A 60,948-nucleotide genomic window follows, 5' to 3' on the forward strand; every position below is an offset into this window, starting at 1 on the left:
TGTTTTTGTTCACTCTGTTAGTTCTTCAGTTTACATCTCAATTAATTTTGCGTTCCTGTTATGCTGCTCACTTTGGGTTGGATGTGTTTTCAGCATAATCTGTTCTAACATTCAGTGGACCGTGTAGTTTTTAGTTTCAACCCTGGGTGCCAATATAGATCACATGCCAAAAACAGTCTGTGGGTTCTTTGCATTATCATTTTATATTGTGAGACGCTGTTGCTTTTATTACATTAATCCATGACGACAAGATGTTTATTTCCCCCATATTGTTTGTTTTTAATATAGTCTGCAGTAAATAAAACACTTTGATTATGCAACAGCAACTAAAAATAAAGTAGTTAGTTATTGATTTTTTTTTTTTAAATGAATATCCAGCCTGCGTGTTTTCTCTTTAGGAATTTGATTTGAAATCTCTTCCACAATTCACAACAAGAATAAGCCAGTGTAGTCTGTACCTCCCGCGGTGCAGCGATTCAGTCTGATCACTCTCAATCGCACAGCCTTTTTGCTGCCGAGCAAGGAGGACCTTGTAAAGAGCCGTGTGGTGATGACGACCATCAGCCTGTCCAAACACCTCACCCAGCTTGGCCTTGGCCCTGGTAGGTAATAAGACAGTTTGTGTGGGTGTGTTTCTTTTGGTGTTTCCAGCCTTCAGTGCACTGTCGGTATGAGTTATTGTGCTATACAGTATTGTATGTACTTAATTAAAAAAAAAAAATAATGCAATGCATGTTCCTCCAGACTAAGCAAAAAACAAGTGCACAAAGTAAATTTGCTTAGGTCTGGAATTAAGTTAAATGGTGCTGTTTTTCGGATAGCCTTTTTTCTCACACGTTTCATGTCTCAGCCACCAGAGGCCACACAAATATGAAGAGAAGAAAAAAAAAAAAACCCAGTAGCTCATGTGTAACAAAGCTTGTTGTGTTTCCAAGTTGTGCATGTTACAGAAATTCAGACTTGTTGTGCTTATTTATTTCAATTTTTTTATTAAATGTATAGTTCAACTGTAAACCTGGGAACATTTCAACACTATTCTCAATATAACTTTCAGGAGCTATGTAGTTTTTAGTAAAAACACTAGGTGGCAGTGCAGATTACATGCCAATACCAGTTGTTAACTGGTTCTGCCTCTTCCCTTTCTGGCACCAGACTCGAACCTGCTGCAATGAAGTCAAGTTTACAGTGTCATTAATCAGTGTGATTGGGGACAACAGACCTTGTCACATTAAAATTCAAACTGTTTCATTGATAAAACTTGTACCATTGAAACCTGTGGAGAGGAACTGAGTTGATGTTGAGATGTCCTCATTATTATTATTATTATTATTATTATTATTATTATTATTGCATAGCAGAACTTATATTATAATCCACAGAGTCTAAGTCAGTCACGACGTCATTAAAACATCATTCTTGACCCGGGCAGTGACATTCAAGATTGCTGTTTGTTTCAAATGTCCAGATCAATTTACCGTAAGAGACACTTAAGTTTGTATTCTTTGAACAACCTATATCATGCAGTAGGAGTTGAAAAGTTTTCAAAGGGTTAAAGAGAAATGCAATATGGGAGTACTGTATTTGGCATGGTTTTATTCTTTGTAGCTGGGTGGATCCCCTGCTGTGGTTTTCATGTTTGTGGCAGAATGATGAAACAGTATCTCTTTCCATTTGCTCTCTTGCTGAGAAGGAAATGAAATTGAATATGTATTCAAGCTCTATTTGCTTTACATTGATTTTTTTTCTTGTAATTCAGAAACAAACAAACTTAAGTCTTAAAAAAAAAAAAACCTTCAGCTCTGACTGGTGATGTGGGTTCTGCTTTTTTTTTTTACTCTTGATTTGAACCAATTAAGTTATCCACTCCCTTAAAATACTGTAGTGCTCGACCCAATATTGATTAGATTTAGAAGACACTCTTCACCTGTATCCTATTATGACTCAGACAGAGGACTGACCATACAGTAAGAACCCCTCAACTGAGTTGCTTTCAGATGTATTGGACTAGATAACATAGTGGTTCAGTGCACTTAAGTCTTGCTTTTTTTGTGTACTGTACTTTGCTGTCTTGATGTTGGGTTTATAACCTGGCAGTGAATCTGGGAGCTGCAGCGACAAAAGCAACAAAACAACTTAGCAATGCACAAATCAAAATAAAACAGGTTGCCAATAAAAATTCTGTGTTGTGGTAGTTATCTATGAAATGTTTTTATGCACATAGTTGGCTGGCGCTGGTTGGATTCAAAACTGTAACTGCTGTTGCAGTATGTGTTGGCACTGGGTGCTGTGTGAAAAAAGACAGTGTGTTCAATTGCACATCTCTAGCTACTGAGAAGCATAATAATTCTGTGACTGCAAACTATTCTACAAAGGCATAAACTAGAAATGTGTTGGTGATGTGCCTCATGAAATGTGCGAGTGGTTAAAACGCTTTATGGTTTGCTTGTAAATTCTGCAGGTTATTTTACACATGTCTTGCTGGATGAAGCTTCTTACGCCACCGAGTGTCAGTTCTGGCTTTAGCGCTGGCTGATGTAATCCACACAGGTCGTGCTGGCAGGTGACCCTGTTCAGGTAAGGGCTTAGTGTGTGACGGATGAGGTTTAATTAGAACTGCAGTGTTCCTCATGGACTGGGGGTGGTTAGCTGCGTCTGGACCTGGTCCTGGTCATGGATCAGAGAGATTAACAGCACTGGGCGCCCCATAAGGTTTCTGATTTACTGTGAATGGAAAAAGGCATGGATTGATGTTGCACATCCTTCTAAAGGTACCATAGATGCTGTTTATAAATGGGTTATTCTGCAGTACAAACCACCATAACAGCTAGCAGATCAGTTCTTACGACGGTGATGTCCTTCATTATGGAATTAATGTTCTGAATCAAGCCTGCCCCTTCTCCCCTAAGTGTTAATCCTTTAGTATTTCTGAATCTTTCTAGCTTTTAATATCATTAGCTTTGAGGGTAATGTTTGTAAACAATAAATAAATAAATAAATACAAAAAGAAATGTGTACCATTTAACATTTATAAATCTACTTAGTTAAAGCTTAAATATTAACACCCAATGTCCTATTTTATTTGTATTTATTTTTTCAGGCTTATTTAAAAAAATTGGCATAAAAGGTGCTCCATGTAGAGCGCAGGATGCCCCCTATAGCCTGGATGTCGCCAGTTTGAGTCCAGGCTGTTGCACTGCCGACCATGGACGGGACCTTCCAGGGGGCGGCGCACAATTGGCTGTGCACCGCCTGGGGTGGGGAGGTTTAGGTCAGCCAGGGTGTCCTTGGCTTACCAGCGACCCCTGTGGTCTGGCCGGGTGCCTGCGGGCTTGCCTGTAAACTGCCCAGAGCTGCATTGTCCTCCGATGCTGTAGCTCTGAGGTGGCTGCATGGTGAGTCTGCAGTGTGAAAAGAAGCAGTCGGCTGATGGCACATGCTTCAGAGTTCGTCTTCGTCGCTCCTGTGTCAGCGCGGGGGTGGTAGCGGTGAGCTGAGCCTAAAAATAATTGGCTATTCCAAATTAGGGAGAACAAGATAAAAATAATAATAATAATTGGCGACTGTAGCAAAGTGTCCCGCCCCTGGGCTATTTATTTGTGTTGTATGTTGCGTGTAGTGTGTTCATGTTGGTGTATTGTAGTTGGTACACGGGATAATATGGGTTATGAACACGAGTGATTTAAAATGTATATTTGTATTTAGGCACGAGGATTGCGCAGCACTTCACGTGCAGGTAAAATGTAATATGTGAGCACAGGGAATTGCACTAAGTAAATTCACATGTAGTTGTACTGAGACTCCAGTTGAATGATTGATTAGCAATCAAGTCTCGATAGAGCTGCATAAAAGCAGCATGTTTTCACTCACTTGGGGCTGTGTGTTCGGTGAGTGCAGAACGGGTGTGGAGAATGAGAAAGTAAAAACTAAAGTAAATAATTGATTTAAACTCGCCTTGTTTGTTTAGTCTTAGTACGTTTTGTTTGTCTGTTCATTTTGGCTACTGTGCCGTTTTTATTTTACAAAGTGTTTTTCGTTTGTCAACCTTTTATTTTCTGTTTATTGATTAAATTGCGCAACAGCGCAATTCACATTTCACCTGGCAATACTTAGTGTTTCTTCCAGGTCTGACGTCCCCACACACGCCATCCTGATACAGCGACCTACTAAATTATTAAAAGAAAAAAAAAGAAAAAATTATTTGAGTTAACAGTAACATGTACGGTTTATTTGTTTTCCCTCTGGCTATATTAACTTGCAAAAGTGTTGAATTTCCTCTTCGTAAAAGTAAAAGCCATTCTGAGGAACAGACGCTACAACACTATGATTTACATTTCAATAGAGATTCTTTCCTCATTGTTTTAGAGCCGGGGGGGGAGGGGGTAATTCTATCCCTTCCTCACCAGGTCTGCACATGCCCACTTAAAGAAACCTGGTTAGCAAAATGTCACTGTGTGAATTACATTTATTTATTTATGTATTTATTTATTTAAAAAACAGGTTTTTTTAACTATCAAATTGTAACAATGTTATGGTTCATTGGTTGCTCAGAATGTATTTGTGTTTTTTGTGTGTTAATAGCTTTTATCAAACATTGCACCCCCCCTTTAAAATCATGTTGTGTAGAAAACCTGTTCTTATTATGTGTCTTTCCAGCTAGCCCCAGTTGTGTACAGCAAGTTTGCCTGGGAACGAAGCCTCCATGTCTCTTTGATAGAGCGACTGTCTCAACTTTACCCATCCGACAGCTGCTGCAGGATAGAATTATCTGCACACTACTGATCAAAGGAGACTATCATAAAGTAAGCCATGCTTCAGCTTTACCAACACAATCATTTTGCTTTCATATACTGATGTACAGATATGCCACTGTTCATCACTGACTAGGGATCACCAACATTTTGACCTAATCCATCTTTATCTTGGTGACACACTGGTTAAGAAACAGTACTTTGGGATTTATAGTAATGGACACTGACTCAGCAGAATGGCACCGTGTTGTTTAGCCTATAACAGTCGATTGACTAGCTGTTTTCAGCAGCATTTTAGACATGTAGTATACAAAGTGTCAGATACTGAAACAGCTGGCCAGGCTCAGGAGGCAGTACAAGAAAAATTGTTACACAATAAAATACTATGTTTGACATACACGTTTCCCCTCCAGTTTTTTTTCAAAATAGCATTCTGTATCTTACAATTGCAAAACCCACAAGTCCAAGTATTGTTTTACACAAATTCATGTAGACATGTTTGGGTGCAACAGATTCCAGCGCTGACAGTCTGCAGGTGTTTTTCACTCCTTTTAAAAGGTTGTTGTGTGTGGCGGATTACGAATGTTTTTATGTCTGAATATATTGTCTTTCTGATTTACCAGTCTTGCCTCTGAGCTGTTTTATGGAGGAGATCTGAGAGCAGTTAGTAAACAGTCGGCCCACAAAGACTTCTTTCCACTCTCTTTCTTTGCTGCTTGGGGAATGGACAAGAACTGCTACAACTACTACAACTTCGCAGAGGTGAGAATGGCTCTCTTCCACCTGTACCTCCTGTCATGATTAAGCACCAGTTGCAAGTCATTGTTACCATGCAATATAAAGTACATTGCTGTTGATTTGTTTCAGGTGTTGGAAATAACTGAGCAGGTAGAAGAGCTCCATAAGAAGTGGCCGGTAGCCTGGGGCAAGCTTGATGAGAACAGCATCAGCGTGGTGACTCCGTATGCCAGCCAGGCAGTCTGTATCCCAGCCAAGCTGCACAAACGCAAGCTGCAGGATGTAACCGTGGAGCAAATGCTCAACATCCAAGGTCAGCATTGTTTGAAAAAGAAGGGAACAAAACAGGAATTGTGCATAAAATTCAGATCACTTTAGGAAGTCACATTTTCAACATTGAACTGCTAGGTTCGAAGTAAACGTCAATAGAAAAGTTTAGATCTTATCAGGACTTTGCAAATCACTGGATTGGTTAATGTTGAAGTAGGAAAGAATTAACACAGTTTCTTTTTTTCTCATGCTTTTCCTTTTAAAGTATATACAATAAGTCTTGGCAACCCAGCAACCTTTTCCTATATTTTCCTCCTCCTGTCAGTATGGTTCTAATATGAGGATTAGAAAAAAAGCCTGTGTGTGTGTGTGTGTCTATATATATATATATATATATATATATATATATATATATATATATATATATATATTTGTTAATATATGTATATAATTTTTTTGTTTTGTATAGTATATAAGAAAATAAAAGCTGTTGCAAATGTACTGTATATTTATAACTCCCTTCACCAACACCACCTCATTCCCTCAGTATTTTGTTTTACCTTATGAAACAGATTCAGTGTGACAGACTCTTGACATTTCAGGCCTTCTCATGAAAAGTGACTGTTAAGATGGAATGGCAGAAGAGATTTGAGTGCAAACTGATGTATACAGGGCATTGTGAGCTTGGGTTGCATTTGTAAATTGGATTATAGTCTTGGTACAGGGTAGCAGATCTCAAAGGTTCATATGTACATTTGATTACCAGTTCTGCTGGAAAAAGGGGGTGTTGCAGGAGAGGTCAGATTCTACACTGTGTACAACGGGGTTGATCAGCTAGTGAAGTCATCTTTGGTTTAGTGGTAGTTCCTCTGTCTTTAGTGTCTGAATCCCAAGTGCACTCACACTGCCTTACTGGCGTCAATGAAGGGATAGATGTGGCCTGTAATAATATTTGTCCTTCGTGTCGTCCTATAAATCTTTCTCCATGTCAACTGACATTTGGATCTACAGTACATAACTCTGAGAGTATATTGCACACTACAATGTAAATGATAGGAGAAGCTCTCTGTGCCACGTTTGCTGCGTTTATATATTGTTGAACCCTGCTCATCCCTAGAATAGCTGTTGAATTAACCATTTTAACCATAGTACTATTAAACATCATGCTGTTTGCTGTTTGTTCTACTGGTGACACAGATATGGCTTTTCACATGCTTATTTACTTTTAAATATGAATCCCTTTAACCCTGGGCTTATCTAGTTACAATGCCTCCATCCCTCATTTTAAACCACTAACTAATACATAGATTGACATGTGCAATACTTGGTGTGTTGCCCATCCCTGGATGGGGAACTGGTTTAGGCGTTAAAGGTTTTATGTATTCTTTTTCATTATTTGGTCAGATGCAAAATCATGTTCCGTTAATCTGGTAATTTGTCATAAATGATTTTTTGTCTGATAGTGTTGCAGTATTAATGCAGAGTTTTTCAAAGTTACCGATGCATACCTGATCTTAAGTGCTTCTGGAGTAGGTTGCCACCAAGCAATAGGATTGAACAAATGAATTAAACAGCTTTTTGAGAGCTGGTAATTGTTTGTATTGGTGATGGTGTATTGTTTCTTTAACCTTTTCTAAGATATTGATGTCATTTGTTTATTGCTGTCAAATTTGTAACCACCATTTTATTTTTAACCTGAGGTGGGATTGAACAACAGCTAATGGATTTGTTTACTGCACCGTCTCTCTACCCACCACAGCCCCTAATTTGGTGCTAAGTAAAGTAAAATGGGTTATTGTTTGGTAATGGAAATTAGATCAAATATTATCAAAGGGGGTGGTAGTTTTAAACAATGTTGTCTTCTCCAACATGGCTCTATTCAAATAAGGTTTACCCGCATACAGAAAAGGGTACTCTGTAGTCTGTCAGTTAGAAGTCTTGAATACTGTATGTGGGTCAGTCAGTGTGAATCTAGTCTTTATCGCATGTCTGTCCAAATGCCACATTTGAGAGAATTGCAGAGAACTTTGGTTAGCAAGCATGTCATTGAATATGCTTTGCTTGAAGTGCTTATTGCTAATGTTGTTGTCTGTTGCATGTATCAATACGGTTACCATTCTTGCTTAAGGTGGTGGTATTGGCACGTTAAAAAAAAAAGAAAAAAAAAGAAATTAAGGTGGGCATTGACAATGGGAATCTGTCACAAATATTAATATGTTTAATAAATTGGATGGATCTCTTTACATTACTTGAGGTTTAGTTCCTGATCTATTTCAGTTGCCCATTTCTTTTTAAATGGACAGTATAATTGCTTGTGTATCTCCAGCCTAAACATAGCAAGCATGATGGCAAGAAATAAAACTGTAGTCATCTCAGCATAGTCCCAGCTCACTAGACTACAGAAACTGAGGTGCAATTAAACAGAGGCTTCCTAATACTCGTAGTGCTGCAAATTGAATTACTTTCTTCTGATGACCATCTTTGTCTGCTATGAAAGACTTGCCCTGATTTTACAACTCCACGATTTTGCGGAGGACACAAACAAAATCAATATTGGGGGTACTAATTTACTCAATGCATGTGATGAGAACAATCTAACTTGGAAAAACCTTGACAATTCAATAATGCTCAGTTAGCCTTTGGTCTTAATATTAGGGGAATCCAAGTGGTTTTGACCTGTTTTGGTGATTTATAACTTCAGCTCACAATCATTTATTTAGAGATGGAACCACGTCCATTAAACCAAAGCTGTATCAGTTTCTTGGCTGTAGTACACTGAACGGATATTGCTAGTTTTTGCACTGACGCCAAATAGGGGTGGACTGATTTTATGGGACATCGGTGAATTGTGATACTTCATTACTCAATATATAGTGGGATGCACCTTGAAGCTACTTCTGTTTCTTGAATGAGGAAAAGTGCAATTTGATTTTGGTAATAAATGTTCCATCATGTTTCATTTAAAATGAGTTTGTTAACACAGGAGTCACTTAATCATCGCTTTATCTGCACATTGTATCATGAAATGCATCTGCTTATTGTGAAATATATTTAGTATTGTGACATTCGTGTGCCTTTGCTCCTCTACTCGTAATCTGTTTTCCCACTTCTTAAAACCCTTTTCTTCTCTAAAGGGCTGCTTGAGGCAAATGTTTTATTTTTTATGCATTTCAGGGCTTGCATGTATTTTGTTGTGTTCCTCTGGCAGGCCGTCGCTTCAGGGTGCTGTTTCTGAGTACAGTGCGGACGAGGAACACCTACAAGGAGCCCTCGGCGGTGGTGAAGCGGAAGGACCAGCAGCAGGAGGAGACGGCCGAGGACCTGGAGTACAGATTCCTGTCCAGCTCCAGGATGCTCAGCACCGTGCTGCCTCATACCCAGTCCCTGGTGGCCATGGTGGGAGACCCCATGGCACTCTGCACCATTGGGAAATGCCGGTGCGTTTCTTTAAAGTATTTATACGATGACTTCAAAGGATGCTAAACACAAGGAGGTGTCCCCTGAACCAAATATAAGCCAATATGAGTTCCCTAAGTGATCAAAGTTAGGAGGATGCTTATTCACTTGATGATCCACCAGTGGCACTGCCAGCTATTTTATTCATTTTATTATTTTTTAATTTTTAAATCTAGATTAAATAATCACAATTAGCAATTGCAAAAAAGGTGGCACTGTTTACTTTGATTGCAAATGGTCTGCACAACCGTGCTAGCAATACAAACTTGCTGTGTGTCTGTCTAAAAGTCTTCCTGGTTTAAGCTGGCATTCAAGTCCAAGTGAAACTCCTCTTTGACACCTTTTTTTTATCCCCCGCGCAGGAAGATCTGGGAGTGATTCATCTCGCTGTGTCGTGAACGCGGCAGCCTCCACGGAGTGGCAATGCACGACCCAGCTCGATAACCTGGAGCCGAGCAGGAGCTGTGTGCTTAACTCCCTCGCACCCAAGTTCATACCCCGGACTCTGCTGCACCCAGCCTTCTCTCGCAGGCTGCAGGCGTCCTTTCCACGTCTTGCTGTATGTAATGGGACCTTCTCCTTTCAGCAGTTTAAAAAATAATACAAAAAGATTACAACCATTGCATACAAAATGTTCAAAAATGTAACCTGAGGTCATGGGAAACACAATGGATTGATTTACTATGAGTGTTAGCAATGCTGAATGAGATCTCAACTAGCTTTACAGTTGCGCATATTTGACCAAGTCACATAGACATACAGGCTTAAATAGTGCCCTCTATGGGCATCGTGTTTATTGCTTGTGTGCCATCCAGCACTGTGTATTAGTTAGAGAAGCTATTATCATGAGCGGGCATATACCCCAAGCCAAAAGATTGTAACAATACATACTTTCCTTTCCAAGGCATCTCAGTTCATATTGCAGATGGGAGATATTTACAAGCACTTTAATTCCCAGAACAGATTTATAGGTCACTTAGCAGTTGAATGACACCCTAGCCAAGGTGAGGTTCCCGTGTAATACAATATAACCTATCAGAGCTGTTCCAAGCAGATTAAATCAATAGCCTGTTAAATGAGATATGAGGGGTGATGCCGTTGATTTGACCACCTCGCATTTGCACACTAGATCTCCAGTGGGCTGCAAAAGTCTAAAGAAGGTCATGCCACATTAGAATACAGATGCACAGAATACGTGTCCGTATTTAGGATTAAGGCTTTTCTATACCAAATATTGTTTTGTTCAAATATTTGTTGTTATTGTAAGTAAGTTAATTAAGTTACAGAACCCTCTAAATATATTACTTGCTGTCAAAACAAACAAATTCAGGACCCATAAATCACTGGTGTACTTTTACTTGCTCAGAAACGAAGAGCATGTAATAAGAGAAGCAGCATCTCATTTTGAGGATTTACAATATCTTTCAGACTCTGGAATAAAGTGTGTTTTAAACCAGAGGACAGAATGAAAGCGAATGAATTTGGTGATTTACTCATTCTGATCCTTTTAGGATGACTGACTCATTGGTCTTATACACATCCAGTTTGATTTTCAATCCTTTTACAGGGGGTTGATTGGTGGGTGAGCTGTGCTGCATTGCACCTTTATAATTTGGAGTGTTACTATGCACAGAATGTTTGGTAATCCATGAATACAAACTGTAGGATTTGGATTAGAATTTTAAACAGACTTTCAAAGTAATTTCACTGTGAAAAAAGGAAGTGTCTGGCGTTTGTCGACCTTTTTAATTGCCTAAAAAAAAAATAATAATAATTAAGAACTTTGTAGCATTCTGCTGTGAAAGATGTTAAATATATTTAAAAATGCAGTGCTGTTCACAGGCTTGGCCCTTTTTTAAAGATTAAACCCAATTGCAACAGCAAACTGGCAATTGCTGCTTTTAGAACATCTTAACAGGAAGTGAGCCAGTGTTCCTAACAGAGATGAGATATGCACGTTGAAGGGGTTTGTTTGTGTTCTATTTGTTCAGCTCAACAGAATGAAACACTTGTTTTCTCATTGTGGCTGGAGATCGGCCTCTCAGCTCTGTCAAAGCGTTATTTGACTACAAATCACCTGTCTTCTCTCCAAGGAGAGAGGGCTGCAAATGGGGTTGTAGGAATGACCTTGAGCCGCAAATGAGTGCTATGACCTCTATGAGCAACTAAAAAAAAAAAAAAATGTATGCATTTCTTTTACTTTTACTGTCGTCCTCCTTTTTTTATCTTCTTCTAGCTCACTTGAATAAAGGGATAATTAATGGCAGCTGTAGCTGCAGTGTTAAATGCAAATTATATAGACTCGTCACACAGAGCTGCTAGTAATTCTAATTAGGACTGTTCCTTGTCAGTTTAAATAAATAAAAACAGCAATAAAGTAATCAGATGTTATATAGACATATTAAATATGGTGGCTTTGTGGTGTCCTGCCTAGTCAAGGTTATTGATATTTGCTTTGTTATTTAGGTTGGAGCTATTGAGTTTAATCATGTTGGAAAACAATTGTATGAGACTTATTTATGTGATGAGGATTAAAAAAATGTTTAGGAATGCGATGTGTGAAATAGATCTGGTCTTGGGGGGGAAAATAACTTCTCACAGGGAGGGGAAGTAATAGATGTCCAGAATGAAAACTAACAATTTAAGGCCTGCCAATGCCTTAACTCCTTCCCCGCTCTCTGTTCATGAACCCAATTGTTAAATTCTGATCAAGGGGGACTCAATCCCATTTTTTTTTTTTTTGTAAATATAATGTTCTTTTAAATTGCTGGTTTGTTGATCCTTTTCATCACAAAGTCGTGACATTAAATTCCTCTACTGCCAGTCAGCCTGATCATTGTCACTTACTGTGTCGCTCTGTATTAATCTGAGCCGAGCACGCAACCAAGCATGCGTGTGTCTGCTGGAATTCCTGTGTCGTCCTCTATCAGAAACATGGTGCTGTACCGGCTCTCTTCAGGATCTCGCTCCGAAACAGTGCACTTGGTGTTTTAATTTAGACTAAAACTTGTGTCCTGGTCTATACGTTTCAAGGTTTTGCATCAAGAGTACTTGCAACAGGTACATTTGAAGAATGGCCTAGTACTAAATGCTATTGCTTTAGACTACACTTGCACATTATATATACACACACACACACACACACACACACACACACACACACACACACACACATATATATATACACACACACACACATATATAAATTAAAGCGCGCTTTCAAACCTGCCTCTGCCCTCTATGTGCAATGAAGGAGCAGGAGGAGCCACTTTCACTCAGTGTAGAGGAATGTGAAACAAAAAAGAAAAGAAGAACGCTGGGCTGCTGTGGGAAAACGCAAGGTTGTTGTCGTTTTCCTTTTAAAATAAGACCTATTCAATGAAAACTTAGTAAAACGGCGTCGCTGTGGCTACAGTTAACATTCTCTCCAGTGCCTAGTCAGTGTTCACGTCGTAATCCCATTCTAGATCAGTGGGTTGCAACATAAAAAGAGAGCTCTGTGAAACAGGTCAATTGGTTTGTTGATTAAGATGAAATTGTTTTGAGAGTAAAATTCCCATTCCCAGGAGCCTTATTTAACAGGGAAAAGGTTAACTTTACTAATTCACAACGCTGCAGAACATTTAATTAGCATGGAACAAATGCACACCTCATTTACTGCTCTGTCTGTCGCAGGCTCTTGAATGAGTGTGTGGGAGGGGAGCAATGATTTTCCTTTTAGATTATTTCAATGCAACTAAAGCCCCTTTCACACTGGCATGCTCTACCCAGGTCAGAATCTACCCGGGTCAGTACCTAGTGTCAAGTGGGTCGACTACTCGATTTCACACTGCTTTTGTTAAAGCAGGGTTGATCTGGGTGACAGACGCAAGTACACAATCTGCATATCGATGCCCCAGAAGCAGCTTGTTATAGACTCTTACATCCAAGCTTCTCTGGATTGAACCATTGGCCCAAATGTTGATTCGAGCAAATCTTTCTTCATTCCTGCTGCAATCTGACTCAAGCTGTGTCTCAATCAACAGAATGTAGCTAAACACAATAAACAGAAATGCTCCTTGCAGAAGTGAAAGCTTCACGTAGGCGTAACTTAGTGGTGGGAAACTCTAATAAATAAAGCATGTCCCTTCAGAGCTTATTTTACGTATATATATATATTTACCCAAAGTAGCCTTGTGGATAAAGGCTTCTTCACAAAATCGCCTTGCTTTTCACACCAGAAAGGTCACATCAGATGAGGAGTTGGATGGGTTAAAAATAAATAAAATTGGCTAGAACCAAATTATATAGGTGTAGAAGTTTGAAAACTTAAGTAAACTCAAAACTACTTTTAGAAATTGGATATTTTAATAATATGTTCTCAAAAAGTCTCCAGTTCTAATGTTCCAAGACTACTCTTGGCCTGACTGTCTTTCTAGAAAAATAAAAAGAGCAAGTTCAATACCTGTGTTATCGCCCTCATTTATTCCAAATGGGAAATCACTCCACCCCTTTGGATAAGATGAGATATATTTTAAAATAATTATAAAACCTGACAAAGACTGACTTGCTATACCAAGAAGAGCACTGTTCTACTTCTTGTGTAAATGGAGGTCATGGGTCTTTTAGCTCAGATCCTCTGAAACCATCACAAGTCCAAGTGTTAGTTCCTAACAGGCCCTTCAACATGTATTACATTTTATTTATAGACATGCACATAATAAATTTCTGAAGACTAAACATCTGAATCCGTGAGCATATCGCTGCTTTTGAGTTGTACTGGCTGAACAAGGCTTGCTTATGACTCTAAGGGCGACCAAAAAGGAAAAAAAAGCCATCAAAACAGAAAACATCTGTTCATCTTGAGCTCTCTTTTTTCCTTCCCTCCCTTTTGTGTGTGTGTGTGTGCTTTCCCAGGACACAGCAGCCCTACGGGGCTTGTCGGCAGCCCGGTTTGCTGCTCCTTGTTTTCTTCTGGGCGCCACTCGGTCTTTGGGAAATTGGCGAGCCCCCTGCAGAGGACTGAACCCTAGGGTAGGAACAACATTATGTCTGTCCCTCCTTACTGGAGCCGCTTCGTCATGCCAGTGCCTGTGAGTATCTTTGGCCCTTCCCGATCCCTTCCCTTTCCTTCTGTGTCTGATCCAAAGCCACAGGTGGCATATTTGTTCATCAGTCCCGATAACTGTTCCCGTTTTGTACTGAAGACTCCTGGCAGCTTTCCAACCCACAAGGGCAAACAAACTGTAGTCATAGGACTCGAACAGCGCCTTAGCAAATTGGTGGCCGTCTGCTGTGACACAGTGTGCAGACCGCACTACAGATTGTGCAGCATCTGCTCAGCACTCAGCTGGGCATTCTGCTTTTGTTTTAACAGTCCACTTTTTTTAAATGGCCAATGAAGAGGTGGAAAGAATGTGATACAGACAACCACTAGCACTGGGGGCAGAAAAGGTTAATGTATGTTATCTTTTCTAGTGATCTGTTCTGACAGTATGTTCAGTGTTCTGCCAGTCGAATTAGCACAGAGGTCAGGTAATGTCATTCTGCTCCTCCCCCCTCCCCCTTTTTAATTTATATGTTTTTTTTCATAAGCTTTTAAAATATTTAACAGCATGTGTGCTCTGATGCCTGAACTGTGCACCTCATTTGTATTGCAGTGTGCTTCTGAAGCGGAGAGCCATCCACATATATGGAAAATCCAAGCCCCCCTCATCCGCAGAAAGGATTTCCATGTCCTTCGGTAGCGTCTAGCACATGTCTCTTAATTCCCTGACGTTTGTGGATTCCGCTGGCTCACGAGGGTCAAGCTAATTTTTTTTTCCCGGTTCCAGAAAAAAGGCTTGTGACGACTAAACATAAGAGGGTTAAAATAACAGTCCTCTCAGCCAGTATCACCGGCTCCCTGCTTTTCAGCACTGTATAGCTTTTCCTTCCTTGATAATGGCCATGTTTAATTCTTCAGATAAGGATGGGCCTTCATGAGGGGTCTACATTTGTCTTGTTTTTGCCGTTTGGTGTATGTTTCTAATACATTTTGTATTCATCCCGGTTCCCCATTTGATGTGTGAAAAATGAGAAATTATGATTTTAACATTTTCTTGCTTTCAGGTGAGCTTTTCATAATCTGTGTTTAAAAGTCGGATTTGGTAGCTTTCTCCCCTGCTTTGTATTTTGGAGGGCTTGTCCTGTTGGGTGCGTGTCTCTTGCAAGCCAGTCTACGCCGCCATCACACCCACAAGCCTCAATTGCTGTCTAACATTTTTAAACAACCAGGTTGCTGACAAGCCCGTAAATGCCAAATTAGAACTCTGTAATATGAAAAAGGAGATCATCATGACCTGCATCTACTGTATGCACATGTACAAATGCAGGTTTGACATACAAATAGATGGACACGTGCCTCTATATACCACCAGATTCTACTACTCTCAGTAACTTGTGCAGCTGAAGGATTGTGATCACTAAATAGCTTATACTAAAGGTGTTTAATCACAGCTGGTTCTTCAGATGTACACAAAACTGTAAAGCATAAACTATATCTCTTGGCATGAATATGCATCCCCAGCAAAAAAAGTGGCATGAAACAAAGTCCAAGTCTTTAATTTCATCCTTTTGTTTTCCACACGTGCTGAAGCAGAGGTTCTGTTGGTTTTCCAGTTGCCCTGCTCTGGCTACCAGAACCGCTTACCTTTGGACCCACAGATCATGGGCTGTCAGGCAGCTGTGGCCTATAATATCAGCCTGTTCTAGAACCACGGACGCCTCTCTCCCGGACCTCTCTCCCCTCACCAGACATACCAGTCCTCCATAGGTGGTAGAGTGGAACACAGCAAAACAGGTGAGCATACCCTGCTTGTTTAATGCTTAGGATTTAGGCTAAGTTTGTTGAATATTTTAACATAATGAGCTGTAATGGAAAGTATTTAAAATCCCATTGCATGAGTTAGTTGGTAGGCTGATTTAATATACCAGAACTCATGCAAATTTAATATGAGCTGTTAAAATGCTTGCAGCATTCATCCATATTTGTATTAGGAGTGAATGATGATGACGATGATGCAGTTACACGGTTTAGAAATTCATCTTGCAGCTTTTTGAAACATGAAACAAAATGTTCCCACCCAGGCTGTGTTGTAAAGTGTGAGCTGCCTGGCTGATCAAAACTACTTTGAAAGTGCTTGTCAGACTTGCGCCCCCCCCCCCCCCCCCCCCCCCCCCAAACTATGGGACGTACTAACTCCACCCTAGCCAGTGATTGCGTCTGTCCAGGACGGGGAGGAATCGAGAGAGAGAACAAAACCCATTTTTAGTCAGACCTTTCTGTTGAATGATGCTGTAAGTTACAGATGCCGGCTTCCATCCTTTTGAAAGTTTAGACGTGATTTAAAGCCATGGGATTTTGTTAAATCTTGGAGGCTGTTCATCTTGTCACCCAGCCATTCATTCAAGCACTGGAGCCTTGAGAGAGCTTGGCAGGCTGTTTCTTAAAGGTGTTGCTACCCCTTCAGAAACCTTTTCCTCCCTTTCATTATGACAGACCTGAGAAATTGAATAATCATTTGCACTTTTTTGGAGCTACAAGCAAATGGTCTTCATTTAATTGTTTTATAAGCCTTTTAAGAACAGAACTATCTATATATTTGATCAGTAATACATAAATCACACTAATACACTATATTGATCAATGATTACAAGTACAAATGTTTGTCATTACACACTGTAATACCAATTACACACAGCATTGTAGACCAGATGAAGCAGTACAGACTTCCATATGTGTACTGTGTAGTCACCTTGTAATTCTTTTTTTCTAAAAAAAACTTCTTTGCTGATTGTAGATTTAAACAAAGCTGTATTTTTACAGGCTGTTGGTTTAAAATTAAATAATCAGAGGTGTACTGTTTTAAAGAAAGCTTTTTTGGCAGTATTACATTGTAGCTATCATGTTGTTCTCATTTTAGTTTTGTGCAGCCATCCATGTAGCAGAGCAGCAAGCAACTGAACCCATCATCCTTCTGCATCAAAATGAAGCTTCAGCTACAGTGTCGGTGATTGGGAGCTGTATCAACCCCCAGCAGGATCCAGCTGTCACTGATTTCCCTTCTTTCTGCCAATCATGCAGACAGCCCTCGTAGTACAGTTCTTTCGCAGTGGCTTCTGAAGTGGGAAAGTGCTATTTTTAGAAACAAGTTTCTTAAAACAACAAACTTTCTCTAAGATTGGCTGACACACTCATTTAGCACCAACACCCCACCCCCCAAAAAAGGATTTGATTATTTATTTATTTATTTTTTAACCACTTAAGCATCAACAAAACTATTGTAGGAAAAGGAAATCCCGTTTTTGCATTCTATTTGTTTTTCCTGTCAGGGTGAGAAGAAATGCTTCCAGATTTTGAGACTGTGAAGCTCTGGAAGGTACGTAGTGCATTTCCAAACAGTATATATTGAATTCTTTATTTTAAACAACAAAATTATGCCCTTCCAAAGAACAGATGTATTCTACAGAAGTAAAGGAATTTAATTGCATATCTTGCATATTTGCTTTTCTTTCAGAATTTTTTTTTTTTAAACTGACTTGCCAAAACCCCCTTTTGAAGAACGCTCTGATCTTAATGGATTATTGTCCTGATTTTAATAAAGTTTCATAACAATATAACCTTACTGAATTTTGGAAAACATGTAAACCTGACACTGTTGTTCTGAAGCATTTGCATCATAGTTTTGTAGGATACCTCAGTTAATCTAATGATGTTGCATGCTACTGACCTTCATATAATTTCTGCCATGTGGTAGGAGTTTCCAACTGTAGACTGCCCTAACATAATTAGACAGAACATAGTTATTTCCCCCATTTCAGTTTTTAGTTAATCTGGACTCTAGGTGGCGGATCCTGTTGGCTATCAGAGAGTCAGATGGACAGGAGTTTGACTCCGAAGTTCGGCCATAGCTCCAAGCCATATTTCAACAGCTCCTTCTCCGAGGTGAATCACTACAGCCTCAGCCCGCAGGGTCTCCACAGTCCCAGCAGATTCCCCGGAAACCCCAGCATGGAAAGCCTCCCCTACAGGATCTCTCTGCCCTTTGCCGCCTCCCCTGAGCCATGCCATTCGCCCCTGCTGAGCCGCGAGGAGCTCATCCCCAGCACCCCTGCCACCTCACCTCTCTTCAGGACTGGGCAACGCCGGGGACATTGCACCACAAGGGAGCCCCCAGGCAATCCTACAGAATGGCACCCACAGTAATATAATGTGTGTGTGTGTGTGATCTGTTTTTATTTATTTAAATTCATAATTTTGACCCGGGGCTGTTTTTATCTGGTAACTGATTCATTATACGGACATACAGCGGATGTACGATTGGTCACCCAGGTTACTGACTATAATTTGTATATTAATACTCATTGGGTTGTGTTCCATTGAACTGACAATATTTCATTGTCATCATTTTATTTTTTGGCATTTTAGTAAACTCTGCAATAAGGGAGAATGTGCAAAGTTCTGACAGATATCTCTAGGTTCAGCCAGTGGATGGAGCAGTGTGGTGATCTGGTCAATGAACATCCTAATCATCATCGTCATCATAGTGTGCCTCAGTTTCTGAACATATGTCATGACGTCTTCCGGCTCTCATCCCAGCAGGATGCCAGTCATGTGGACAGCTATCACAGGGATCCCAACTTCTCTTTACATGAGAGGCACCTTCATTTATTCTTTTCCCATGTGTTTGTGAGGGGGCTAGATGGTGCAGTAGGTTAATGCCCTATCCTTCTTTCTCTTGCATTCAAATCTGTTTAGCTCTTGTCTGAATCAGCATATTGCTTAGTGGACAGTAGGCCACATCACAAAACCAAAACCACACAATTCAGCATGATTGAATATCTGGGACATACACACCGAAGTTGAACAAAGAAATTGTCATATTTAGATACTTTTATGACAGCAAGTGTTAGTTTCTTTGCTGACCCACTTTGTTTTGTTACAGTAATTTAGTGACTCATTACTAATAATGGTTTGTGTATGTGTCCACCTCTAGAGGTTAATTTTAAATTAAACCAGACATACAAACTATGACTCGGTCAACCATCAAAGGCTCAGAGATTTTGAAGGGGATTCATTGTGACACGTGCAATCTTAATAGCTCTCTCTAAATTCCTGCACTGGGTAAAAGTTAGAAAAACATTCTGTAGGAGTGGTTACTTTTTGGGTCAATTCTGGGAGTTTACACAATGGACACCCATAGTCTGTAAGATAAAGGGTGAGCTTTGCTTAAAAATGGTAATTTGGGCATATGAGAGATTTTTAAGGGCTTTATTTTAAGTGGTATAACAAACGCAGGTGTGATATTACAGAAAATGTTAATTAAGTAATGGATTCAAACCTTCTTTTTTGTTTTTTGCATTATTAGTGATCCTTTGCAAAATTCACGCAGTGCAAATGACTAAGTACATCAAGAAACTGTGGCGTGAAATCAGGTGGTTCTACAAATAGGTCAAAAGAATCCTCAAAGGAACTCAAATGAGGCATTCACTGTGTGTAATTGAAACAAAGACTGTCATTACACCCTTTTGAGATCTGTGCTGTTTGAGGATCTGGCTTTGTGGTGCTAAAGAGCTAGAGCACATGTTCATCTAAATTGTGCTCGGGTGGCAGAGCTCTTGGATTTGAAACACAGGCAGCTGTGAAGGGACAATTTCCACATTCAAGTATATTTCAGAGATGCACAGAGTGATTTCTTTCATTGTCCAGAGCTGCACCTCCATATGGAATGACAAGATGTGCTATTGAATCAAATTGATGTGCTGTGTTTATCTCTCTCTGCACTCTGCATTTTGCAGATCAGGCTGGAAATACCCAGGAAAGTCCTTTTAAAATCTCTAGCAGACCCTATAGAAGCGCTTCAACGTCAAAAGCAGGCCATCACAGTGGTCTTTGCACTAAAGGCTCTTACCTAAACTTCTGTACAACTTCAGATGACAGCTCTTTTCCCAAGAGTTTGAAGATTTGAAAGTGAGATCACCCTTTGGAGGCACTTCATGGGGCTATGAATCAAACTGCAGTGTTGAGTGTCTTTGTTTGAATGGGAATAACATTCCCACTGCATTGCAGTTGGAGATGTTCCAGGCTTTACTATTCACTTTATTAGACACAGCTGAGCTTAATTAGACAAACCACAGAGTTCATACCCTCGGGTGTGTATTCTGCCACTTTTAAATGCAGAGATATTTAAAAGCTTGTCCAGCTTTTAGGTTTTAGCAGTTCTTTTAATCTATTAGTACAATGCTTTACATGTAAAAACTGTAAACTTCCAATTTGTCATTCCTGGTGTTCAGCAAAGTGGTGATCTTTTGATTGTAGTCTATCCTTGATTTTTTTTTTTTTAACCCATCAATCATAAAATCTTAAATAAAACAGGAAGTGAAACAATGTTATGTTGGAATATTGTTTTGGAGTTTTAATATTCCAGTTTCTGGGGTCGTCTGCATTGCATTGAAAAGAACATGTCTTCCCCTCCTATATGATGATGCCAATAATGATGGGATTGCTTAATGCTTAGGGTGCTATGCAGTGAGACACGTTCTACTCCTGTAGTATGTGTGTGTGTGTGTGTGTGTCTCTTTCTTTTTCTTTCTTCCTCTCTACAAAGCAGCCTGCAGTGATGGCTTTTGACAGCTCGTTTTTAGCATGCAGTTGCAATGAGCTAGCATTTTAAGAGGTGGCAAATGCACACTGGCATAATAATAATAACTGTAGGTAAGAAAAACTCTTTGTTGTGAAGCTTGGATTTTAATTAGCAGGAAAAACATTCAATCAGTGGTTTGAGAAAGCTGGGTATCTCCCCCTAGGCCCAGCAAAATGTCTCTTTAAGTGGATTAAGCCAAACTGATTAAAGATCTTTCTGTCTGACCTCTGTCTGTCATGCAGAGTGTTGGTGTCAGTGTGGACCAGTGCAGCACAGCTTTAACTGATTCTGGGTGATAGGGCTAAAAGCAAAACAAGGTCACAAAGGACGAGGCCTGAATTAATTTTGCAGAAGCCAGGCTTGGAAAGTTTGGGCACATCCAGAATTTCTAAATTTGCCACACGCATTTCTTGACAGTATTAAAAGCTCTATGTGAAGCATTACTCTTTAGTTACAAACAACAATTCCAATGTGTAGGTATCACTATCAGATGTTTTTAAAGGCTTCAGTAATGCTATAACTATGGTCACGTTCAAAATTTATTATTTTCTCTAGCGTTATTATACAACTAATGTTCCTAAATATTGAAATGCTGACCTGAAAAACAGTAAATTTTGTATGTCCACCTTTTGAATACATTCTATTTTCACCATCAGTAAATTATCAAACACAATATAAATAACAACAGACACGTGAAGTGGTGTCTTTTTCGTTGACACTTTAAAGAACTGGTTCTGCTCTATGCTGTGTGTTCAATCATTTACCAGGCGGAAGCAAACTAAACTGGCTGCCAGCATCCTAATGCAGTGTAATAAGTAGTTCGTCAACAAGGCAACCATTTGACTCGCTGAAACACTGCAGTACAGAAAATGAGGACGACATGAGGTTCTAGTTTTTCTCTTGGCGGTCTTGTGTGTGTGGGTTTATGTTGGCATCATTTTACAAAATCTCCTTCCCTCTCCTTTCAGTTTTGAACAGCATGCTCCTTGGAATGACCCCAGAACCATGGAACAATCTGCAGAAATCGCCCCCAAACCCAACCTGTTCCCATACTGCTCCGCATCGACTCGGCCCCTGTCTCCGCTCCTCTCTCTGATGTGCTACAAGCAGAGCCTCAAGCGCACCTCCCACTTGGGCAAGCTCAAACATGGGCCCTCCTCGTACACACCGGATCACAAGCAGAAACTCTTTCATTTCCCCAACTACCTGCTACCCGAATTTGGATCAACTGTCCACCCCACTTCCCCAGTATCTGTGTGCTGCTGCAGCCGCCCCTGAAGACTCACAATGTAATCAGAACCAGCCTGGGACCAGTGCAGCACAGTGACCCACACTGCCATCACGAGAGAAACTTCTACGCCAGCCCAAAGCAGTTTCAGAGGGAATCCGAGGTAAGACATTGCTTATTTAAAGCGTTACTTAAAATTGCATTTAATCCCACGTCGTCTTTTTTTTTTTTTTTCTTGGTCCATCACTGGTGTTGATACATTATTCCATATGAAGCTGTGATTATATATGGTTCTTCAAACCTTGTACAGATTTTGGTGGTAGTTGGGGTTGCTCCAAAGGAATTTCTCTGCTCTCGCTTTTTGAAGTATTGAACTGTGCAGTTATTTAGGTGGGAACCAAGCTGGATTGTGTGGTCAAGCCTGCCCTTGCATACGTTAATATTGCAGATTATAGAATATAATGCCTGGCAAGTGTATTATGAACATTAATGATCATATATACAGGATCCCTAGAATGTATTATGGAGAATGGTGGAAAAATAAGTCAAATGGGGGATGCGGTTACCACAAACATCCATGCTCTTAATCCTGTTACTTGAGAGAAGTCTTTTGAGGGAGAAGAGTGAAATACTGCAGACCTAATAGAGGAGTCACTTGGCTATGGGGATGAATGTCTCTCTCCCAGCAAATAGGACTAATAACATGCATTTAACCCTCCAACAGCAGGACTCCTCACAAACAAAACACCCCAACAGTGCTTACTCAGAAGTGATCTCTTTAATCAAAAGCACATCTGTAAGTTTCAAGTATCATTTCACAGTGTCTCTAACAAGAAATCAACCTTAATGATTGTTTATTGGTATGTATTTCAGTGCATTTAATTAAGCTATTGAGAGTGCAGCTTTTTTTATTGGAAGGTGTTTTTTGGTTTTTTTTTGACAGCCCAATACAGTATGTGACATGAACATCTCAGTGTGAGTTGCTACAGTACTTCCTAGGGGGGTAAACTGGATGGGGAAGCTTTTGACTCTTCCCTGTTTACTAAAGCACATTACATCAAACGAGACTGTCCTGTTATTTTCAAGAATAATTTATTTTTGTTGTACATCGGGCAAGGGCAGCAGCTGATTGATAACATGTATTAATACACCCTTCTCTTCTCATTCCGAAAACTCGAGAGTTCGTGGATTGTGCTCCTTTAGCGATGCTGTGTGGCATGATCCTGGGATCCCAGCTGTGCAGGGCTAGTGTGAGCTCTGGAAACTCATGCAGAGAGCAGTGTTAGCTGCAGTGTGTGACCTGCGGTGCAGTGTGCAGATGTGAAGGGGTCTGTGCAGAGCCCTGCTTCTCTACTGCACAACTGAGGATCACCAAACACACACTGAACCGAACACTATTACCTCAATACTGACGTTCATCAGTTTAATACCAATGTGTGTGTGTGGAGGGAGAGGAGTGTTACAGTGTCTGTCTTGGGTTATTTTTAACCAGTTTCCTGAGTCAAGAGCTTTGCCACTCTGGAAAGTATGGCAGATGTATGCAGTCTTTTATCTGATTGCATTAAGTTGTGAAGCTGCTGCAGACGCATTGCATTTCTCCTGTATAGAGTGTATTTTCATCTTCTCTTCATCAATCTTGGTGTCTGTCTGAGAGCAGGGATGGTGTTTACTGAGATTATGGAGCTTATTGTACTGAAGACAAATAACCTCAATCATTTTATGTTCAAGAGGAACCATTAAGAAAATAAGTTTACCTAGATTTACTGTGTTTTGCTGTTTCGGCTCCACCTCCACAATTTAATTGGAGTAAACTAAGCAGTCAGCCTGTTACTGCACTGTATTGGGCATTTTACAGGCTCTGTATACCCCCCCCCCCCCCCAACCCTGCACATTCTTTGATTGTTTAACAAAAATCTTTACTCTTTTATCAGAAACAAAAAAAAGTCCTGTTTATTTTAGTACTGTTCTCTACCACTTGTAATCTGACTACAGACTCATATTTTTCCATTTTTAGTGACCTCCTAAATGAATCTTAAATGAATCACAGTAGTTACACATGATGAAGTAGTTTTGCTTTGAGATGATGCCTCCCACACAATGACTGATTGCTCCAAAGAATGTTTTAATTGTCCTAACGTCCAAAGCTGTAGCGTTTCCAATTTAAACCATCCTAGATGACACACTGTTTATTGTCAGCTGTACATGTCCATGAATGCACAGCTTGAAAAGCTTTTGAGCCCCTGATGTTGCCCAGGGGCAGAAGAACAAAATATATAAAGCATGCAGTTGGGGTGTTCCTAATTTTGTTAATTTTATTTCTGATTGTTTTTCAGTATAGTCACATTACCCACCGTCAAATGGATCTCAAGGTTGTCTTTATTGCAAGGTTTGGCAGCAGACTGCTAAATCCTGTAATAAAAACACTCCTTCACTCTACAAATGTGCTCTTCAGACCCTAGAGGTGCTCTGGTCTGTAACTATTGCACCCACAACTCTTCTCCTGCTGGAGTCATAACCTGCTGGCATAGACCATTCCAGTTTTTGTTTCTGCCTAAGGTCACCTGTCTCTTCAAATTGAACCTCACAGGTAATGGTACACCCTTAACATTCGGTTCTTATTTCTTGTCTTACGTTCTTTTATGTCTGAAAAGCACAAAACATGCATTCAAACCCTTGCATTACCTGTATTGTTACAACTAATGGCTAGTTTGTAAAAAACACATTCCTACGACTGTTCCCTTAAACTGAGTAGTGTTTATACTTTTTTATATCATAACCCTGACCAGACTTGGTTTACTCTGATCATGCAGATAGCTGCATTGCACATGCACTCTGGAAAACCTTAGCAACGTCTATTATTAACATCCAAAAATAATGGGGCTTGACCTTTACAGATCCTGTTGCATAGTAACCCTGTGGTTTAGTCTCATTGTATTTTGTCAGCATGCTTCAATGAGATTTTATCATTATGCCATATATGGGGGCTACTGATTAAAATAAAAGTTGTATTTATACAACAGTGAATACAACATATGTCATGCAGCTGAGCTTAAAGTTGGGCAAAATAATTTCTGCTATGGTAATACACTGTTATAACTTTTGTAAAAACAACTGTACACGGGAACAACTATTATACAAACGTGATGTTTTTTTTTTTTTTTTTATAAGCAGTGCTATGTGTTCTATACATGGGTTGACATCTGTACACAGAAAAAGATGTACTGGCATTTTGACAAATCTGTAAAAGCAAGCAAGTTCACAGAAGCCATTTTATTGTTGGATCTGATATAACCTTGTTAGTATCCCTCAAAAGTCAATGTTGTATATATGTTCTGTTTATACATTTTAAAAATCTCTAAGTATGCTTTTATTCCATGCACTGCCCTGCCCTCTATATTTGAAGTAGTTCTAATGCCAGTGGCCCAGTCATTATCTGTTTATACCAATTGAGTCTTTGGTTTCCCCTGCCTCTTATCTCTCTCCATGGCAATTCAAACCAATCGTGCATGAAATTATTTTGGTGCTTGGGAATAGCTGCTTGAAATGTAAAATGTACCAGAGGTTGGCAATTTAAATGTAATCATGGGGTGCAGCTGCTAGTAAATATGAATTTGTTAACAGTGCTTGAGCAGTGGAAGATGCAGCTATGACGCATGATGCAAGAAAGTGCATGATGTGACTGGAGCAGGGTAGATGTGTTGCAGGGGCCAGCTGTAATCCTGTTTATTTCCATACTGCAGTATTTATAGATTGACATAATTACTGTGTGCATACAGTGGGGCACAACATTATGAATAGACTATAAACTTAAACCTGGGTAAAAGTGGTTGTAGTTATTTTTATCATTGCTTCAATTGTCACTGTAGATTCCTTAGTTCTACTTGGACAATGTTAGTCTTGCAGAAAGGTTGTATCAGGACTCTTCAGACTTGCAAAGAGCAGGAAGGAGACAGCAGAGAACAAGAGCAAAAGCAGCAGAGGAAAATTCCTGCCTGTGACAGTATAACAAGTTTTAGAAGAAAAGAGCTCAAAATCTGCAAAACTACCATCTGTAGAAATCTAGCTAACCATTCAAGTTCATGTCGTCTCTTCTCTTGTTATGAAATTCTTGGGAGTTAATAGAAGAGAACTAAGTTTCATGTTTTTAACACTTATCTACACACCATTCTCCACACTGTTAAGGGGAAAAAAAATTTTATTGAGAAAAAAATTATATTAAAAATACAAAACTGAAAGATCATAAGCGTTGATGGACAGCAATCTTCAAGTCGTGCCACAAATTTGATTGGATTTAGGTCGGGACTTTGACTGGACCACTCAAGGACATTTCCCTTTTTGTTCCTTAGCCACTCCAGTGTAGCTTTGGCTGTGTGCTTTGGGTCGTTGCCATGCTGAAAGGTCAACTTCCATCCTAGTTTCACCTTTCTAGCAGAGGGCTGTAGGTTTTCCTCAAGGACTTCTCTGTACTTTGATCCATTCATTTTCCCTTCTATCCTGGCAAGTGCCCCAGTCCCTGCTGATGAGAAACATCCCCATAACATTATGCTGCCACCACCATGCTTCACAGTAGGGATGGTGTTCTTTGGTTGATGCGCTGTGTTGGGGTTTGCACCAAACATAACGTTTCGGCCAAAATGTTCCATTTTAGTTTCGTCAGACCCCAAAACATTTTTCCACATGGCTACACATTCTCCTGTGTTTTTTTATTTTTACGGAATTCAAGGTGGGCATTCTTGAGTAATGGCTTCCTTCTTGCCACCCTACTATACAGGCCAGATTTGTGGAATGGTTGGGATATTGTTGTCACATGCACACTTTGACCAGCCTTTGCCATAAAAGCCTGTAGCTTTTGCAAAGTTGCCATTGGCCTCTTGGTAGCCTCTCTGATCAGTCTCCTTCTTGCTTGGTCATCCAGTTTGGAGGGACGGCCTGATCTGGGCAGGGTCTTGGCAGTACCATACACTTTACACTTCTTAATAATCGTCTTGACCATGCTCCAAGGGATATTCAAGGCCTTTGATATTTTTTTATACCCATCCACTGATTTGTGCCTTTCAACAACTTTGTCCCAGTGTTCTTTTGAAAGCACCTTGGTGCTCATGGTTGAGTCTTTGCTTTGAAATGCACTACCCAGCAGATGGAACCTACGGGAACTGCTGAATTTATCCTGAAATCCTGTAAATCACTACAATTTAACACGTGTGGAGGCCACTTAACTTGGTGTGTGATTTTTGAAGGCGATTGGTTACACCTAAACTAATTTAGGATTGCTGTTACAAGGGGGATGGACACTTATCCAACCAAGCTATTTCAGTTTTTATTTTCAATTGTCTACAAATTTCTACAATATTTTTTTCACTTGGAAGTTGTGCTGTAGGATATGTAGACAAATGAAAAAAAATCTTTTAATGCATGTTAATACAGGCTATAGGGCAACAAAAGGTGAACATTTTGAATGGGGGTGTAGACTTTTGTCGCTGTACTTGCACTGATGCCATAAGATTATGTCTCTTTCTTTTTTTTTTTTTTGCTCAGAGGTAGGGGTCATTTTCAGATTTGAATGAATTTCATACCAACTACTTGGTGTTTTTTTGACAGATTGACATCCGGTCAATAGGCCGGTCGCTGTACCAGCGAGGCTATCCATTCACCCTGAAGGAGTCTCCCTCCTCCCAAGCCAGCCAGGAGCCCTGCCCCTTCTGCAGCCCGGAGCTGCTCTCACCCGCCTCCACGGTGGGCCAGCGGGCTGTGGAAGAGGCTGAGGACGGTGCCTTCAGCCCTACGGAGAGCAGCGAAGGCCGGGCAGTACTGCAAACTCAGGAATACGCTGGGTACAACAGCCACTACACACCCTCCAACCAACAAGGTACTGCAGGCTTGAGAGCTGCTCCTGCTTGAGCTGGTGCTTCTGCTTTGGCTTTCCCGTTTTTAAGTGCATAATGTGACATGGAAGATTTTCAAATAGAAGTTTTAGCTATGATGTTCAGTTTTTTTTTTTTTTTTGCAAGTTGAGGGGTGTGTGTGTGTGTGTGTTACTATAGTTCAATTAAGGTCTGATAAGGAATTGCCAGAGCCTGCTTGAAATAGCATTCAATGTAGTGTCAGCCAGTTACTCACTGGATGAGTCATCAATGCATTTTAAGCAAAACAAAACAGAAAATCAAAAAACTTGAGGTGCCTCCTGCCCAAGTTCGTGATATGTTTTCATTATCTTTTCTTTTTATAATTGTTTGCAGCAGGTCAGCCTAATGACCTAGTTCTAGATGTACATCAGTCTTAAGTGTATCAAGGCAGTCAAACGTGCAATCTAGCTGGTCATCAACAGCATTGTGATATCTAGTTGATTATAAAAAGTTTCAAATTGTGACCTAAAATTGGTTTGAAGCTGTTAGGTAAAAATGCAGATATGTCTCACTGTAGCAAAATTAAATGCTTTAATTGGCATTAAATCTGCTGCGGCTGACCTTTAACGGGTCATAATTTGAAAACTGAAACATTCCTGTTGCTTAGACTTGTGTTAAACCATTGCTTTGTAAAGAAACAAATGAGATTTTATAATTGTATGCTTTAGAAAAACATATGGCCCGTTTTATCCCACTTCGATCCTGTTGAAAAACAAATGTAACTTCAGTGTGTCTTTCCAGGAGAAATAAATAAAAGAAAAATGTCTTGGTGTTCCTGAATAGAAACATAAAACCATTTTTTTTTTAAATTTATTCCATAAATCTGAAATAACCCATAGCTGTAAAAGTTTTACTCACACATGACAGAGTAATGATATTGAAGTTTGTTTTTTACAGCCATTGTCAGCATGCATTTTCCTTATGGTAGCATGGATTGGATTATGGGTCAGCTCGGGTTAACAAGAGTCTTCTGTGCTATGAAAGCAGAACATATATTTAGTACAGGTGATGACAGGTATTCAGAAGTACTGTATGTTTTGTTCTCTCTGTAGCATACTAAATACCAGCCAAGTGTTGCAGTTTCTGGACAGGTCTGATAAACAGTTTAGATTGCTCAAGCTCATTCCGAGTGTCTAGAGTCCATTACATACGGAAACCAGGGAGTCAGAGGGGAATTTCAGGAATCCAGCTTAAATTGGCTGAACTAAATCTACTTGCCATAGTAGTTTTATTACACAGTTTCTCAAGCCGTTAGATAATTAACTGGGGCACTGGTAAGGGGCTGTTCAGGCAGCTGTAGAAACATTTATTATAAAGTAATTAACATATTTGCCTGGTGCCTGAATACTTAAATTAACCACACCATAACCCTAACTGTGTGTTGATATTGTAAAGGATTTTCAGGGTTTCAGGAGCCCTCTAAGGAAAGCTCTGCCTCCCTCAACGCACCCTGACTGCCCAGAAGGCAGTGAGCAGTTCTACCTAGACAAAAACAAGATGGCTGCCTCATACGCCAGTTTTCTCTGGGGCCCCTCCCCTCCCCCGAACTGCCAAAGAAGGCAAACGACCCTCTGACCCTCCTGCAGGAACTGAGCAAGCGCTCCATCCACGGAAATCAAATATTTATACAACAATATTTCTGGGCACACTTTGCTGCTGTTACATGTTTTTATTGTCTTCCTTTCTTTTATTGTATTAATGAATGTAATTTTCCATTGATCAATTCAGGATCATATGTAAGCACTTTATATTCATTAGAATGCTGTCCTCTGTTATAGTAAACTTTATTTTATTTTTTTTCCTTTGGAAATGTGTATATATTTGAACTCTTGATGTTCTGGATTTTTTTCACTTTTTTGCACAGAAAGGGGATTGTTTTGAGTATATTGATCTTTTATTTTGGCTACATTGTAAGTTATTTTTGTTATTTAATGGAGAAAAAAATAAGCAAATATTTTGGTGAACAGAACTTGTGTCTGCGTGTTTCATATGTAGAAATATTTGCATGCCTTTCTGTCCTGATCCCTTGTTGCTTTCTGAATTTATTTTGTCAATAGGTGAGATTTCAAGATCGATGCACCATTTCATTTTTTTGTGGCTTTGCTTTCCATCTAAAGATGCTGGGGTCTCAAGGTCCTGTTTTATTGAGATCCAGGTGAAATGAAATTTTATTGGACCTGACATTTTGATTGAATTTTGCCAACAGACAAGCACATATTCATGTGGAGAAAATCCTGTGCAGTTTGTCAAATGGAGATTAGATGGTAATGGAATTCACAACAATTGCCTGATTCTGTGCTGCTGCTTTGGGCTCTGAGGTGCATTGACACCTGGAACAGCTGTACATGTATTCTACACATCTGGCAAAGTCATGCAGGTGATGCAGACTAATTTGGTTAATTAAAGCTTCAGAATTAAAACTACAGTAGTTGCCGCTGTGTGGTCATGGAACCCTGAGCTTGTTACAGTTAGCATCCTAGCTATTCAAGCTATTTGATGGAGGAGGAAAGATCAATAGTTAGAGAGGGCTGCAACTCATGGTACAAATACCTGTAAGATGCATGTTACTTCTATACCTTTATTGTGACGATGAAACATTGGCCTTGAGTTACTATAGGCTTGTAATAAAGCATCCTCCATTCCTTCACTACAGTAATATTAAGATAAATATCAGCACCCTGTGTTTTATATGAGGAAATAAAACTGGCTACCACTTTCATTCGGGACCAGAGTCGCCTATTCCTCAAATGTTGTCATTTTCTTTACAAGATATGCCTAGAGTATTCCAGAGCAGAATCTGTTATCCTGTGTGACCCAATTTTGATTTGTTAAAAAAAAAAAAAGTCAGGATAACGTGATCATGCATAAGCCAGCATGTAGAAGCATATCCAAAGAGATCTTTGAGTAAAACACGTTACAATTAATTCACAAGCATCTGCAGCTCTTTTTAAATCTCACTCAAATCAATGAAGGAAGAGACTGACTTTATTTAATTGTTGTTGTTGTTATATAATTTTACACATCTGTTTCACGTACATTGGGACATTTTAAATGGTCTGTGCTTTTAAAATACAGATTCTTTCACTGTATTTAAGAAATCAGACTTGCTGGCCTTTTAAAAGTCTTTTTTCTGCTTCTCTAATCTCAGTACCAATTTCACTCCACAGTTGATCAATGCAAGTTGGAATTTATATATTTTTTTTTTTCCCCACCACATTCAGCACACATTCCAGTCTCCTGTATTCTTTGTACTGCATAGGAAACATTCTTACTTTAGGCACATCTGTGTTCCAAAGCAATACAACTGAACTTCATTTTGAGGGCTTTTAAAAATGTATCAAGAATGAAAGGCTTCACAATGATCAAGGAGGAGTGTAATCAGTACCAAAGCTAGTATTTCTTGTTTAAGGTTTAACCAAATTACAAACGTATAAGCCGAACACACTATCTAAAATAGCACTGCATTGTAAGCCAATTATAAGTAATATTTTGTCTATGTTTGTATTTTTAGGTTCTGCTGTGCCCAAATCCAGAACAAAGCTTTAAGTTGTCTTTCAAACAACATATTTACAGGATGCCCAGATTAGAAAAAAAAAATGGTGCTGTTCATTTTATTCCTCCTATGGATACATTCTAAATGAATATAACTTCCATTAGAATAAGCAGCAGAACTTAATGTAGGCTTCTGTAATTCAACTCTAGTTTACATAATAAGCAATATGTGATTTCCTATTAAATCCACTTGATGTAAACATGAGTGATAAATTACATACTTATTTCTATTGCAGTAAACCCTAAACCTAACAATAATGCCTCATTAACAATAACCAACAATACAAACACATGTTGGGGGTATATGTAATTCATGTTTTTCAGTAGGAAACCATGTTTGTTCCTATGTAATTATATATTTAATTATTCGCTTACAATGAAGCATTACAGAATGGGCTTTTGGAGGTCTGGGTGGTACATGTTAATCTTTTAGTTTGAGATGGGTGGATGAGTTTTGGCAGACTTGGATTAACATTGACATTTTTGTTTTTGTTGTTGGTTCAGCGATAGCTTGGTGGTTTTGACAAAGGAAATCAGAAAAAACATGTCTGGCCAGGAAAGGTTTATTCAGTTGTCCACTTTGATATTGTAATATCGACTTCAGGTTTTTATGATCAAAGGCTAATTAGCTCCAAATGTCGTTTATGTAATTGCAGTGAATTTTAATCGAATTTTAAACGATTCAAATGACATACTGGAGCAAAACAATAATTGTAGACGTCATAAATGGTAGAGGAAAGGGAAAACCAAACTGACATTTGAAGCTACTTAACTGCTTCTCAAAACCGATTAAAGCCATCACTCTTTTAAAAGGGCAGCTGTGTAACCATTTCAAAACCCTTCTAAAAGTTACTGGACATTTAAAAGCAGTAATGGGTCAGAATTAGGGGTGAGTCTGGATACTCGAGTAAGCGAGTATTCTAAAAAAAATTATTTCTCGAATACTTTCATCTAATTTCTAATGCTCGTTCATTTCTAAAACAAATAGAAAAATGTGCGAACTACACCTGAAAAAATTTGGCACAGTATTTTTAAGAGAGGAGGAAGTCGAAAGTGATCAGTCACTACAATTCTCACCTTACTGACAGGAAAGCAGGCGCCCTTCATTACCTAGCTCTGCTATTGGCTAAGGGAGTACAAAAAAAATAAACACTTGGAAGTATTTTGAAAAACGAGAGCACCATGCAAAGTAATCTCTGCAGCACAGTTAAATGATCGATCATCTAATTTGCATGCACCCATCTGCTACTTTTGAAGAAAACACAGTGTGCACTCCTCGTCAATCTCTGCGAGCCACATTGGGTGCGACAGCTGGGCGCCCCCAAGCTCTACCACTATCGTCTGTTGGCCCTGACACACAGGGTACTTTATCTGTGAATATGAATTCCCCTCAATGTTAAAACCATACCCAGACAATAAAGTAAATTTACAGAAAATATCAGACTATCCCTTTTAAAGAAATTATCTTTCTATTTTGTAAAGAAAAAATATATAATTTTGTGACTTGGTGATTCAAACAAGCTATGAAAAGAGGCTGTCTAGAGCTGTTTCATTGGTGCCAGTTAGGATAATCATCCAGTTTGGATAGATAGGGTTTGGATAAGACTGCTACACTGTGATAGTTTGGAACCGTTTTACTTGCAGGAAATGCTGTTCTGTGCTGGAAAAGACAGTGAATGTTGGATTATTGTACTGCAAAGTCTTTTTTCTTCTTTCTCTCTTCATATTATATGTGGATTATTCTGCAGGCCAGTAAAGGAACTCAGTAACACCTGGAGGCTGTGAAGGTTTTTCTCACACAGTATAGAAATGGGAGCTGAGCTGTTTTTTTTAATCCCCATTATGTTCAACCTAAATTAACATTTAGTGTGACCATTTTTTCCAAAGTCAAAGCAAACTCGCCAATCTCAGTTTATCAGGTTCCATGGCCAACATTTCAAATGGCTGTGACAGATTTAATGGCCAACATGATTTTATTAACTTACTATTTGAAAGCCAGACATATCAATTTCTTTATATATATATATAAAATTATTTTTTTGCATAATATAATGCTACAAGGTAGTTAAATACAAAAACGGCTTTCACATCAAGGTTACCTTGTGTACCACATAGCTATGTAGTAGGCCCCATTGTTTATAATGAAATAACATGAAAACACTGCTGGCTTAAGGAATATATGAAATTGGTTGGTTTCATAATTATTGTTGTCATAATGTGATGTACCTAAAATATCTGCATGCATAAATAAAGCATTTATTATATAAAAAACAAAACAGGAACCATATTTACTAAGATGATGGCAGAGCATCATGTCCAGCACATGTAAGTTAGCATCTCCGCTGTGAATCGCAGATGAACAGTCATCTCACATTAAATGTTACACATTTACCAACAACAGGGTATGTTCGAGGTGTAAAGAAAGAAAGAAAGAAAGTTGTAGACAAAAGCTAAAGACATAAGTCTGTCAGGCATCACTAAAACAGAGTCACTTGTTGCGCATTTCACGTGCCGTCCACCAGGGCAACCAAGTCGAGTTACCTCCCAGTAAACTTCAGGGGAATTCTGCACGTGTATGCAAAACAAGAGAAGCAAAAGAAAGCACCACTGACCTAACCATTTATATATATATATTTTTTAATCAAGAAGTTCCAGGCCTGCAAATTGCATGACGGCAGGCAAGCCAATCTTGTTCTCTACGACTCTGCCCTGATGTTGTCTATACTCTAGTCCTGTTTCACACCGGTGTGGTTCTCCTGTTGGCTGATTCTTTGAAATCCTTAGGGACGGAGTTGTGCACTTGTAAGAAGTCTCTCTCCGAGTTCAGGAGAGTCCCCATCGTGGCCTTGGAGGAGTCTCGGGACAGGGTGTACAAGGATATATCAGTGGAGAGGGGTGCGGTGAAGATTTTGCCGACTGGGGAGGTGTCCCTGGATCTTGGCTCGGTGGATCGGGAGCTTGACCTCCGACGGAAGCGGTACCGATAGCTGGGGATCCGACTGAAGGCCGACTTCTTGAAGAGCTCGGTGCGGGACTTGGCCCGCATCTGCCGATGTTTCTCAATGTACATGTGCACGGCTATGACCCCCACCATCTCTGCGATGATGAACGACAGGGCCCCAAAGTAAAAAGACCAGCCATAGGAGTAGCTCTTCTTTGAGTCACTCTTCCCAGGATCTCCAGCGTTTGCAGATATGTACACTATAATTCCTATTATATTACTTAAGCCTGGATCGGGAAATAAAAACAGATAATTAGTCTCTGTCATATATAGTATGGTACTATATGTTGAGGGGCAGAATGATTCAGGCTTCATTTAAACATGTTATCGATATTCAGTTAGGCAAATCTTGTGTTACAATTGTTTAATGAGCCAATATCCATACTGCAAATATTGAATCAAAGATACTATTGACTGCAGCACCCCCCCACCACCACCACCACCCTTCAGATGTACATGCAGCATATAAAACATAATTCTTAATGTACCGTAATGAGAAAACACAGGTAGAAAACATTTATTGTGAAGCCTTTCAGAAGAGAGTGATCATTTCATTTAGTTTCCTTTCTCTTCTCTTCTTTCTCAAATAAAAAAGGCAGTCAATGACAAAATCAATCAGGTCCCATTTGCCAAGGTAGTGTAATGATAAGGCATGACTTATTTAATTTAGTCAATTAAAAAAATTATGTTCATCCATTAAACCTGTATCACGTTTTCATGTTAAAAAACTCTTACATGGCATTTATTTTTAGACAGCTTGTCCCTTAAGCTGGATGTATAATGTTTAAACTTACCAGCAGATACAAAAAATATGCCAGCACTGAGTATGACGTTGTGCCGACTCTTGTAGAATTCACTAGCAGCAACACAAAGGCCCCCCAAAAACAACAGCCCTACACTGAGGATTGGGAAGATACTGGAGGCACGCACAGCTCCTGCATCGTAAAATAAAGAATATCAGTGTTAACTAGCTTCAAGCATAAAGCAAAGTTACAGAGCTCTAGAACCAGCCCTAAGAATCGTACAGTTCTATACAGCATGCAGATCGTTATTTTTGCTTGTAGAGTAAGATGTGGTAGTCCTCTTATCAGGTGTACAACAAGAGGCTTTACTGATCTATTATAAGATATCGGTAGTAACTTAACAGTACCAAGCTGTACATTGTGATGAATGGACAGTAAATTAGGCCATGGTCAGGCAAGCACCTTCATTACTTTCATTTATGGAAAACCCACATGTTGGTGATTTATGTAGGTCACAGGAATGTATATTAGCTGTAGGCATTCTTTGTCTGATCATCATCTATTCATGTATAACTTTATGCTACACGTATTGCTTTAAATTACATTTCAACAAACCTCTTCACTGTCAGTTCTATTAGCTTTAGTCTGCATTACAGATGAGAAGAGGGACTTGGGGCCTCTCAGTTCTGTAGATTGTACTGATGGTTTATTCAGTAAATAGAACTAAAATTGCAGTTTTAATTTTTAATATTGTACATACTTTATCATATAATGGACAGCAGAGAGTTTGGTCTTTGGAATCTTTGAAACCATGTATAATTGGTATTATTAAGTCTTAAATTATAAAACGACTGCTAGAAAAAAGGAAATCCTTGTGTTTAATATAACAAATATAGCGTTCAAGGGTAATTGCTGAGATCGTTACATCAGTAGTACTACCGGGTGACAGATTTGATTGTCAAGGGAGTAAAACATGCCCATTTAATCTAATAGCTTTTACCTTTATTTCGCCCTCACCCATTTACATCAACTATTTTATGCCCAGAATCCGATTTTAAGAGCGCTACATTAATGCATGGCATGTACAGGTTACAGCGTTTGTTTCACAAGTCCAAGATTAATGTTTCTGTAGTAAGTGATTGGCTGCAGACCATGGTCGCCATGTTTTTTAATAGATTATCATTAGAGCACATAAAGTGGTTTCTGCTGGATTGCCAGCGGGCAAAACAAGTATGATTTAGATTTCAATAATCTTTTTTTATACTGCTTCAAAAGAAAAATATTGTACTGTCAATAAGAAACAATAAAAAGTAATAAGCTGGGCTCACAGTGGAAAAGTAATCTAGAGTACAAATCTAACCAATGTCCCAACTAAAATTATTTGGTGGTCATAATCTAATTGGACAGTCCATGTCACCAATACAACATAAATTAATTTTTAATTTAGCACCTTTCATGCCATGGCATCCCAGAGCGTGTACAATACACTCCAGTTACCAATTATACAAAAGGACATTTTAAAAAGTATGTTTCAACTTGCCTAATGTTAACTGGAATTCCACAAACGAGGAGCACAACAGCAAAAAACTCCAGTCGATTTAGACAATTTTTTTGAACAGCTAAAAGTTCATCATTTTCTTATCTCAATGAGTTAGAATATACAGAGTTAGCAGTCCTTGGAGATAGGGTGACCCTAATCCAATAAGGACCTTGTAAGTAATTATGGCAACTTTAAAATCAATTCGGTAACTCACTAGTAACCAATGTAAGCACCAGGAGTAACATGTTGAGAAATACAAGTGTGATAAAGCAGCTGTATTCTGGACATGCTGAAGCTTTCTAAGTTTAGTGAAGGTAAATCAACAAACAAGGAACTGCAATAAGCAAGACCAGTGGTTATGAATACATGTATCAGCATCTCTGCATCTTTCTTCTGGGACAGGCTTGTTAAAATGTGACACAGAATACAAGCCTCATATTGGCCTTCAAATCAAACACTACCTCTATGAGCATACATTTTGAAACAGATTTGTAATCTGTCCAAAATAATATTATGATATACAAAAGCTGTACCATAATTCTTGGAGTACAATGAGCAACCCTTAAATAACACACATGACAAAGCAGCCATGTGATTACATCTCCTGTGTAACATGCATCCTTGTCTAGTACCCAAGATAAAACATAGTATACTATATATATATATATATATATATATATATATATATATATATATATATATATATATATATATACTATAAATATATAAAACATACAAATATAAACCAGACATAAATTCGAATCTTTTAGTTACAAAATGACAGCGTTCCATTAAGTACTTGATCATTACATATTTTCCACTTCAGTGAAGTTGTGACAGGCTGGCTTTGTGGTGACTTTAGGCCAGATGCAGGAAGAAAAATACTGACAGGGACTTCAGGGCAAATGATTTAATTTTTAAACAAAAATAAATAAAGCATTTAAACACAAAACAACTGCTCACAGAGCGAAAATAAATATTTAAACAAAATCACAAACACCAAAACAAATGCCTCTGTCAGGCTGGGTAATCGCCTTCACTGGTCCGATAGGTTTGTATTTTAGTTTCTTTCTGTTCTCTCTCGCTCCCGTTTGCTCCTCTGAACACCCACCCAGAGCAGAGAGAGCTGCATGCTTTTATATTAGTGACCAAGGGATTAACTAGCTATCAATTATCTGATAATCCCTTGGTCGCATTCTACACAAGTTTTTTAGTTACTCCTGGCAGAGGACGAGCTGCTGACCTCGCCTCTGCCACAACACATTTAAATAAAAATAATAACAAAACAATAACGCACAGCTATGCCATCATATATAAACATAAATACAATCAATACATCATACTACTACTACTACTAAACAAATATACTTTATAGGAGCAGGGCTTTGCCCTGCCCCCTTCTCATATACAGGGCTCCTGTTACAGAAGTCTTCAAATTATAAGACTGCCTTGAATGTTATTTGAGAATACTGTTGTAACAAAATATCTTCCAGGTTGATGATGGTAAAAGGCATTCAATTTATTATAGTGCTGTATATTGTTTCATTACGGTGTCATCTCCAATGTGGGAGATCCCAGCTCCTCCTGACAGCAGGGATGCACATACAGTTCTTAGGTAGCCTGGGGCATGACAAGCGTCTTCCGATCTGTTTGTTACACTTGAGCAGCAGTCAACAGGCTGCGCGATTAATGCAACACAGTTTGAATATGTTTCCTTTCCATGTCTCCCATCTTAGGGAGAGGATAAGCACTTAACTCGTCCTCTCACAGAGGTCTGTGGGTCCCCTATCTGATATTATTGAGATCCTCAATATGTCTTTTATAAGATCCCAGCACACCTGACTGGAATGCAAATAGATTCCTGTTCACCTCCTTGTGACGCAAGATCCTTGCACCACAAAGCACTGGAGATGGCTCCTTCAATAATTAAAACAGCTCTTGAAGACTTTGATCATTACTCTGTTCCACATGTATCTGGAGGCAACTTTGTCTCATGTTTAGAGCAGAGTACTAAGAGCCAGAGAAAGATGTGGGCTCTAATCCCAGTTTAGTCACTCACTGTGAAACCTGAAGGCAGCCAGTAATACATTAGGAGTGTTTTGTTTTGGACTGGTGTGCGTTCTGCGTTTACTGTACATGGCTGGTGTTCAGCTTCCAGACCCAGCATGCATAGCTAATAAGCAATTTCCTACAACATGAATAACTGGCAACTACACAAACTAGCCTGGCTCAATTAAGTAAGCTACAGTACAGAGCTTTTAATGTGTGTTTCAACACGAGAAGCAAAAATAATGTGACCCAAATAGTTGTTAAATGTTACAGAAAGCTTTGCTTAAATGTAAGCAGCATGTTTTAAAATCTTCAGAAAGTGCTGAAAATGAATGCTTCAGAAGGTAATAAATAGAGTTTTGTGTTTATGAATTCAGAGGTTCCTGCTTGTTGTATGAATCCTACATTTTTCTACTCTTGTTTGTGTGATTTCTTCTTGTTGCTCTTAACTTGGTTTAAACAAGATTTCATTTTCAGTGTTTGATTTGTATAAAAGCTTATGTTAGACAGCACTTTTGTCTATTATGCATTGTTTTTTACTATATCTTGTAAAGCACTTTGTGATGGTGATGGCCTTATGAAAGGCGCTATATAAAATTATTATTGATTGATTGATTGGTAGATTATTTATGTGCATGTCATTTAGTAATAGCACTTTTCATTGTATAAAGGATTTCCCATGGTCCTTATTTTGTGCTCATTGTTCAGCTGTTGCTTTCTACAATCCTATCTGTGATGTTCAGTGAGTTGTTTTAACCTGTCACTATTAATGTTATGCATGCTGATTCATAACAGAGTCACTGGCATTCTCTTTAATGCCAACACACATCTTTTCAACATAATGGGATCCAGATAACTTCACAGGCTCTCAAACAAGGGGCCATGTTTCTTTATTCAGTGTATGTAGTGTAAGCATACTGAAGACAACCAGCACAACTTATATTATGTATTAACTTTCAACCCTCCTTTTATTTGCATACCATTAGCATTAACTAATTTGTTTTAGCCATTTAAACCAACTTACTGCAACGTTTTTAATGAGCTATGAGTTTATTATTACTTACAGCTTTTCTGAATGGCACACAGATGCACATCAGAGCAAAGCTTTGACGTGTGAAAAAAATATAAAGCTATTTAAAGGCTTATTTTTAAAGCTTTTTACTATTTTATTTTTAATCAGTAACATCTCCTATTCAGTTTTTTGCACGTCAAATTGGTTTGCGCTCAAGCTATTGGCCTCTTGAGTGTTGAAATGCTGGACATGGCCCTGTACACAAAGGAACACACTGTGCATTTAGAAAGTGTCTTGTGTTCCTCTATGCTTTCAGTTTTATTTAAAAAATACTGAGCATTTCCAGCTTTTGGAAGGATACAGTACTTTGTAGAAACAGGTTGTTGCCTGACTACAGTGGAACTGTACTTCAAAGGGATTCTTTAAAGACATGGAACAGGATCATAATAAAAAAAAAAATTACTTAGTAGTCGCCAATTATTTTTATTTTTTCTCTCAATTTAGAATGTCCAATTATTTTTTGGCACAGCTCACTGCCACCCCTGCGCTGCCTCGGGAGGGGTGAAGATCAACAAACGTTGTCCTCCGAAGCATGTTTCTTTACACACTGCAGGCTCACCATACAGCCACCTCAGAGTGTAGGAGGACAACACAGCTCTGGGCAACTTACAGGCAAGCCTGCAGATTCCCGGCCAGACCACAGTGGTTGAGCGAGGACACTCTAGCCGACCTAAGCTCCCCCCCACCGGCAATGCTCAGCCAATTGTGTGCCTCCCCCTGAAAGCTCCCGTCCAAGGTCAGCAATGGAATAAACTGGACATGAACCGGCAACATCCAGGTGGAGTGCCTTTACCGGATGCGCCACCAGGGAGCCACAATATGTGTTTGTTCTCGTTAGCAGTTTTATGAAACACTTACGCAGTAGATACTCCGCAGCGTCCTGTTCATAGTCTGCATCTTCTAGAAAATGGTCGATTTTCTTGCAGACTCCTTTAAAGGATCCTAGAAGAAAATGTAAAAGTTTAGAGGCATACAGTAGGTTTGTCTATACTATTAACAAGGCAACTATGCAGTCATTCCCCATTGCCAATGAATGCACAACACCACAGCCCAGAGTCAGCTATCTGTGGTAAGGTAAGGTGTTTTTTTTTTATTATTGTGGTTGTAACACATTTTATGAGAAAGCTTTTATAGTGTATAGAGAAACTGTATTATTCTGAAACAGTAATAGTTACTATTAGTGGGTGTGTATAGAACCACACAAATTAACTAGTTAACATTTTTGACAAATGTTTCAACAAGAAGTCTTCATCAGTGTTTCTAGTGAGTATGAGTAGGTGTTAAAAAATGGCTCAAAAAATGAAGACTTCGAATGCTGTCAGACCTACCAGACAACACAAATTACATCATTGATTTATGACTACAGGGATATATCACTAGTCGCTTATAGACCCTGAAATATGCCTATTGTAATATCATATCTATGTGATCATATCATGACATATGAGTAATGTAGCAAGCATGCAGCAAATGAACTAAAGAATACTGTACAGAACCCATGAACAAGATACATATATTGCAAGATTGCAGTGAGTAAAATGTAATATTTTTAGACCCATTACCCATCAAATGTACTATAATTCACATGTTCCTTGATGGGATATTTAATGGTGGATACTTAGCCCACACATCCTATATAAACTATGCTAATGTTTGCTATTAGATCTTACATACAATAAATGCATAGCTGTTAATGAGATACATTCCAGTACAGTGTACAAAAGAAAAAAGTTAACTTCAATAAAGATCGTTGTTAGAAGAGGCTATTATATGATAAGTTGAGAGGATGAACATCTAAAGATGAGATTGTATGAAACAGGTGGAGCACCACCTTAACAGCAATCACAACTGGTTGGGACTTGAACAAGCAGACAGTATGCATAACTGCATGCCATTGACTGCCTGGCTGCAATGCTACTGATGCTGCATTTGCAATGCATTGTCATTGCTGTGCACTGTATGACTCCTATCACTCCATAGCCTCCACGATTGATCAAAGCAGTCCTGTGTGAATTGCATCATCAATCAGACAGATCGGCATTGGCTTATCTGCAGCTTTCTATCTTCCTGGGAGCCTGGACTGATTTTATGATTGCCCATTGAAGCACCCTGTGGTTGTTGTAGAAAGGGCTCGGCTCACGTCACGTCAGGTTCTTGATTACCTCTCTCATTCATGAGAGGCAGGCTAAAAGCACGGCAAGGATTGGGGTACTGATCTATGCTGCATTTTGAAAATCCGTGTCTCTGTATTCAAGTCTGGAGCTTGTTTCAAAGGGTCTTGACATCTTTGGTGTGTTTTATTTCCTTCCTACGTTGTCTCATTAACCCTTACCAAATGATCTTCAATACCTCTGCAATGGTAATGCAATGTTTCCGTACTAAGAGGCAACGTTAGCACAGAAGACATATCAATTATATTATAATGGTATGACCAATACACACTGATAAACCTCAATTAAAAATTGTAGTGCAATTTAGGATATATTCAACATATAAGCCAAGAAGAATATCCTTCCTGGAGAAAAAAAAAAAGATTGGTGAGTGAAGTAGAAAAGGCATTTCTGGGAGTGTTGTTGGTTCGTAAGCACACAAACATATTACCAGATGTTTCTGAGTTGCAGCTGACTTACCAAGTCTATTATTAAGCAAGCCACCCCACTAACTAAATAATACAGTCTTCAAAGCCCGCACAGTTCTTGCATTGTTTAAAATTCACAATTCACGTTGTTATTCTAAAATGTGTTACATATTGGACTTATCCAATTAAGATGTTTAGTCTCAATTGGGTTTTCCAAATTAAAAGTGAAAATATATGTGATAGTGAATGCAGAAGATCCAACATACTTTTATTGCACGTGCTGTCCTGCTCTTGATGCAACACTCCATTCAGAATTCCTGGTTCTAAAAGAACATTCAAACAAGTCTGGATAAAACAGACAAAAGCAATGACTAACATGCCCACTTTAATTAATCTCTCTTCAAGTGTCATTTCATTACCATCCTTGAACTCAGTGAGGATGATTGAATTAAAAGCTTTCTCATTGAATACTTGTATTTATGAATTTGAGTGCAAAGGGTATACACTCTTCACAGATGCTGTAGTGATGCTACACACTGTAACCGAGGGGGCAAGATGCCTTTTCGGTTCATCACGGGGGGCAGGGTCAGATAAAAATACATATATCAAGGCTGTGACCCAGCAGAGCAGAGATACTGTGCTTCGCAAGAAAATGAGCGAGAGAAGAAACAGACAAAAGATATCAAATATGAATGGAATGAAAATTTAAGCGACAATAAATAATTCTTTCCTTAAACCAGCTGACCTAAGCAGGAATAAACTGTGGCCCGACAAAATAAATCACTCCGAAAGAATCATGAATAAATCCCTATGCAAGGGAGGTTGCGAACTAGTTAGCTATTAATCTATAGACTGTGGACTCCAGTTTTTTTTTTTTTTTTTTTTTTTTTTTTCCTCAAAAGGGCTTTAAGAGAAGATCAAGCAAAGAGATTCGGTTGTTAATTAAAGTAGCACAGAGAATGTGTGTGGCACCATTATAAAAGGGCAAAACTCAGTCCTCCCTTAAATCTTACCAAGGTATTCTGTCTAATAAGCAATTAAATAAAAGCTCTATTGCTTTGTGAAGCGAGTGGGCTGCTGAATCCCCAGGTACCAAGAAGACTGATTGCCTGAGTACCTGCAACAACCAGGTACCGGTTACAATTCCCAGGGCCCTATTCTAAAGATCAGATGCTCATAAAGGGGAAATAAGTTTAGTTGAGTCCCTATTGTTAGAAGCTGTTGAATCATAAAAACCTAAGTCTTTTTGTACCTGTTGTCCACAACAAGTTGTTTTAAAAATAATTTACAAAGCCTGTATAAAATACAAACTTGCTAATGGCAAGACTGTTGTTTTATGTGTTTTTTTGGTATCTGCTTGGTTAGTGACAGCCGTTTCAGTGTACTCTCCTCAATCATATAGACCATGGCAATGCTATCAGCTCACTGACTCTGTGTGTGTGGGGTGTAGCAAAGAGGCAGTCAAGCAGTTCTAATCAGCGTGATTGTCCTACCTAGGGCTCTCAAGGACACAACAGTCCCTCATTTTAAATGACTGGGACTCTTAAAGCACCCATTGGGCACCAGGCTACAGTGGATATAAGCTACTTCACTGCTTACAGTGACTGCTACTAGATGCGCCGGTCCGGAGGGCAAATCAATATATTTGTTTTCCACAGTCCAGACATCACTAACAGCAGCGAGTGAAGTATGGTTTTTATAGTATTGCACTGCAAAGTTTGACCCTCCTTGCTTTCCCCTGGCAGGAAAGGGGGGGGGGGGGGGGGGGGGGGGGGGGGGGTGGCTATCGACTATACACGTGCGGCCTTCATGAGCTCCATCTGTAAATGAACCAGCCTGCAATCGAGAAAAAAAGGTATCGCTCATGCTGGTGTGGAGTGTGGATGAACGTGAATATGTCTGTCCTGCCAGCTCATAGTTATAAGAGTTTATAAAACAGAACATTCTTATTGCCAATCTACATTCCACAGTCATGTAAATAGTTAAGAACAAATGCACAATGGTTTTTTTTGTATATATAATTTAATTTGTACTCTTTCTTGCCATTTTCTAAGCCTAATAATGAACTCCAATCTGTAGGGTTATACTGTAATATACTGTATACATTTTGAAATACCAATGAAGGCAGTTTTGCTGAAACCTACCAAATTCTGCATTCTTTCTCTAATGCTGTCTGTCGGGGTTTTTTTTTTTTTTTTTTTTGAGAATTCAAAAAGTCAGTGTTTCATTTTGCACACAGTTAATATTGTGCAGAAAACCTCTCATTAAAAAATACTTTTCTACACATTTTTTAAGGCACATTACAAATCTTGAAAAATGGAAACTGTTCCCAAATGAAAACAAATATATGTAAAAAATATACTACAGATGCACTGTACCTCATTCAATTTCCAACATGGCCTAGCAGAATAGTGTTACCGAAACTAATGACATTTAAAATTGTCTTTAAAAATAGCTGAATAAATGAATTTTGACATTATTTGAAAACATATCGAAATTAAGGTTATATGATATGCAAAAGAACCACAACAAAATGATTTATATGCTATGCTTTTGCAATCTAGCAGAAGGAATGTATTTAAAACAAATATCAGCCAGTAAATAAATATTTTTATAATCCAAATATGAAGACCATGAATGCGTGTACATGCCCAATGCATCAATTTGCACAGAATTTGTTCAGCTTCACTGGTATCTCGGAGCTTAAGGCCAGATTCTTTGTGAAAGGCACAGAACAGCAGTGTTCAATACCAATGTGCTGCCTTTACAATCATAACAGAATGACTCGGGGCACATTATCGTGTAGCAATTTCATGCATTTGCACATTGATCCATGCTGAATATACAGCACTGTCTGCAAACTGCATTAACATCTGTCAGTAATATTAATTCACTAACATATCTTCTGTATAGTATATGTACTTGAACAGGTTTTTGTACAGCTGGGTGTGGGCATTAAATTTCTTTGTATGTTTTGTTTCCAGTTTAATACAGTATTGATCATGATTTGGCTCTACAAGATTCTGTTACACAAAAAGAAAAGATGTTGAAGTAAGGATGCATGCTATTTTCGGTTCTAATTATGGTTTGGAAGAGATCCCTCATTAGAGAAGGGATGCTCTAACAGTTTGCCAATAATATCTCTCAAATCGAATTGCACGGTGCAAAGAGAGGCTGTTTAATCCCTTACTGAAACAAAAACTCGATAATCAACTTGTGGAACTGGAATGTGAAACAAGCAAAGTGGTCTATATTGTGGTTTACATATTAATGTTCTAAATCCACATGTGATATGTGGTTTCCATGCATTGAAACAAACAAACAAAAAAACCCCAGCAAAACACTAGGGAATCTAAAATGACCTTTTTCTGCCTGGAACAGTCAGAGCTACAATGCTTTTCTGTGGCTTGCTTTAACACTGCAGCTGAACCTGGAACTACATTGGAAATACGGCTGGCTTGTTTTTATCCTGTGCAGTCTCTATGGCTACCAACAAGGAGTAGGTAAGACCTTGTAGACCCCTCTTGCTAAGTATCATCCCCGGGGTTTGATTGTAGCTGGCTGTGTGGAGATTAGGGGCATGTAAGGTCCCTGGATATCAGTGTGCACTTGACTGTGTTTAATTAGGTGTCCATCAAAACCTCACCCTGTTGGCAGGCTTGAACTGACCTGGGTGTGTCATTAAACTGGCCCTCTAAACCTTTCCCAACCAGGTATGTGAATTCTTTCTTTTTCTGCAGCTGTGTTTTATGTATATCAGGGTTTATGTGTTCATTATAAACCTTGTCTAAGTCAGTATTTTTTTTTCTACACTGTTAAGACATTTTGATAAGTGAATAATGTTAAACACTCAATCATAAATCCTGATACCTTCTTTCTGAAACATCTTCTTTGTGAAGTAGCCATTAGAATATTTTGGCTACCTGTAGTTTCACCTCATATGACTGGAAAGGGGAGGTGTATGAAATCCCTGCAGCACTCTTCAGTGTGCTGAAGCAAAGTGTCTTCAACCAAAAATAATGCTCAGGAGTCTCTGGTACCTTAAGACCGTAAAAAAAAAAAACTACCGTACAACAAGTACAATTTTTTATAAATCTGTGACGGTATTTCTTTATGCTTATTAAAGATATTTAAAATATATGTTATCTCCAATGAATTTTTTTTTTTTTTTGCAGTATCACAAACATGCCAAGCAGTTTCCAAATTTCAAATCTGCAGCTGCATTGTAAATGTGCCTCCAAATGCACCATTTAACATTAGGTCACTTGTAATAAATGATCATTTCCACATCAATGTCCTTCAACACAAACTACAAGCATCATTTAACTTTCCATTAAAACTCTTACTGTGTAACTGTATGGGGACCTTTTTTATGCTGTAGGTCATTTACAGACATACTTAAATCGACATTCAGACCCTTACTACAGGCTGTTTGCAGATTCTTAGTTTCAAAGGTGTTTTACCAGTACGGCAGTAGGCTGTATAATATTGATAGAACAAACAACTTTGATATAGTTTGAGGCTGGAGAGTCTACATATTGCTAGTAATGGACAATGAAACAGAGTAGGTCCATAATCAAGGTTTTTCGCAGGATTACAGATTCAAATGTATTTAAATGTATTTTGCAGGCTCCTACAGATAACGTTATTGACTTGGATCACTTTGGAAATACCTTACATCTAAATATAATGCCGGGCTACTGTATCACTCATCGTGCAATCAGTGCTAAATTGCGACATTATTAATATTTAACCTAGCAGTACCCAGGGTCAGAATGATCAATATTTGCGTTGCTTAAATGAAAAATCGTTCACACACGCAGATGAGTATTAATGGAGCAAGAGCAATAGATACATTGATAATGGCAGTCCTGATTGTGTGAGCAAACCAGAACGTTAAGACAGATATGTGAGAGGAAGGATTTATATTGTTGGCCTAAGAAATGTCAGGTGTGTGGCCACCTGCTAAGAGCAATGACAAGTTCTTTTATTAACTTTATTATCTCATTGGAAACTGCAAAACCAACAAATATCTTTGAACCATGGCATACTGTAAAGGGTAGTTCAATAACTATATGTCACCACCATTGTGAAGTATTTGATGACAGGGAGAAAAACCAGGGTAACACTTTGTCTTAAGTGTCTCTAATTACTATAGTGGTTACTTAGTAAATACATGTGTACTTCCACATAAATACAATGTTACCACGCATAGTAAAATGTACTTAATGTGTACATATTTTTACATGATATATGTAAGTATACTATAGTATCAGAAAACGGTTAGGGTCAGAGTTAGGCTTAGAGTTAGGGTTATATCGTGCAAACAAATGTACACATGAAGTACATTGTAACTATGCAATATTGTGTAAGTACATATTATTTGTTACTTATTATTTTGTTTATTAGAATAAACAACAATTCCAGACACTTCCAGGTAAAGTGTTACCAAAACCAGCATCTTGCACTTGGATATAATAAAACCTGCATGCATCCCCTTCGCTGAAACTTGGCTTTGATATTCATTGACGGTATGCAGTCAGGACTGTCACATGTTGAACACTCATTTTATTGCACTGATAAGCGTTTTAATCTAAGGTTTACATAGTCACATCTGATGTAGGTCATAATTGTTGAAGAAAAAAAAAAGTACATGAAGTAATTAGGCAATGTGGTTAATTACTCATTCACGCTTGTGACAGTCAATTCACTCATACTGCTCTTTAAATCTCAACACCATATGGAAGGATTGGAAGACCAGTACGACAAATCCTGGTGGTTTTACTGGTCTTTTGTGCAGGTTCTGGTATTAGCCATATTCTTCATGACGTGAACCCAAAAAATGGACGAATTAACCCCATCAAAAACCCGGGTAAATTATTAAATGGGCATTTACATTAATTCTGTTGGAATTTACTGCAGCTTGTAGAAGATAAAGTACTGCAAAATAAGTAAAATCCAATGAGCACATCTTATTATAAACAATTTAAAAATTAATGTCCAATTTGCTGAACAGGTTAAAAAAAAAAACTATATACTTAGTTATAAAAAATCCCAAATCCTATTGTATTCAACCATGTATTAATAATAGGTGTATTCATAAAAGGTGAACTGTGGGCCCACCAAGTCTATTTATACACCCCCTCAAAAGAAAAGACTTCTAAAGATCAATATTTCTGAAATAAAGACCACTGAAAATGAAAGTGTCTGTAACAAAGAGACTGAGTCCTGCCAGACCAATGCTTAGTATGTTGCTGCTTTAGTTGTTTGGCTATAGTGACAGTGGTCTTTTCATGTTTGCAGATCATCAATAGTTTTTCCGTATTTTCCAGAGAGATACAGATTTTGAAGAGACCCAATGCAGTGTCAGCACCTTCATGCTTTAAAAGTGAAATATTTGATGTCTAAATACTTGATTGCCAGCTGAATGCCACTAACTTTTTTTCTTTTTCCTGGCAGCAGTTTCTTATGGGCATAAATATTTGAAGGCATGAGGCCTTTGCACTTAGTGGAGACAATTGGTCCATCAAAGCCTTATTGTTGCAATAAGTTCAATGGTGAAGGCATTGAACCCTTTCCTATCTCTGCAACCATGCTGTTCAAAAACAGAACAAAACTGTAACGCCAGCCTGCTTAATTAGAGGATATTATTCTTTATGTAAGCCACAGCTGGCATCTGAACATTTTCAGGAAGAAACTATTTTGTCAATGTTGGGCTTGTGTAACCTTAGGCTCTTGTTAATTAATATTCTATGTAAAATATATTTTAAAAAAGCCTTAATATATGTGTCATAAGTTATACCACCAGTGGGGACAAAACTGAAGATGTATTCAGATTAAAGAGGCAGAGGTTACACATGCCTGCTTCCCTACACACTGTTCCTGCTTATCCTACATGCATTTTAATCTGATACTGCATTAATGCTTACGATAATAAACCATGTAACTACTTTTAATCCATTTTGCTATGTTTCCATCTGCACTGTAAAGGCTGTAAAAGGAGATCTCATCTTGTTCCACTAGCAAATTGGGGTCATAGATTGCCTAACGAAATATGTCTGATATCAATATTGGTCATTGTTTGCTTATTTCTGGTAACAGTTTGCTTGTTTTTTTCAATATCAGGATTTGATAGCAGCCTCTACACATCCCTTTCAATTACAATTGACTGCACCAAACGCGTTGGTCAGAAAATTAATGTACCCTCCATTTTACTTTATTTCATGCACCATTTTCCCAGTATCCAACTAGAGTCACCTTAAAACAAAATAGTCCATTAATGGCCATTTTTCTCTTTTTACCCATATAAGGCAGGACAAACACATATATACCTGCCATATCTTTATGAGTCCCTAGTGGACCTGTGAGGGTGCTGTATAACAGGAACAGTGTGCCCCAGACTGGATGGTTTGACAGTTTATTCCTGGGTCAGTCGGAAGCCGGCCATCCAAGAAAGGGATGGAGTCACAATACCAGAAGCCATCACCTTAATGTGGTAAGTGATGTGTCAATCATGGATTAGAGGAGACGTGATTGCTCTTGCTGTCCACTGAAGGTGTGTCAGGGGATGTGGCCGAGTGATCTGTTCCTTGTGTTATGGCTAGGAGCGGACCAACAAGGAAAACAGGTGTACTAACCGTGAGTGTTTGTTTGTTTAGTCAAGTCTAGTAATTGTTTTGTTTGATATTGTTAGACGGCTAAACTCCGGGAGCTGTAGCGAGAGGCCAGTAATAAACTCGGACTACACTTCATCCCTGTACACCTCTGTATTACACCACCTGCACCAAGAGCACTTGTTCTGGACTTTGTGAATGTGATGCATTTGTTTCGTGCTTTATTATTTTGGGGCTGAAATCCGGTTTACGAATGGAGTGATACACATTGTTGCACAGAGTCCGTTCTTTATTATTTAAGTGTTGCAGACATGCAGCCCAGCCTATTAAAGAGCTGTTTTTCGCTATGAACTGTCTTTGTATCCATTATCACTAAGCATCACCCTTACACCTGAACACTGCAAACCATTTTGGCACACTTACTTTTTTAAATTTACCAAGCTGCATGATTAGATTATAGAAGATTAAACATTTCAATAACAAAGTGGTTATGATGGTAACTTCATAAGAGGGGGGTTATGTATGCATGCCAAACAAGAATGTGAATTTACAAACTCCTACCAAGCACACTCTTTGTGAAAAATAGTCAAAAATCATTTGTCAAAAATAGCACACCTTTCTTGAATTTAATGTCATGGACTGTTAGATGTAGGTAATTAGTAGGCTGGCCTGTATACTGTTATATAATTGTGTACGTATTGTATAAAACCCAAAATAAATTGGTCAGGTATACAGTGCAAAAGCAAATTGCTAAGGTAGTATGGTCTTTGTAGTTTTGTTTAAAGCCTTTTGAATTTCATTGCTCATTAGTTACCTCTATAGTTATTATTTTTTAAACTGACCACACTTATGAAGCCATTAGTTTGGGTGAAAAAGCAAGTTACGGAAATAAAAGAAATGCACAAATCAACCCTCTACATATGTTACTTACTGTGTAGCACAGTACTGTATGCTATATATTTATTGGTACAAAGGTTGTATCATTTATTGGGAATTTAATATGAAAAAATTCCAGTAATATTTTCATTATCTGAATAAATTAATTTCACAGACCCAAGTCACAATAAGTATGGGAAATATAGGTTTTACTCAAGTGGAGTTTGTCATGTATTTGTTGCTGTGTTTGTCAAAGTGTACACTGTTCTTCGTACACCCCTAGCCCAAGTTAGGTCCTGCAGGGCTCTGTCAGTGTATACAAGCTGAGCAGCTGGGATCTCAGTAATCATATAGCCTGCTGTCACCCCTCCTTATGGCAGGGTGCTTTTTTTAAAATCAAAAGCAACATCACTGGGTGGCTGCTGGAATTTTGCTTTTGTACTGGAGTCTGGAGTTTGATGTTAAGCAATGTCATAGGAATGCCAAGGCTGCGACAGCTGGGTGGAACTGATCTGACATTGCCTTTTAGGGAGTTTCGATAAAATGAGATACTTACTGTGCATTTTTACATGAATGCTCAAGTAGACCATTCAGAGATAACCACCATTATATTTTAAAGTTATCTTCTTCAGTAGCTGATTTTTGGAAAATCAATGACAAATGATAGCATTTCTACCTTTTCACCTCAAACACAAAGCTTAATTTCACCCTATGGAGAAAAATCTTTCTACACTTTGTATTCAGAGCACCTGCTTTAACTTATCTTATGTGTAATGTAATCTGACAAAATCTGCATTCAGGGTGTATTTGGGGAAAACCTTAATTAAGTTTACGTTACTCATTAAAGGCAAATCTACAAGAAATTTGCAGACAAACATTTTGATTTATGCCTTTGCAGATCATTTTAAGACTGTGGTTTTAGTGTTATTAATTCATTCATTCATTCATTGGTTCATACATTCATAACTTTGGAAAAACTGTGTTTTCCAAGCATGTATTCATTGAGGCAGTAATTACATACATAAGAATCACTGCAATCATCAACCAGAAAGAAACAAACATCTCAACCAAACGTCAAGGTCACCAAAGGTTAAGTAAAAAAAAAAAAAAAAAAAAAAAGAATGTCACCAGGACATTGCTTTCAGTTTACATATTTGTAATATTTGGAATTAGACCACAGAAAATTCAAGTACAAAATACATATCATTTTTAAAAATAAAATTACTTTGCATACTTACAGAAGACAGGACACAGTTGGGTCAAAAAAAAAAAAAATTTAAAATGTAAAACAGCCTGTGCTTAATAAGGCGTTTAAGGCAGTATATGATTTTCAACATAGTTATTTATTATTTTTCATATTATGTTAATTAAAAAAAATAGACTTACCTAGCATAGTAAGGGAGAATGATTGATACAAATATTTCTAAACACATTTTGCAGCACGGTTCATAATTACGTATTTAAGTCTAGTTATGCTTGAAAATGTATTGAAATTTGTATTCACTACTTGTGACCAGAGTGATTTGATTTAGCAATGTAAATAAAAACGTAATATGAGAATACTTCAATCGTTCAAACGGGGTGTCACTAATCTGAACCGTTATTCATATTGCTAATACAATGAACAGAAATCTTATCCAATTCTCTGCGGTCAAAAAAAAAAAAAAAAAAAAAAAGTTAATGCAAATACCAATACAACATATCGTGTGGCGTTCTTGGATACCTTACTAGTCCAAAAACAATGGAAATATTTAAATTGCTTTGGAGGAATACCTGATGCCATTCCGTATACATTAGCTATATTTTAAAAAGTCTATTGTGTAAATACAATTTCAAGTCAAATCAGCTGCTACTGAATCTTAAAGAAAGCAAGCCTGCCTTCCAATATTAGGGATCTCAGGGTAATAGAACGCTCTCGTCGTTCAATATTAGTATTAGCCAACGGAACATTGTGAATACATACATTTAGTTACCCATATAACTTGCATGAAGTTATAAGCCACAGGTTGGCCGTATATGCTGTACAAACATTTTTTTTTCAAACTGATTTTAAAGTTAATTTGTATAGCCATGTTTAATATTTGAAAAGCCAGATATGTTGCATAAAGCATTGATATTCATTATGACGATATATAAATGGAAAACAATAGCACACCGTTTCAAAATAGAAATGAAACATGTATTATGAAGCTATGTATCCCACACACACACACACACACACACACACACACACACATATATATATATATATATATATATATATATATATATATATATATATATATATATATATATATATATATATATATATATATATATATATATATATATATATATATATATATATATATATATATATATAATAATACAACTCCCTTGGTTATGGTTGTGAATAGTAAATATGGATTAGTTAGACTGCCATTTGTAAAGCTGGATTACAACAAAAATGAAAAAAAACTTTACTTTAATCATAGTCAGGTAGCTATATCTAAATTTTAGATGACATGGCTTTATCCACAGGTAATGAACTTGTACTATCAATTGAATATTTTCCCTTATATGGAATGGAATAAATAAATAAATAAATAAATACCTTCAAGACAACAGGTTCTCCATAATCCGGAGTGGGTCATCACTTCTTCATTCTTTCTGCTAGTCTCGTTATCATTTGAAGACTTAGTCCTGCATACGCCTCTGGAATACAGCCAGTAGTCTGTCCCGACAGCTATAGTCATCAGGCTGAAAGCTGCAAAAGCCCCAACTGTGGTGATCAACATTTGGAATGCTCTGTCACACATCCTCATAATTCTTCATTGTATAGTGGCAAATAGAGCGAGGGCAAATTACTGGGCTCACGGTTTACACACACACACGTCTTTCGGCTCAGGACCCCGCCATCTTTAATACTTGCCATTATTTTAGACTTTTGTTATGGATATATATTTTTTTTTCACCAGCAGAGACTTTCAGATTTGCTTTACACACATTCCTGGCTTCTACTGTATGGAACTCCCTTATCTTCAGTCAATAATATTAAAACGGAAAAGGGGTGTATATTTTATCATTGATGATATACAAATACAGCCACACCAAGATCGCAAAGTTCAGTCATGTACCATATTGAAAAAAAAAAAAAAAAAAAAAAAAAAAAAAACAGCTAGGAAAAAAAGCGTCTTTCTTTTTCTCAAGATAAAAGCATATTCCATACAACGAAGAAAGGACTGCTACCTGCAGGCAGAAGTCGTGATAAATGAATCAATTCTACTGACTAAAACTCGTCTTCTTTGCTAATAGGTTCCCATATGAAAAACGTCTACTTTTATTTATTCTTCTTGTTTTTCAGAAAAAAAACGAACAGAATTAGTCTTTTAGTTGACGCATTATTCCTTTTTTCTTTTTTAATGTTTTCAACCCACAAGAAAATGAAAGATAAAAATCCATCACAGTTCATCACAGTTTTGCTGCCGCTAAAACGTCAGCTTCTCCTGTTTCACGGCTCTTAAAAAACACACAGTTAGCTGGTTAAAAGGCATCTTTTAGATAATAAAAATAATAATACTAACAATAATACTGGCTTTTGCGGTAGCGGTGCTGAACGGATAGCTCCAACAACGCCCAGAGTGGCACCGAAGGTACAGTCCCCTCTTGCAAATGAAGCGCGCTGTCCGCGGTCCTGAATGAATACGGCTGCTCCGCTCAGCGCCGCTGAGATCGCGCTTAGCCTGCAAGGCGTTCCTAATCTGTCCACTTTCCCATCACCGCCGCCTTCAGAACGCCTCTGGCCCCACCAATGTGATACTTGCTGTAGTCCTTGATTATGCAAAAATATTGACAAGTGATGCATAAAGAATGAAACCCAGGAGAACCGAAGCTTACTTGAAACTATTATTTGCCGTGGCATATTTAAACTAAATGCATGTCATATATAATATATTTTATACCTTTCAGCGTTCGACTATATTGTGATTACAATAGTCAATGTGTTGTTTTACTTCAGAATGCACTGAAGCAAAATTCAAGTTGTAAATATAACGCTTGTGAATCTGTAACATTTTTTCTAGTGATAAAACAGAACGTAAATGGTTCATCTCACTAAAATACCTATTTTATTATAAATGTAAATATCTGTCATTTAAAATAATGGCATATTGATTCCTCAAAGTGCTGTCCAGTGATCGAGCAGAATATCACAGCACTAAAACTAGGACATTTCTCGTTATCAGCATACAGAAGTCTATCGCACAGTGCAATTTAAATTAGAAAGCGACCAACCTCTTACTGACATCCATTAGCCACCATTGTCATTATATTTGCAAGTGTAGTTTTTACTAATTAATACATGAAAAATGTAGTTATGGCCAAAAGTGTTGCATTGCCCTATAGAACTAACTCGTGTTACTTAAAAAAGTCGAATGAAACCTGATGAATAATGTTACGTTAATAAGCTGAGTTACTTAACAAAAAACGGACAACAATTGAAAAATGTAACATTTCGAAATCTAAAATAAAATACTGTACTACTGTTATGGCTTCCGGTTGACTTTTGCATATCATTGTGTAGTTTTTTTCAATTACGAGATGTTAAATAAAAAAATCTAAATTATGTTCATATAGGTTTTTTTTATGTCTCAATCCTAAAATTTCAGTTGATGCAAAACTTTTCTGCTTAGCTCTATATTGAAAAAGTTCCCTATTAACAATGAGTTGTCTCACACATGTACTGTAGTCAACCAATCATATTATATCGTCATACACTATGCCTTTTATTCTATTATAGATATTGCAATTAAAAACACACAATTAATCTATGCACGTGTACACTAGAGACTCCTTGCTTTGCTGGAGTTTGACGAATTGCAATCACACTAATTACCTTTTTTTTTTTTTTGGCGAGGATTATGAAGATAAGACTCTTATGGCAAATCCATATCAGTTTTTGTTACATTTTTTTATGTGTGTGTAAATTTTAGTACTCAAGATGAGGGACACAAACAGTGGCTATAGACAACAAGGGTGGGCACTGTTAAAGCATACCTCTGCCCTGGTACAATACACATCTAGTAGACTCTCCAGTCGTTGTGTGTTACCCCTAACTATTCATACTTGTCATTCTTATGTTTCATACATGGTTTACCGAGTGTTTCTGGACAGAATGCAAGGCAGGTAATGTCTGATGTCAGCTTGCATAATATTTTTAATGAAAACAATGGATTATGTATGTTCAGTATCAGGAGAAATGAATTATTCATCATATTTTACTATTCATAGATATCTTGACCCACTGAGAAATACTGTAGGTGCTCTATGAGTCCCAAAATGCAAATGCAAGAACATATCAAACCGATTTAGACAGTAAGTAACTTTAATGGCATTTGAATAGATTTTGTACATTTCCCTTTTTATGCTGTTTGCAGTCATTCTCAGTGCTTTGGGTTTTGTTGCCCCAGTATCTTGTTATTATTATTATGTTTCTCTATATCTGTCTTCCTGGAGAATCCTAACTGACAGAACTGAACTGTCAGAAAACTACAATATGTTCTGAATTAATATGTCATTTCCATGCAATACACACCAAGAGTGGTGCCCCATGTACCGGTGCATCTTATCATATAGTCATATAGTTTTGATTGATTTTCTTAAGATTTTATGAAGGGAAGATGGCTAAAGAATAATGAGGCAGGAGAGATTGTGATGCAAATAAAATGGATGAATGATAGCCCTGGGGAGATCCCTCCTGAAGGTCACTGAGAGCAATGCTTTGCTGTTGGTCAATGTTTGGAACATTAATGAGGCTGCTTCCCCTGCAATGTATTTGATGGATGGAATGATGAGGTTCAGGAAGAAGGCTTTTCATTCTGACCACTTTTACATTGATCTAGAAAATTGGGTAAAAACAAAGAGGTAAACAGTTATATTTCATGAGACATATTAAAAAACAAAGTATGTGGGACCAAACATATAATCTATGACTGAATCCTTTACTGGCAATAGTGAGGAAAAACTCAAAATCAGCAATTATTCAGAGATTTGTTTTTGGTATGATATTGTTTGAAAAGTGCATTATGAAAAAAAAAAAATTGTAATCTCCAATTACCAGCTGCATTGACTTTAAAGAGTAAGGATAAGATTTTTATACAAGACAGGCTTATGTGCTTGGCAGAGAGAATCAAGTGCAAGCGTTCAATCAAGAATGTTAATATAAGCAATTTAACTACCTGGGTTAAGAGAGTAACAGTCTCTATCTTTAGCTAATATAAGAATATACAGTACAGTGCTATTGCTCTTCAGTTTCCAAAGTCCAAGGGGAAAAAAATACAAGACCAGTAACACAATATTTAAATTTACATGAGAGGTAGTCTTGAAATGTACTAATGTTGTGCATTTTAGCATAATGTGTTCTGAATCATTTATGACCTTCCTTTTAAATATCTGTTCATATTCTTTATTACTCTATTAGCGCAAACCCAGAAGCTCCAATACAACTCTCACAGGGATAGGATTCAGATGTTAAACAGGGTCAACAAACCATAAATGTGTACTCCCCAGTCCTTGAAGAAAACATTTCCTTACCCTTTAGTGCTTAGTGCTGTTTTTCACTCCTCAATACCTTGAATCTCAAAGCTGTGATTTTATTCCCCAAAACAATGTTCTCTAACTCAAAACATGCAGTTGGGTGTTCTGCAAGAGCTTTTGTTCATCTCTTGTTTTTTTCTTGGGGGGGGGGGGGTACATTTTTGTTAGTGTTAAATTCAATGTATTGTGCATTCCAAGTTCCTTATCTTTCTTTCTTTCTTTCTTTCTTTGCTTGTGAATTAAGTACTCATGAAATGTAAGGGACAATGTTATTCTCTGACTCAAACACACCCTGCAATTCAGTCTGAAGCATACACTGACAGTTATTCTGAATTGTGTAGAAGTTTTGTAATGGTTTGAACAATATTTTTGATGAACTGGAATTGACCAGATAAATCCTAAAATTGAAAAACTAGTTTTGAATCTTAATTGACCAATTTGTACCACTTTACACAAAGCCACCCTAGAGAAAGCCCCTGGATTCTGTTTTTAGCAGGCTGTGCAAGGCCTAGTCAGCTCTTTGCAAGCACTGTTGTAGATCTGATACCATCCCACTGTGCTGAGCATAGTTGGCGGAACTGCATATAGATAGATTTATGAAGAATATAGAGTGACGGTACTGTATATAAAATAACCTTTTCGTTGAAATGAAAGATTGCTCTTTTTTCCTGCGCTGATTGCTTTTCACGCACACAGGAGTAGAGCATTACACATCTAAAATAACCCAAAAATGTGCCATTGTGAAACTCAAGCATCCATCTTCACTTTATAATCTCACTGAAGATTGTATTTTACTCCTATGCATTCAAATGCCTCTCTAGTTTGAAAAAAAAAAAGTATATGTAGAATAATTAAGCTGAATGCAATAGTATTTCAAAGCACTTTATTTTAGTTGGCATTAGGAGAGGCAGCCAATATGGAAGTAAACTTGAGATATTCATTTCAAATGTCATACTGCAGAGAGCATGTGGTTAAGACAAGACCAATGTGTTCAGTAAAACAGTTCTAACATGTATACTTTAGAAATGAACTGCACCACAATACATGATAATACCTGTTGTACTGACATAAAAAGTTAAAAACATTGAAATACAGTACAAAGTATATATCAAAGAAGACACTATCATAATTCCAAGCATTTATCATCTACGTTTCTGCTTGAATGTTTCATTAAAAAGATTGTATTATAAAGCATGAGGTCTTTTGCTATAATTCAGTATTACCATTTTCTAGAACTATTTTAATAGCAGCACTTAAAATATATATTTGCACCAGCAGTAATCTTGCATATGTAATTATCATAATAGCCAAAAATACATATGAATCACATTGGAATAGCTGTTATTCATATAAATGTGTGTCCATTGTCTTAAAGCATTAGCACTGTCAAAATGTACACATCTTTATTAACACTCTCAATACTCCAAGGAACTGTGGTAAAATTATATAACTTCTTGAATACATTTTATTGTTGGACACACAATGGGAGACTGTGTTGTACAGTTACTACTAAAGTTAAATCCCAGAGATACATCATGATACAATATCATTCTTTCATAATTGACTGAGGACTGGTCCTGAATACATTGCAACAGAGACTGAGGAGAAAGAAAGCAGCAAACCAAAAGTCTCTTTAAATTCTGGTAACCCTCCCATGCACAAATCCTGCATCAGAATACAAACACATCACTGGCTGCCTTATCTTATTGAGAGTCTTATTAGCATAGAAATTCCTTTGGAGGAAGGGAAGCATAGCACTTTTGCCCTTGCACAGGTAACAAGAGCGGCTATATTACCATCCAAAAAATAAATAAAAATGCTGCCGTTTTTTGATAAGATACATTTTTTCTCCTTATTATTCAGTGTGAATAGCATGCTAACTTCACTTTCCTTTGCACTGCATTCTTACTAGGCTCTTCCCTCTATCCTGCCTCAGACGCAAAGTTCAGTAGGGTCCGAAGCTGATAGCTGAACCGAGTCCAAACACCATCATTTGCTCAGTCTTGCGCTTCCTAAGTTCTCAGCACACTTACTGGGATGAGTTTGGAGCGGTTGAGTGTGTTTTAGCATTCTGTAGGGTTGACTGTATGAAACCTCAAATAGCTATCAGATGAAGACAAATATGTGATCGCCCTAACCTCTGATTAGTCTAAATCCCAGTATACTGCCATTGTGTTTAGGGTGCCGGAAATACATTGCTTATCATTTATCTTAGAGCCTCAAATGAAAAGCAAGAGAATTAAATGGACAACGTGCTTCCAGAGACCAAGCAGAGCATGTCAGATGGCAAAATGGAGTTAGGGCGATGTAGCACTGGCACAAAACAACACAGAAACTGTATTCCTAAGGCCGGGGGATAAATGAATTTGCACAAACACTGCTGTTACATGTCAGGGTTTCTTTATCAAACTGAACACTTACTGCATGCCTAACCTTCATTTCCAAAGCAAAGTGTGTACATTACAAAGGAAAGAATGAAATTGGGTGAGGGTCCTGAGTCAGGAGGCCTATTTTCAGAAGCTGATAACAGGTTTTGCAACTGCACTTTACTTGCATTCACATGCTGTGTAGTTATAATGTAGCAGCATATGTAATTACCCCCATGTTACATAGCTACAGTACTACTTATTACAATTTAATGAAGGCTACCCACCTCAAGCTATTATAGCCTTTAGGATGATCAGAATCAAAGACAGGCCGACTGCTGTATATCTGCTAGCTATGGAAAAATATTCTTTTTACTTATTATTTTCCTTTCCCTGATTTGAAACAAGCCTTTTGTTTTTCATCAGTGTGAATATCCACACTCTTATTGTGCTATATTGCTTCATGGAGCATTTGCTTACTAACAAAGTGCTGTTTTCAACTGTTCACTGTTATTTATGATGTTTTGCACTCTGTGCTAAAAAAGAAACTGGAAAAAAGAGTCTTGAACAGCAAGGTACTATTCATAACTTTGGATGTGTCTTTGTGCATGCTTATAGTTAAAGCGTGCTTGTTTAGTTAACCAACCCTTTAACTAAATCCTGTGTACAGAATGTTATATATGATACCCTAATACTGATGTAAAGTCAACCATGATATTAGAAATTAAAAGGCAATTAAAATCTCTGGTGCTGCAAATCCTTGTTTGGTAACTTATTAGAAGTTAAACTCAAGCATTTCAAAGCAAAAGAATGTCTCTTTAGTCTGTGTTATTGGAAACTCCACTGTGAAAACCACAATATATAACAATTAGGTCCTAATAAGCTCTTAGTAATTAACAGACACTAACCCGCTAAGGGCACCCACAGCCCCAGCCCTCACAATAACTCAAATCAGTTTGAATTTTTTTAAAAATAATTA

The 60,948-nt window shown here is 38.1% G+C and overlaps 2 protein-coding genes across 4 annotated transcripts in view; one reads left to right on the forward strand and one right to left on the reverse strand.

Annotated features, from left to right (window-relative positions):
* The window catches only part of LOC121300587 (probable helicase with zinc finger domain), a 22,650-nt gene extending 4,613 nt beyond the window's left edge, over window positions 1-18,037 (forward strand). The window contains exons 4-12 of one of the 3 annotated variants that reach the window (XR_005947542.1): window positions 399-602; window positions 2,459-2,574; window positions 4,654-4,799; window positions 5,372-5,510; window positions 5,616-5,799; window positions 8,965-9,193; window positions 9,575-9,771; window positions 14,109-16,032; window positions 17,156-18,037. Coding sequence is in view for 1 of the 3 variants with exons in the window: in XM_041229179.1 (XP_041085113.1) it covers window positions 5,472-5,510; window positions 5,616-5,799; window positions 8,965-9,193; window positions 9,575-9,590 (468 nt within the window). In the remaining 2 variants the exon portion in view is untranslated. Of the gene's footprint in view, window positions 1-398; window positions 603-2,458; window positions 2,575-4,653; window positions 4,800-5,371; window positions 5,511-5,615; window positions 5,800-8,964; window positions 9,194-9,574; window positions 11,729-14,108; window positions 16,033-17,155 lie in introns of those variants that run through there. The other 2 variants (XR_005947543.1, XM_041229179.1) reach the window with 2 other exon arrangements.
* Window positions 18,038-31,013: 12,976 nt separating this feature from the next.
* Window positions 31,014-54,121, reverse strand: LOC121300659 (voltage-dependent calcium channel gamma-3 subunit-like). Its single transcript, XM_041229303.1, has 4 exons — window positions 53,624-54,121; window positions 40,822-40,905; window positions 35,354-35,494; window positions 31,014-34,786 (listed from the first exon to the last, which is right to left on the reverse strand). The coding sequence occupies exons 1-4, from the start codon at window positions 53,832-53,834 to the stop codon at window positions 34,296-34,298; spliced, it is 927 nt and encodes a 308-aa protein (XP_041085237.1). The 5' UTR covers window positions 53,835-54,121; the 3' UTR covers window positions 31,014-34,295.
* Between the last annotated feature and the right edge of the window lie 6,827 nt (window positions 54,122-60,948).

This window comes from Polyodon spathula, chromosome 26 (assembly GCF_017654505.1).
Source record: "Polyodon spathula isolate WHYD16114869_AA chromosome 26, ASM1765450v1, whole genome shotgun sequence".
In the NCBI taxonomy this organism is placed as follows: domain Eukaryota; kingdom Metazoa; phylum Chordata; class Actinopteri; order Acipenseriformes; family Polyodontidae; genus Polyodon; species Polyodon spathula.

Coding starts and splice junctions, on each gene's coding strand:
- LOC121300659 (XM_041229303.1), bottom strand. CDS start 53,834: ATGAGGATGTGTGACAGAGCATTCCAAATGTTGATCACCACAGTTGGG. Junction 35,495..40,821: donor CGCTGCGGAGTATCTACTGC/GTAAGTGTTTCA, acceptor TTTACGATGCAG/GAGCTGTGCGTGCCTCCAGT. Junction 34,787..35,353: donor CATATTTTTTGTATCTGCTG/GTAAGTTTAAAC, acceptor TTCCCGATCCAG/GCTTAAGTAATATAATAGGA.